This window comes from Zonotrichia leucophrys, chromosome 7 (assembly GCF_028769735.1).
Source record: "Zonotrichia leucophrys gambelii isolate GWCS_2022_RI chromosome 7, RI_Zleu_2.0, whole genome shotgun sequence".
NCBI lineage: Eukaryota > Metazoa > Chordata > Aves > Passeriformes > Passerellidae > Zonotrichia > Zonotrichia leucophrys.
In genome coordinates, this window is record NC_088177.1 from 8,553,037 (window position 1) to 8,613,984 (window position 60,948).

Genomic DNA, 60,948 nt, shown 5'->3' on the forward strand with positions numbered 1-60,948 from the left:
TTGGTCATTTTTCTAATGCTGCAGCCAGGAAGATAATGAAGAACCTAAACCCAAATGGCTTTCTTTTCAGAGATTCTGAGCACTCTTTCATGCAGCTGGAACGGTTTCTGCTCAGTTTAAATGCCATTTCTTTCTAAAAGAAGTAATTTCCCACACTACTGTCTGTCACCTTTCACAGTGTTATGACTACAAGCAGTCAAAGCCTTATGATGACACAGACTTCTGTTGAAAAAGGACAATTAGTTCTAAAAAAATTATGTTTCATGGTGAAAGCTTAGATTTGCAAATTTTATAAAGCTTTTCTACTGGAAACCTGGGTCAGACTTTTCAACTTTGGAGTACATTCAACTTGGAAACATTTAAAATATTGCTCCCAAGGAACCAGAAGCATTATGAATCCCACTGCAAATCAAAGAATTTAGGGTCAAGGCAGTGCTTGGCATTTCACAGATCTATTTTCTCTGTCTCAAAATATTTGATCTTTAAAATTACAAGCCTTCTTTTCCAAGATGATGATATTAAATAAAATTCCAAAGTCTCAAGCCCTACCAAAACCCATATTTGCAAGTGTGTAGTCATAAGATCCTATTATTCAGCAGCCCAGGTGCTTTTTGGAGAGTGAGGTTTCACCTAAAGTGAGACAAATTGCATGGCTTTTGGTTCTAATCTCTTGGAGATCACAGGGAACACATTTCATTTCAAAAAATGAAATCTGTCAGGTGTCATTTATAAGCCTTTTTCTCATTTTTTCTGGATTGCAGCTCTGGACCAAACATAAGCAAAATATTTTTTTAAGTGTGGGAAGTTAAGACTCACAGCCAGCTTTAGACAGTGAGATCCCCAAGGACCATTTCTTTACATTTCTATCGAGCTCCTTGGGACCCCTTACTATAATGTATAAAAATAATCATTAATATGGCAGAGCAGTTAGAGGGATCCCAAGACACATGTGTAACTTTATTTGCAAAGAGCAGAAGATCGGGATTTGTGCCTTTTTATTTATTTATTACCACAAAAAAAATTGCCTTTTTATCAATCCACACTCCAATCAGTAATTGTGTGTTATGGAAATTATTGATAAATATATATTCATGTTCCTCAAGTAAGCCCTTCCACTCAATGACTCTAAGAATGGGGAGAAAAAAGCCCAACTTCTCTTGATACAAGGCACAAAGGACTGAGGGACTTTAGAACCACCTACAAGGAAAAAAAACCAGAAAAACTGATTCCTCTACCCAAATCTACCTTGCTCAAAAGAATGAAAGGCCCATATCCTAAGCTGCCTTCCAGACATTCCACACATTCTCTAAAGCTTGTTCTACTTTACCTCCTCAACTGTTTGATCAGACCTAGCTGCTTAAAAAAAAAAAAAAGGGTTATTGACTTCTAAAACCTTCTCACTACAGATTGATCAATAAAGCCTCCAATGGAAAAAGCAGCTCATATCTCATTGTCCTTGCTGCATTTGCACTTACATCCACTGAGAGTGATCAGAGACACGAGGGCCCTGCTGATCTCTTGAACTTCCCAGGATGTGTGCTAGAGGGAATACTGTGTGTGGATGGATGCCTGTATATCAGAGACTACCAAAAACACAACATAAAAAATTTAGCTAATACATAGCCTGCATACGAGAAAATAATGTCTTTTATGCAGATTTTGTTAAGAAGTCCTCAGGATTCTTTTCTGAAAGCAGTTTCAAATGTTATCAGTGGATTTCTCTTTTCCTGCTTCTCAGTAATCAGCATTGATTGGCTGGGTTGTGTACAGTGTTGTGCATGCAAACCAGGTACAAAATTGTTGTTAGCACTGGAAAATCACCTGTCTTCAAGCTGCACTCTCTGGATGCAAATTTAGCCTGCTTATAAATGGAAAGATTGAGAGGGGTACAGAATGCCCCTACAGCTACATCTCAGAATATTAATCAGTTTGAAATATATTTAGACTGGATGAGCTGGGATTAATAACATCTCAGAAATAATAGATCTTTCTTCTTTAGATAATCGATCCAGGTTTTACTTTATTACTGTTTCATAGCAGCATGATGGCCCCTGTGAAACAAATGGGAGGTCCTGAAGTTTCCTGGTGAGCAGCTTTGCCCACATGTCAAGGTCTTTCATCTCAAGCAGTATTTGTGGTCCCAGATGGAAGGTGAAAGCCTTAGTGAGCAAAAGCAGCCCAGGCTGGGATTTTCAGAGGCTGGATCAGGGCATTGTGTCAGACTCAGAAAGCTCCTTCCTTCCCCTACCCACCCCAGGGTTAGAGAGATGGAGAGGGCTGCTCTTCATCACCGCCTCAGCACGGCCAGATTCTCACTGAACACCAGCAGGGCTCCAGCAGGGGAGGTTGAGAGGGAGGATTCCTCTGAAATGCAGTGGTTACAGTGCTCTCCTGGCAAGAGGAGAACACATCAAACATTCCTCTGCATGCAAAGGGAGATCTGCTGAGCCACATTTCCTGGTGGGTACACCTGGTGCAGGAGGTTATAGGGCTCCTGCCCTCTCTTCTTCCTTGGCAGGAAAGTCAGGTCACACAGTAATGTGGTACAAAACACAGTGCAGCACTGTAGCTGGTAAGTCAGGGATGGAATGAGAGACACCAGGTGGATTAGAAGGCAAAATCCAGTTTAATGAAAGTAGCAGGTCCTTTGATAATTTGACTCACTAAGGTGAGACTTAATTGGTCTCAAAGTAAAAAGCTCTCACATTATTGGTGAACTATGAATAGCACATTCTGGAGAGTGTATCTATCTATAAACAGTGGTCACAGAAAGAGAGATAATAATTGTTTTAATTCTTTTCTCTAAGTTTCTTACAGCTTCCCAGGAAAATCCTGGAAGAGCTATGTCTCTCTCTGTTCAGAGGACATGTGGTTACCACTCAGCATTGTGTCTGCACTGGCTCCCATGAATAAATCCAGACTGCAGCATTCCTGTCTCAGAGTTGAAACCCAGCTTCATCATCTCCTCCTGTATTTTAGCTGTGTGCTTCTCACACACCCTGCTCTGACACTGGCCTTATCCCACAGAAAGCCAGTGCACCTCCCTAAGCATAAATGCTGTTCAGAAGACACATTTTGAACTAAGACATTGGCTCAGCATCTTTATGAAACCCTTCCCCAGATCCTTTTTTAGGTCTGAGTCCAAGACTGGAAGACACCAAATTCTGTGTCCATCTAGGTCAGGCAGCATTTGAAGCTGGTCCCCTTTTACTGTGTTTAACTCAGCATTCCTGAACCTCCTGCAGGCACTGGGATTTGTACAAGGATATTCGAATTAGCACAGGCTTTGCCATACCTGAAACTCACTACTCTGCTGGTATTTACATGGCTGCCTCCCATGGTTTACAGCTGAGTCAGGAACTTAAATACTCTGAAAATGGGATCCTGCAAGTCCTCTTTTTCTAGCCCCAGCCCATCAGGCTTTTGTTCCCTATGCTGGCAACTGTCATTTTTGGTTATAAAAGGCTTACACTCAGACCTTACTGATGACCTAAATACAGGACTTCAGTTTCTGAGAAGTGATGTTGAAATATGAGATAAATATGCCACAGCTCTTCTGCAGCATGGTTTCCAACTTATTTCACTGCTGACTATTAGCCCCAAATTGAGATTTTATACAACCCAACCTAAAAATGGAAGTTTATCATAGAACTGCTGATGGACTCTCTGTAATGTGATATATGCCAATGCTTTTAAAATTCCTTACCCACAATTCAATTTTAAGAAAAGGAGCAAAGAAGAATGAAACCTCACCACTAATAAAAATTTTTCACTGTGAAAATATCTTAGGGTATTTCCATGCTTTGCCCAAGGGTAATTCACCTTTCAGTTGCTAGCAAAAAAATTGCTATCTCCATAAAAAGAATTGCCTCAAGGAACTTGACAAAACTTGAACTATTCCATTAATGAGATTTTAATGAGCTGCCCAGTAAAGATAAGGGAATTTCACAAGGATTTTTTTCCTCTTCCACAACTACAGTTGTATCACAATAGACTAAACACATCTCCACAAAAACATTTGTCATTCTTCCTGGTTTTACAGAAGGGCTAAATTAGACCTAATACTTCTTGTTGCAGTTCTGTAGTGCTGGTTACAAAAACACCTTTATGTTTTTCTCTCAGCAGCAGAAACCTTGTTATTCCAAATACTGAAAGTTGACCAACTGGATGCATCTTCCAGCCATGTTTTACTAGTCTTGGCAAAATAACCTTAATGCAGAATTTCTAACATTGCATTTAGTTACAACACTTCAGCCTTTTGTTTCAGAAACCAAAAGGGATGAACAGTCTTATCTCAGAAATTTCAGCTAATACTCATGATATAGATTTTTCTGGTGCTACCTTCAGGTCATTATCAGTATGTTGGGTATTTCCTTATGTATGAGCTCTCTGGATGTTTGTTCTGCTCCATGCAGATCCCCTTTCCATAGGATCCTGCTTCCCAGTTGTATGACAGTTGCTGTCACCAACATTCCTCTTCTCCAGCTTATTCTCTGCGCCCCTGTACCCAGGAAGGAGGAAGGAATTGTGTGAGATTGGACAGCTGTGGGCATTTCCCAACACAATTCCACAAAGATCTTATTTGTCAGCTATCACACACCCCTTAAAAAATAGAATGGGAATCTCCAAAGTCACTTCATTTTCAGTAGGAAAAGAGATAATATTTATAACATTTTAAACTCAGTGGAATATGAGAAAGAAACTTTTCTTGAATTTAAGCTATTCTTGACAGCCACAGCTTTTACATACTTTTAATTCCAGATCCTCTCATCTCCAGCTGTAACAAATTTTTTAAGCAAATAAATTACCACAGAAGTAGAAGAGTGCCACATACTAATTATACTCATAATTTGTGAGGAAATTAAATTGTTGTGATCACTGACAGGGAAAACAATATCCAATACAGTATTTTTTTCAGAACAAATATAAAAATAAAAGCTAAAACCAAGCAAGAGTAACATTCCTCTTTGAACTCCTAAACTGTTTGTTTCAATTAGAAACTAACAGGCAGACACAGCAGAAGCTGACCACCTCAGAGGGATCAAAAAGGACTTCAACTCTCCCCAGAGAACATTTGCAATTGCAAATCAGACCGTGGAACAAGCCCAGAGCAGTAACAGAAACCTCTTCCAGTCTGAATCTAATCCAGCTCTGTGACACTAGTGAAGCTTATTTAGGTGTCCTGGTTTAATAACCTCTTTTACAATAAAAACAACAATAAAGAAGGTTTAGCTAGTAATTTTTATGAAGTATCTTAAAATTTAGTTTTCAGGTAAGTTTAGAAATTGGGCTTGTGTTATTTCCTTCATTTTACCAAAGGCTGCAGCAGAAGAGCAGCAGTGTTACCCAGCTGGGGAGGGTCAGCAGCGGAGCTGGAACAGCAGTGCTCATCTCTGTGATATATCTGTGATCCCCTGGTCCAGAAGGCAACCAGGAAACAGAGGCACCACTGCCACCTGGCCACCAGTTTGCCCAGAGGTGCTATTTGTGCCTCTGGAAGGACTTCTGACGAGCTAATCTGGAGGGTACACAGTGAGGAACCAGAATCAAGGAGCAGGTTTAAAGTTCTTATCCTGAGCACCTAAGAAAACCATAAACCTCTTTCAATGTATGTCTATTTTTCCTTTTCATTAATCTACAGATGCACCCTCTCCACCATTCTCCACCTCAATCACTGCATATGCATCGGTCAAAAAGTCCCAATAAAATCCAAGTGTGGTTATAATTTTTTCATAAACTGCATAAAATCAGCTCCTTTTTGAGATGACACTTTGTTTCAGTGTTTGGTTTCTCCACTCCCACACACATTTCAGATATCCTAAAATGGCACAAGGACTTTGTTGAGCATGATTTATTGCCTTGATTTATTGAACTGAGCAATGACAGAGCTCCCACTTGACAAGTTTTCGTTTCTTCATGGCAAGTAATTAGCCTTCATATTGCCAAAGGGCCCTTCAGCTGCCCTGTCAATGCTGCTCCAACCTAATGAAAATACATCATCTTATCATGCTAAGACATTTACATTATTCGCATGCTGCTTTCCAGTAGCCTCTCATTAGCTCCAGCCTGCTGCTTTATTTGTTGCAGCAAAACAGAAAATATGATGCTCAAGGAGGAAGGGAATCACCCAGCTGCAACTTTGCCTCTCTGCTGGGTTAAAATGACGTCTTCTGACACCCCCATGCAATGATTTTGGCGAGAGAATGTGAGGATCTACACCCCAGCACACATTCCTGGCTATATATTTTCTTTTTAGCCTTCACAGAGCTGCATCCTGTCATTAGGCACAGTCACAAATAACAGGTAGTGTTATAATCCTCACTTCATCACAGTCATAATCCCTCTCCTAGCTCTTCCTCCTGACAGGTGCTTTACAGCTCTCTGATCCTGATACCGACCTCATCTCCTGCCAAGCTGCCAGGGCTCCAGCAGCAAACAAAATCTATAACCTCATCCCTGCCTCTTCCCCGACTGCCTGGGGGAGGATAAATGTCAGTTCAACAGCCCTGCTAACTCTTTCAGGCTGGGACCAAGCCCTGCAGGCAGGCAGGCAGGCAGTCCAGCTGGGGAGGAAGAGGAGCCGTGAGGGCATGTGCCCAAGCCACAGTGCTGCCAGGGTTATACACATGGTCTGCTGAAAAATCCCATAAAATCACACAAACAGTGATCTGTGACAGTGTTCACAGGGGTCTTAGGATGAGGGAAGAGATGAGGATCTGACTCCATGTTTCAGAAGGCTTGATTTATTATTTTATGATATATATTACATTAAAACTATACTACAATAATAGAAGAAAGGATTTCATCAGAAGGCTAGCTAAGAATAGAATAAGAAAGAGTGATAACAAAAGCTTCTGTCTCAGACAGAGAGTCCGAGCCAGCTCACTTTGATTGGCCATTAATTAGAAACAACCACATGAAACCAATCACAGATCCACCTGTTGCATTCCACAGCAGCAGATAACCATTGTTTACATTTTGTTCCTGAGGCCTCTCAGCTTCTCAGGAGGAAAAATCCTAAGGAAAAGATTTTCCATAAAAGATGTCTATGACAGTGCTCCCCCTGGAGATTTGCAAAGAACCTCAGCACACATCACACACACACCTACCCTAACAACTTTAATACAGCCAGTGCAGCTGCCAGGAGCAAATCTGTCCAGCAGGAAAACCTTCAAGGCTGTACCAGACCACCTTGGACCCCTGGTTAGGATGATAGATTGTGCATGAAAAATCACCTGGTGAGAGTGAACAGACAAGCTGCCACAAAATAGAAATTCAGCCAGGCTCTCTTATAAACAAATCATGACAGATCTTTTCAGAACTCTTTTAGCATTCCAGTCCACAGATTAAGATTTTAAGGTGCTTTCTCCACCTTGCAATTATTTTGTTCCTCTTTCTGGGGCAGGGAATCTCTTCCACATCCACATAGAACTGGTCTGTCTCTTGACTGGGAGTCTGGACTGCCAGGGAGAGAAATTAGAAAGCAAGGCATCATTAGGAAGAAAATTTAATTTCCTCATCTGGAATGGAAGATGAAGGAAGATGAATTTTACCTTGCAGACTTCAAAGTTATCAGTGAAATGCTTAATCTATAGTAAGCATTTTCAGTCTGCCACCAGCAAGTAATAAGAAGAGGGATGAATCCTACTAAGAGACAAGCATCTGGCAAAGATACTTCTACAGAAAGCTGCTTTCTTTGAAGAAGATACCTAATGGCCAGTGGAGTATTTAGAGAGTTTACATTCCTATAAGCCAACTTCCATCTGGACTGCCTGAGCCCTGCTTTGGTTATGCCAGATAATTATCTAACCCTAGGTGGATCCAAAAGATTAAAACAGGGAATAAGGCCCCCACAGCTCAGCTAAACTGTGGCCTGTGGCTTTCCTCAGACCTTGCCTGCTCCAGGAGACATAAAAGTGGGAAAAGTAAATTTCACCAGCCTCTGCTTAATCCTATCAGACAAGGATAGGGAGGAAAAGTGAAGCACATTCTCAGTCTCTGTACTCCCACTGGATTGCACACCTGAGAAATACAATTGGAAATATTCATGAACTGGGCATATGGCTCCCAGCAAGAGAGAGATAACAGATAAAAACAATGTTCTCTAAATCCCACACTCTTCCCCACAGACCCTTTGGGGGATGATAAAGACACTTCTAACTCCATGTTCTGGTTTTCTGCTTCTGCCTTTTACTGTCTGTAGAAGGAATCCCTCATCATCAATCTGCTACTTACTCTTTTGTTTTACTTCAGCTTTCAGGACAAAAAAATTCCCTGATGTAAAACAACTGTCCAGTACAGCAAAGTCCAAAATGGATGTATTCTTCTGTTTGCTTGTGTTGATTTTTGCTGATATTGCCTTTGATACTAACAGTGTGTGTTCCTTTCAATCTTCAAAGCACTTGGAACACTTTCTACGGCCCACTTACGAAATATGAGACACTCATAAAACATCACTTGGGAGTAACAAAAATTGAGCTGTCCTACAGCCATGTATTCTGACCAAAAAAAAGTTTCATTAAATTCATGCTATGCAGTTTAAGTGTAGCTATTCCAGCTGTGAGCAACCAGATACTTCATCCTGAGCTTGCTTTTCAAGGGAATGCCTTAGGAGGGTCTTTAGTCATAGTTCCCTCCTCATCTCAGAAGTTTCCCCATGCCAGTGCTATTATGCATAAACATCCTTGGAAGCTGTGGCAGAAAGCAGATATTGGGCTTCTGCTATTAAGGCCAAAGGCTGCAGATAAATAGGGTTGTGGGGACCCAAGGGAATATGCTGTATTTCTTCTAATTGCTTTTTTCATTTTCAATCTGAATGTACAGTGACAAAAGCCTACTGAAATTTCAGGGTAGGGGAAGTAGGGTGAGAAGAGAAAAGTAATCACTTTTTCAAGTTTCCTTGAGCCCTGAGGAAGATTCACTGTGAAGGCTTGAAAGTCAAAAAGTAGGTCCTGCTTTTCCATCTGAGTGATCAGAAAAAAAGAAATATGCTAAATTTGCCTAATAATTAAATCCTAAATGTAAAAATGAAAAAAAAAAAACCAAAAGCTGAGAGTTGAGAGAAAACTAAAGTACATTTGTAAGAATTTTAATGACAAAAGCAAATCCATCTTCTTTTTTTTCCTTTGACCTACTTAATATCAATTCCATTGAAATCTTGCTGAGGGTCGTGTAAGCTCCAATGCCTCTCCTTTCAGCAGTAGGGAGCTTTCTTGTAGGCTGAAGGCTGTATGGCAGAATAACAGGCTCCCTGAGATGTGGGGGCTTTTCAATAGCACTGATCCACTTTTGTCTCCCTATTCTGCATTTTCTTATGAGGCTTTGTTATATTTCTGCCAACTCTGGAATTCTTATCCCTCCACTTTGGGTTTTTTGGGGTTGTTTTTTGGTGGGTTTTTTGTTTGTTTTGGTTTGGTTTTTGGGGTTGTTTTGGTTTGGTTTGGTTTTTGTTTCCAATTTTTCTTTCCTTTCTCTTTTCTTTTATGAGAAATCTCCCTAATATTTCATTATTTCTCCTTTGGTCACATCTCCATTCCTCGATTCCCTGAGTGAGGGGATGCTGTCATTCCCTGTTGCATGTAACCCATCCATGCAGTGCTGGAATTTCTCTTCTCCAAGTACATTCCACTGCACAGCTCAAAACCAGAGCTGCTTGCAACAGCCCTGGATCTGTTTTTCTCACAGAATTCCCAATTCCTGCTGAACTGCAGAGAGCTGTCCTCAGAGATGACAATTCACATGCAGACAGCTCATCTCTTAAAAGCTTTCTGTACTCACCTTGAAGAAAGGAACTGGTGAAGGCAGAGGGGAAAGCTGTGTATCAGGGATTCTTTCCTGGTTTGAATATTGCTCAGTGTCTCTGAAACCACAGGCCAGTTTGCAAAGGTGGGGTGCAGCCAAGATGGGAAGTGCAGATACAGATGGCAGCTGGAAGGCAGTGGCAGGGCAGAAGATTATCTATTGTTAGATCTTGACAAGCTGGCACCAAGTCCTGCAAGCTGCTGGGTTAATGAGTCTTGAGAACAGGACTGGAACAAAGATGTCCCTCAGGATAAAACTGATGTCCATCAGGGGCTGAACCAGAGGCTGGGTCAAGAGCAATTGCAGTTAATCAGCTCTACGTGCTGCAAGGCACCCACAAATCCCTTTCACTGTGAGTTACCACTCTGTACCTCAGAGACCTTTATAATACAAATTCTCAAGCATCCTCAAGCAAAGCAGATTCCTCCATGGAGCCCTTAGCTACAATTTTCAGCTCACCAGTGTATTACAGTCCTTTGTGTAACTCATGTGAGTCAAAGTAATACAGAGATTTTGCTTGCAGCAACAAAGTAAACACTAAATCTCCTTTTTAATTCATGTAAGGCTTATGCAGAGCCAATGGGTTTTTATAACATTGCCAAGAAACCAAATATTCTGCTTTTCCCTGCTTCTCTTGGTCTTGCAGAGTTCCTCCTCTTTATGTGAATTGTGAAGACTAAACTAGACACAACTGAGGGTAAAAAAAATCACCAATGTTTTACACTTTTTAGCAGTGTTTTTCAACATTTTCTTTAATTTTTTTTTCTGTTTAAAACTTCCAAAAGAAAATAGTTTAAAAAAAAAAGAGGTGGTTGGGGTGGTGATGTCACAAGCATGATCCAAAACCAAGCTTAGATATTCTTGAGATGCACACTTCTCTAGTCCATGCACCCCAGTGAAAGTTTCCCAAAATGCAATAGAAAGGATTCTGCCCTCTATTCCTGCATTCTCACACAGAGGGGCAACCCAAGAACTCTGACAAACAGAACAAAACCAGAATGGAACATCATAAGGGCTTCACGATATTACTTCTGATATCCTTTTCTCATCACTTTGTCACATCTAGATTAGATGTCCAGTATGTAAGAGATTGCAGAAGCTACATACAACAAACATTTTTTATCATATGAAAAGAGATAGCAGTAAAGCTGCCAAATATTATATATCCAAAACACCAAGCAGAAGAGTTAATAGAAAACTCACTTCAGTAGACATAACTCCCTTATCTTCCTCACAGACCTGACACAGAAAGTGAATTAGCAGAGTAAGAATGGGACTCTTGCTGGGTGACATTACTTGTAGCACTAATGTGATTATGAGAATAAGAAATTGGGGGTATAACCTACCTTCTTTTTCTTTCAATATATTTGTTCAGCTACAGAAATTCCATTAGAAAAGAAGAAAACTGGGGTGAGGATGCATCTCAGCAACACTTGGGTGGCAGAAAAAAGATGAGAAAATGATGATGACAGTCCTTTTTTAAAAAATGAGATATTAGAGATGCCATCACAGAGTTTATATAAAGTGTACAAGACATGTACAATTGCATCTAATCTGCATGTATAATGTCCATTTAATGTATATGCCAACAGTCCCTATTTGAAAAGGCTGATATTAAATCCTTACAAGAGTTAACCCAGAAGATTCTGTGCCTGAATCTCCACAGAGTGGAATTTGATCCCAGTTAAAACAAAGATGGGTGAAAGTAGGAATTACTGGCCCACACACAAGACAGGATGACAGAGAGGGGACTTAAGCACCACACTTAAAAGTTTTAAAGTTCTTCTGCAGAAGGGAAGGACATAATCCCAGTGTGCCTCTAAACCCAGAGGTCAGTGTTCCTCCAGAAGCACAAAAGGCAGGTAAGTGCTCCCTGGTGCACTCTGACCACTCTGATCTGTTCTCTGCAAACCCTGGCTGAGCTGTTTTTACAGCTTTTGAAGAGCCTCAAATCCAAATAAGAATTTTGGCATTACAAATGTTATCCCAACATTTAAGAGGAAAAAGATACACTGATAATACAGTACTGGATAAAAGTATTTAAAAGGGTTTTTTCATTTCAAAAATATCAGCTAAACTTGTTTGCACCTTCTAATAAGAGTTCCTATGTATTCAAAGAATACAAATTGAACTAAAGAGATTTTATACAATTTTTATGTAATTTATTAAAATAAATCATAATTAGTATAATATAATATGTTGATTCTTCTTATCTGTTACAAAGAGATGAAGGAACAAATTTAAAAAAAGGTATTTTAATTAGATGTTTCTTCATGATAATATTCTTATCAGTACTTATTTCTTAACAAATGCAAGGCAACCATGTCATTTTAGGAAACAAGCCTGGGAAATAATTACATCCTTAAATAAAATTCAAAAACTCCTTATCCTTTTTTGCTGCTGGAAGGCAAAAAAAACACATAAAAAATGCACAAAGATACAACTGCTCCAGTGCAGCCCCAAAGACTCCTGCTTTGTGCAGGTCACGTTAATGAGACATTTATGTGTCAAATCTAAACTGTCAATGCTTCAAAGTACCAAGAGGGAAAGAGAAGTAATACTGGAAGTAAAAAAAACCAGGGTTCATAGGGACATGGCAAGTCATTATTTACAAAGCAAATTTGGGGGTTTATTCTCTTATAAGGACTTCAGCTATCAACTTTGGTGAGTCATTTTAAGACACATCTGAAGAAAGGCTTCAGTTCCACAGTCCTGCCTAATTTCCAATTGAGCAATGCAAATCCAAGTCACAGTCCTGAGTAAAATCATGCAGGTGACACTCCACAGACCCTTTACCTTTCTTTCTCTGTCCTGTGTGCTCTTTTCTGCACCAGCTCTGCAAGGAAGTGTCTGGCTTCCCCCACGCCTTCAAGGAGGACAGCAGATGTCTGGTTTAGCTTAGGTCACAATGTCCTGGAAGAAGTGATGAGCAGTAATTTTAAAGCCAGCACAACTCAGTGGCAAAGCTGAGCTGAACTGTTGGGCCAGCAATGTTGGGACCCAGACTTTAGGAACGAAATTCCACGTTGATGCAAACACAGCCCCATCATTAGAGAAGGAAGAGCTGGAAACTGAACTACCACAGGAATGTGACCTCTAGAAATTGATGGGCCCTGACAACACCCACTGAGGCTGTTGAGAGAGTGATTGTTGGTGTTGTGAGGCCATTCTCCACAATCTTTGAGAAATAATGAAGGGATAAAGAAAGAAACTGTTGCAGTGTTATTGCCACACTCTGCAGATGACATTCATGTCGAGACAAACACTGCCTTATTGACTTCAGCAGCCACAGGACAGCTTAAGACCCTGAAGAAAACAGTTTTAGGAAGGCAGAAACAATAGGTCCAGAGGGAAAAAGGGTTAAAATACAATCCTCAGTTTTTGCTCAGCTACAGCTGCCCTCTCTTTTAGCTGGGCTGCAAGGTGTATGTGAAATATTGACAAGCACAAGGAGAGTGTGTGTGCATAGGCAGCTAATGTGGAAGACCTTGGCCTGTAGGGTTGTGTTGATAGATAATCTTCAAGGGGTGGAACACAAAAATTCCCACTAATATAAAAGTAGTTAATTCAGAACAGAAAAAAGGGAAATAGTGTAGGGAAAGAAGAAAAAAATTCAAAAGAAAGAATACAAGGCATATTAATCCACGCCTGGCCTGTAACAAACAGAAGGAACCCCATCAAAAAAGTTCAACTTCAGTGGGAAAAACAACCAAAACCAAGCAATTCAAAATAAAAGTTTAAAAAGGAAGAAACAGAAAAGAAATCGCAACTTCACCTTCAGATAAAAGCTACCAAGAGAAAAAGAAAGTACAGAATGTAAAAGAGCATTTTCTTTAAAAAAATACTTTACATATTTCAATTCTCATGTTCCCCTTGGGGTTTGCATATTTCAGTCACACAGTTATCCAATTAAAATGAAAACTCTGCATTATCCTTTAGGCGAGGACAGCTGCCAGCTGCTAAGTTTTATAAAGTCTTTAATCTTGTCCATAAATATTTAACAAGAATTGGTTGGTACACAAACCAAAGTAAAGTAAGAAATCAAAGGCATGAGCTCTGCAATAACCTCTGTATTGTCTGAATGGAGATGAACTACTTGAACAAAATTATGACTTTTGCCTTTTTATGTTAAAATTATTATTAAAATATATTCAGGCAACTTTTCTGATCATTTTCCCATTTTCTCCTCCTCACGTAATGTAAAAAAGAGAAACGAAGAACTAAACATTTCAAAACCGAGATAAATCTGTCTTTCCCAAAGAGAGTTTACAGCACAGCAAAGCACCAATCTCTGCCATTTTACCCCATGTCTTTAGGTGTTAATCAGTTGTTTCTCAAGCACAGCTTTCAATAAAGGGTAACATCTTCTCATGATGCAGGTGCAATGAGCCTGCAGGTGCAGCCCCCTCCAGGTCTCTGCATCCTCAGCACCTGCACGCCCTGGCATGTGGGATGCTGTGTAAAGCCAGCAGTGCTCATTTCCACTGATATTCACCAGGCTGGCAGCCCAAGCCACACCCAGGAGCAAGGAGGAGCCCTGGGATCTCTGTGTTTCCATGGATTATGAGCACAGGAACGTACCTGGCAGGAGGGAGCCTCCAAAGGCACATGTTTGAGGAAAACAGTGATGCAGCAGCCCCGTGCCAAGCCAGGGAAAATTGACAGCCCTTGCTTGGACATAGAATATTCCAAGTCCTGAGCTGAGGGACTTGTACATTTACATTTTTAAGGCTGCATGCCTCACATAGCCTCATTTTCCAAGAAGCAGAGGAATGTTCCTGTTGGCTACCAGGAAATGGTGCCCAGGCCTCCAGCCCAGTGTTCTGTCCACCAAACCCCATTGCCATGGCCTGGACCATCAGCTCCCCAGGATTTTATACCTATGGCACTAGGGAGAACACACATAAGGAACAGGGATGAAACAGCACCTTCCAAGTCCTCTCTACCAGGGATGGACAATCCATGGCCAAGACAGAGATTAACATCTGCTGACTCACACTTGTAGATCTCTTTTTCCCAAATATTTGCAAACAGAGTAACATCTTTTGGTGTAACTGTTCATGTTTATGTTTCATGTGTTTAAGTGGATTTATTCTGATTTCACCTTCGCCTCAAGGAATTATTGTAGCTGAATTTTTGTTTGGATAAAATATATATTGCCATGTATAATCAAACTGAGAAAAGGTCCTTTTTCACAGCCTTCAAAAAATAACCATTAAAGTGATTAATTTCTTGCCTATTCAATTATTTGGTCTGTAGAAACTCAGAATGGAGAAACAGCACAGTGAGAAGTCTCAGTCTAATAGAAAAGACACAACAGCAAGTGCTGCTCCTAATCCTATTGCTTTGAGAGCAGCTCTTCAAATATCACACTATTTCAATAGGAAAAATATTGAAAACTGTAAGCACAAGCTCTCCAAGCACAGGCTACTGAAAAAGAGGATCACCCAGATGACCTTATGGCTCTATCTCTGTCCAAAAGCAGGTGTCTTCAGCTGCACCCAGCTCAGGTGAGTCACAGAGATGCTCTTAAACTGATTGGCTTTTGCTGAGGCAGTTGCAGCACATATTAAAAAAAATATTAATTTTAATTTCCATAAAGACTGCATCACTTATAACAAAATAAAATAACCCTCTGTGTCAGAAAGTCACCCCTGATGTAAACAGTTAGATATTGGATCTTCCCTCAGAAAACCACAGCTGCATATGCTATAAATTTGTTATAAGGCACTCCCTGGCACAATGGAGCAAAGCAGGCAGTAGAGCTTAATCCTCCTGCTTTCAGAATCAATAGAAATATTCTTCTCAATTTAGCAGGATGGGATGAAAACACTGAACTCAGCTTCACAGACCTGGCAGAGTGAATTCTGAGGAACACTGGAGATGAAATTTAATGAAAGGGGTCATTGCCAGGACCTTTGTGAGTGACAGGTGCTTTTCAGAACTTTGCATTTTCAGTTTTAATCTGAAGCCCGGAAATATAGAATCCTGACTTTTGAAAACAAGATCTTTGACCATATTGTTTAGGTGAGAGGCTGGGAGGAAGACAGGCAAAAGAAAAGGGAGATTGTGAGATTTCTGGAAATGAAAGCCTTGATGTATTCAAAATCAGCAGTCATTAATGAAAAAACATGACTCATTCTCCCATCTCTGTCACTGATGAGTCAAGAAAGCTTGAAAAATTATGGCTGAAAGTACAGGTGACTGCAAGTCTCTCTGAAGTTAATGAAAGCTGCAGAGACTAAGCACAGTGGGAAAAGTCAGGTTATTAATATCCCTGCACTAAAATTTCACATATTTAGAAGTAATTCTGAGGCAATATTGACTTACCTTCTTCGAGTAATTAAAATCAAAACATATCCATGAAAAAAATGCTTTAATTCTTCTGAAGACAGACTCAAAGTACAAAGCCTATGGCATATCCCACCCAATCTGTGATTAAAATGCTATTTGAACTTTTGAGTCCTTCACAGGACTGTGAATTATTGAACAAAGGAATTCACTACTATGGTCAAGGTGAGCAGAACTTGATAAATATTTTCAGGGAGGAACTTACCCTCATAAGAAAATTTCATAGCAGAGATTCCTCTCTGACATGTGTTAATTATAGATGAGGGAGCTCAATGCAAAGATAAGCTAGGTTGGGTAGGTACCAGGAAAGACTCAGAAAATTTGCACTTAGCCTATCGAGCAAACCCACTTTGGTCAATGCAGAGCTCCTCAGGCCCACAAGCCCTTAGGGCACAGCTAATTATAAAGTTCAGACAGAGCAGCAAGAAGTGATGAGCTTGACAATTCCTCTGATGAAGAAAACAATCCAGGGGATACCCATGGAAGGCTGAACATAATCAACCTGAGGTGAAACGTAGCGAGACTGAGGAAGGCTGTATGAAAACCACTGATATCTGGGTGAAAAGAGCTGGGCTAAGCAGGAGGCAGTCCCATACTTTGCAGTGAGGGGCAGACAAAAGCAGCAAGTTGCTTCTTTTTTTTTGTATTCAATGAAAACTTTTCTTCAGCAACAGCACAGTTTGTGCACCAAAGGGCAGCATGACTAACTGAGCCTGAATTAGCTGTACAGAGCAATAACTACTGTTGGGTGAAGCCATGGCTCTGACAGCAATGCTGTGAGTGGATGAAAACATGTGCAGTTCAGCTCTAGAGGCTGCCAGGGACACAGGGTGGCTGCAAGCTGAAGTGTGTCCCTGGCAGCCTCCCATTTCTCTTCACAGAGAAAAGCAAGGCACACTTCTTCCCAAGAATATTTCTGAGATTCACATTCTCTGAACCTCAGAGAAAGAAAACACAATTCTTATCATTTACTGTGCCTGTGTTGTGCCCAAGTAGAATGCAGTATGGAGGCTGCTTACCCAAAGTGATGGTGTTTTGTTCCCTTGGCCTATCAGGGCCAAGTGTGTGTTTGTGTCAGGACTGCTGGCGGACAGTCACAAGATTCTGGGCAGTGTGAGTGTTATGTGCAGGGTTGAGTGCTTGGCAGATTCAGTTTTAGATGCATAGAGTAATACAGCATAATAAAGTAATTGATTAGCCTTCTGATATCAATGGAGTCAGGTGCATCATTCTCTCCCCTCATTGGGGCCATCGCAGCATTGCAATAGTGCCCCACAGGCACTGTGGGACAGGGAGGAGAGAGGGAGCATTTCCCCTCCAAGGTGAGGAACTGTCCAGCAGAGCAATATTTGTCTGCCAGAAGAGAGGCACAGATCTCTCCCATTTTGGATCTCCCTTGTAGACAATACAGATAAGACACTGTACAAGACACAAGCAACTTGAAGTGCAGGACATATTGGAATTCTATTTTTACCTGATGCTACATTGGAAAAGACTGCAATTAAGCAAATAGGAACTTCCAAAGCAGCACCAACTCCCCTTAACTGATACTATTACTTTAACTGATTCCTTCAGCAAATAGCCAGCAATTGCCTTTATTTTCCAGCTTCCTTCCCCACAACAGTAATCAAATCCCTGTTAACAATTTTCAGGAGGAAATCTGAACAAACTAATCTCTGATAAAGTGCCTCTGCTCACAACTGTGCAAGCTAACGTGTTTCTGAGAGGGAGACATATTAAGCCTTGAAATTCTTCCATTTACTATCCTCATGCCAATGAGAAAATGGAACATTTTAATTGACTTTTGAAAGAGTGTTTGCAAACTGCTGACCTAGAAGGAAAGCCCTGCAAATCATTTGCCATAGATTTCTCACACGACTAGCAAGAAATCTGTCAGGAAGCAAAACAGCCACAGCCACAGAGAGTGAGTAGTGCATAAAGATCAAGGTAAACACTGTTTTTCATAAGCCTCAGCCAGAGCTAAATGTAGCTTTGATTCAGCAGCAGCTGAAGCATTTTGCACCACAGTGTCATGCACACCATTTAAGCTTTCCTTGAAAAGGGAAAACCTGGGAAAACCCAGGGAAATAGGAAAATAGATACAGATGATCTGGTTTATAGTGTTTGCCTCTCAGGTAGAAATTCAGGTTGCTTAAGCAGCTATCTGTTTTTTCTCTAATGTAGAGGGACTCTACACAAATTATCATAAAACCTAGGAATAGAGTGGATACTCTCATCTCATTCTGATAAGAATTGATTCAGAATAATTCAACTGCCTTGAACAGACCAGTGCAGCACACCACCATTAGACAGTACACACAGATCTGCTCTAATGTGAACTTTCTGTAATAAATTATTTGGATTTCATTCTAAAACTACATTTCTGATAATGAAATGTGCTACTAAGCTCAGAGATGCTTACAGCTGCAGAGTCACCAGTAAGGAAAAGCATGGAATGATACAAGCCACACTCCTGCACTTCCAGACCAGGGGATTACATTTTGGGTTAATTTGACAGGCTGGATTGCAATACTTCATATTTTGGGCAGAGCATACTTGTTATGGTTCCCTTCTACTCAGCCCTGATGAGACACATCTGGAGTCCTGTGTCCAGCTGAGGATTCTCCAGTAAAGAAATTGGCTTAGAAAATACCAAAGACACAAGCAGGATTATTTTTGCTGGTTATGCTTTGGCAGGAATTTTGGCAGCCTTATTCCACACTGACATGTAAACATATCCTTCACTCTGTAAACATGTGATGCCCTGAATCTGTGATAAGGTGATCCAGCCAATCAACAAGAACTAAAAAGGGCTTTCAGATACAAGATGAAGCTGAGAGAGCTGAGGCTGCTCAGGCTGGAGAAAGGAATGCTCAGGGTGGTCTCAGCAATGCATAATAATACCTGATGGGAGAGTAAGGAAAATGGACTCAGACTCTTTTCAGCAGTGCCCAGTGATCAGACAAGAGGTAATGGCCACAAACTGAAATGCAAATATATTTATAAATAAGAGAAATCTTTTTTCACTCAGAGGGTTCTCATACTCTGGAACAGGCTTACAGAGAGGCTGTAAAGTGTCCATCCTTGCAGCTATTCCAAACCTGACTGGACAGGATCCTGACCAATCTGCTTTAGCTGCCTCTGCTTTCAGAAGGGCAGCAGGATTGAATTACTCCCTGACTTGCCTTCCACCATCAACCATTCTGGGATTATGGAATTTACCATTTTGGTTAATTGTCTACACACCTTTCAGTGAGGTAGTTCAACGAAATTGTGTGATGTCTATTATTTAATTTAAGAAATGCGTGTATGCCACCAGGCAGGACACATTGATGCTGTGTTTGACAGCTGCAGTCAGGGAAATGGTTTTGAAGTATACTTTATATTGCAGTGCAGTAGTGTGACTGCTCCTACTGTCTAGGGACTGTTATTAGACAGAAGTACCTGAAAAAATGGATGCCATTGCTCTTTCCAAAGTAATGTGTCTAAGAGAATTCAGCCTCTTTGTTAATGCACAAAGAAACTGTAACTCATATTTTATATATTTTAAAGCCTCCATAATTCAAAGATACCAGCACTTACATGTTATTGATTATACTTACAGCTTCTAAGTTCTGGGACTCGTTTCTCAGAGCCTTTTTTTCCCTCTAATACATCCATATTTTTCATTGAAGAGCTGCTTCACCCACAGGCAAACACTTGTATTCAGTTGCCGCTTCACAGCAACCACTGCCTCTCTGTTTTTCCTCTTAGCTTTAGTATGATCTCAACAGCAATTCTGTACTGATTGATCTTACTTAAATGTAGTGTATATATGTCTCAAATAGCACAAAAATTGAATTACAAAATGCCACCTACCATTCTGGTATTTCTCTGGCTTGGTTTCCTTTCCGAATCCTCTAGTCTCATCTGTAAACTTTTTTGGATCAAGAAGCATTTCAACTAAAGCATGCAGGTGGACAGAAATAGTAGGAAATATGAATAATAAATCTCTCTCACTGCATGCTGAAAGAAGGTCTTGGCTTCTCTCTGCATGTGCACCTTCAGAAAACAGATTGAGAAGATTGAACACAGGAAGATTTTGCTATGGTGAGGAGGGAATATAATCAGGTAGGACTTGAATAAATATATTAAAAAACAAACTAAAAGGAAACGAAGTTCCATTTTCCCTAGAAAATTCAATATCATGACTAGCCTTCTCCATCGATCTCCTCCCTGTCAGAAGTATTAAATGCTGATATGGTGCCAGCTTAGCTGGTCAATAGTGAGTGGCTGGGCTTGGGCTTGGTGTGGTCTCATCAGCATTCAGTAGAACTACAGCATTCTGCAGCAGGGATGAGACAGGAAGGGGGAGGGAGAGAAGTAAAAAAGGATTAGGACAAATATTATTTCTTAAATTACACAGTAGGTTTTCATGTTAATGGATATCCCCTTGCAGACTTCATGCTAAGTAAAGAAATTGGCTTAGAAAATACCAAAGACACAAGCAGGATTATTTTTGCTGGTTATACTTTGGCAGGAATTTTGGCAGCCTTATTCCACACTGACATGTAAACATATCCTTCACTCTGTAAACAAGCCTCCATCAGAGCCAGAACAACTTCTACTATTGTTCTCTTCTCTCTCTGCTCCTCAGACAAGACCAGCTTTTCTTGAGCAAAGAACACAATCCAAGGTCTTAACAACACCTCAGAGCCAGACCTTTCCTTTTGGTGCTATCAGATTTTTTTGATATATAATTGTATTATTTTCTTTTTGAGGATTATATGTTTTTATTTTCACCCTTAAAGCTTTTTCAACTGGGCCAAAAATTTAGTAGTTCATGCCTTTAATGAAACACTAAACTTTTCAAGCAGAAATCTACCTGGCTTAGCACAGAGCCTGGGCTCTCACCATGAACAATCCCATACAGAGTTATCAACCTATGTCCTCCTGCTCTTCTGGCATGCCTATTATCTAAACCCTTCCCAGTCCCACCCTAACCAGCTGTGCTGGCTGCTGGGGTAGAATGCAGTCACAATCCCAGTTTCACCTCCACAGAGTCACACAAAATTTGGTAAGTGGGATTAACAGTACAATTTCTTCTTAAGGATTTATGGGAAGTGCATTCTCTGCAGAAGAAAGCAGAGAGATGGAACTGTGATGAAGATACTGGTTTAAAGTTCCAACTTGTAGTTTCACAAGGTGTTATTGTGAAAAGAAAAATAATTTCCATGTAAACCTCCTCTCTCACTAATATTGCTGGATATATCAAGAGATTTCACTTTCAGATTTTGTCACTTAGTAATTTATAGACACATCTAGATCTGGTTCTAATTGATTACTTCTACTTGTTTCAAACACCCTACCTGAAATTTTATAAAATATAATGTCAGCAGTTTACTGCATATCAGTTAAAAGGGACCATAGATTTCTGATTCCCATTTGTAATGAAATCAGTAATTAGGCATAGGACAAGAGATTTGTTCTTAAAATGGAAGGTCAGGAACACAAAAATCCAGGTTATATTGCTAGGTTGAGTCTAGGTGCCTGTGGGTCCAAGTACATAATTTCATTTTTTTGTACCTAGCTGCCTTTGCAAAATGAAGAGTTTAATTTGCAGCAGGCTTGGAAAGGTTATCATTTAGAAAGGTCCTGAAGTCTTCAGGAGGAAGGGCAGTCTGGTGTCACCAGACTAACAACAGGGGGCTGAGCAGTTGAATATAAAACAAGTGAAATGGGAAATATTAGGAACAAAGCTGGGCACAAGGCAATTAGCCAAGGCCAGTTCAGTTGTCCTGATTCCTTTCACTTCTTGAACACTGAATAAGGCAGGTACCCTATAGAGAAATAAAATAGGATGCTATAATTGAAGACACTGGACATATAGTTAATGTTGCATGGACAAGCATAAATCTGGCAATTTTCAGCCTCAAAATACTTGATTTTGCAGCCTAAGCAACTGTCCTAATGAACTTCATTGCTCCAAATAAAAGTAGACTGTTAGTATAGACAAGCATCATTTTGAAATGGGAATAAATTTAAATTACCTGTGCCAAGCTTACATCCCCAAAGTAATTTGTTATCCATTCTGTGGATGCAGCTGCCAACCCCACAGCCCCATGGGGCTCTGCCTGTGTTTGCCTGAAGTTACCTCTGAATGTACAGGGTATCACTGAGCCCTGAAACACTCCCAACCCACGGGTCAAACAAACATTTACCAAAGAGATAAAATGGATATAACACTTCTTTACCTTCCTCAAATTCTGCCTTTGAGTCATCCCTGACTTTGCTTCTCCTTGAGAAACACCAATGCTGGCATCCACATCCTATGGCACACCCCAGCCACTAGCACCTGGAAAAGTCCCAGAGAATGCATTTAATTCTTCCTTGAACTGAACCATGCCTTCCTGTGAAAGAACAGTCTTGCTAGGTAGAAAAGCAGAGAGATCTAGAGCTCACACTGCCTTGCTCTTTCCTGTACCACCCTCCCATGGAGGGGGAGGCTGTGGAGGTGGCAGGAGGTTTCCCCCAGGTAACACCCTGGCTGTCAGTGTGTTTGCACAGCTGTGACTTAGCAAATGGGCCTGGTGCTAAAGAGAGACAAGGAAAGGAGTGTTTTTCTTTTTGGTATTGGCTGAGCAAACCTCACAGGCACTGTGCTAACAGTGAAAAATCGTTCTGAGGTGTCTCTTGTCATGCTAGCCAGTGAGTATTATATATACTCTCTCTGAGTGCAGCCTGGTTGAGAAGGAAGAGACAATCATTACATAGTTACTTTTTGATCTACACTGTATTTTAAGGTAGAAGTATGTATTTGAAAGTGAGAACACAAAGCCCAGTCAGAGAAGAAATGCTGCTACATCCGGAACGAAACCAGCAATGGCAAAAAAGACAAGACTATCACGAAATTCTTTCTTTTGCAGCATGAGCAGCCAGCTTCAGCACATGTCCTTCACAAAGCCTTGATGGCTGACCCAGACCCTACAGAAATGAACAGCAGATTTCCATACAGAATGTTCCTACTTTCATCCTGCTGTGACTGCAGGATATATTTATACATTTCTTGCAAGAGACACAGTCTTTTTTACCTACTGACAATCAGCCACTGTCATTACCCAGCCTGTGGGAGGCTGACTGCCTTCCATTATATAGGCAAAATACCTAGAAATAACTGGGCTGTGATCTGGCTGCTTTCACCTACTTGTTTATCCTTTTGGAAGTGCTGCATGATTGATAGCAGTGTAGGATCCTTCCTAAGTGTGCTTTTTGCCAGCTCTCCTCATTACAATGGTGCAGCTGGACCACACATGGCCCACAAAAAAATGTATATATCAATGTCCCCACAGCCCAGAATGGGCTGTACCCAGCCTTGTCTTCGGATTCACCCTTAGATGTTAAAACAAGCACTTCAACTTATTCTGGAGAGTTGCAGCAATCAGACAGGTGTCCCTCCTGAAGCAGCAGGAGTGAGTGGCATAGTCTTTTTAACCTCTGTTGGCATTATATATACTCTTCCTGGATGGAGAAACCAAAGAAATGGCTGGAAACATGCAGCTGCACTGAGCAGAACAGATGGATCTTCATTTCCCACAGTTGTGCTCCCAGTCCAGCCCAGTCTCATCTCCCCAGCTCGCCAGTGTCAAGGACAGAGCACTGGAGTTTCTATCTGTAATGTGCAATTTTTGCAGGGAACCAAAAGCAGATATACAGACATAATATGTGGAAAGATCCTACCAGCTCCTAATTCAGTTCACAGATGCATTAGTAGTTTGCAGAGTTTTGCCTCCAAAATCCTGGCATATTTTGAAATTTTCTCAAGAAATATAGAGGTAGAACAAAATAACACTGAGAATAAAAAGGTAATTTCAGACATTAAAAAAAAAGTTTGCAGTTTAAAAAGTAGATTCAACACTAAAATGAACTGAAAATCTTTGCAACTGTTTACATGATTTTTGCAAAAATGTACGAGGTAATTTTATTTTTTTTTGACATGAAGCAATTGATATGTGCCAAAATTTCCATGCCAATAGAGGGAGTATTTAATTTGTCATTTCAGTGCCTTCATTGTGGGGATTTTAGCTGGTGGCACTTCAATGAAACATAGTCCTTTACAATGCAAATACTGCTGTCAGATGGACACTCATCAATCAAAGCACCAACTAGCTCCTTTCTGTGGAGAGCCTGAGTCACTCCTTTTTATATCAGAACTGAGCTGCAGGAAAGTGGCTCTGTCAGCTGCCCCACTCTAAGAAAATGTTTGATTTATTACCAAAAAATACTTGAAATGATGAGAACCCACTGTCCATGACAGGCAGATGAAGGATGAAGGCACAGCAAGGGGAGAGATGCACTCTGCTCTGCCCTGTGCCTTCTGACTGTACAGGAAAAATCTGTAGGGGTGCTCAGGCTGCCCTGAAAACTCTTTAGGGTCTAAGTCAAAAATCTCTTCTTCAGCTTGTTTCTGCAAATACAGACAAATCTAAGGGGGGATCAACAGACTACCTGCTTGAGAAATTGTCTTTTTACCTATTTAAAAGGCAATGCATATTCAACACAAATATGAAGCCAGAGGGGGCTCTTTTTATTTACAACATTCTGGTTAAGATTGGTTTCTATGGCAGCAGAAAGGAAGGGGTTTGGTTTTCTTCCCATACACACCCTCCCAGAGGAATTAATCAACTATTGAATTTAGGAAGAATTATTTAGCTTATTAAAATATTTTTATTATCTGATAATACAAAAAAAGTGATAAAAGATAGCTACTTGTTATAATATCTCACTTTTATAATTTCCTTCAATGTGCCTGCAACTGTACTTTCTTATTGCTGTTCCATGTTTCAAAAGAGGTGTTTGGAAATACAGCAAGGGCATTTGATTATCCAGCACCAGCCTAGGTCAGAAAAACACACTGAATAATGATACTAAGCTGAGGAGAGTCACAAAATTAATTATAATTTACATCAGACCTTCAGAAGCAGGTAACTCTAGGTTGATAAGAATGACATTAGGGTTTGGATAATCAGCTATATAGCTGAAGATAATTTCTCCAATTAAAGCTATATGCATTTACAATTTCTACTTTTGTGTCTGCTAGCAAGAGCCGTAATCACCAACTTGTGTTGCAGATAAGGAAAGTTACATTCTAACATGTTCAGATTAGGTAAAAAGTTGCAGACAAAAGAAATAGAGTCTACTTTAATTTTCCACCTTACAGCCAGGCATTAGTGGGCAAGTCCAAAGTCTCAGAGACTGTGATCTCTTTCCATTAGAAGACCAATATATTCTGTCATGGCACAATATGTAGATCCATGGTAGGAAAGAAATACAGCCTGGCAATCAGCTAGTGAAGTACTGCAAGGGCAGGTTTAGGAGAGCAGCTCAGGATTATTCACTGTTAGGCACTTGGAGATTGATCTTCTTTCCACTGAAGTGAACAATTATGTTCTCTTCACGTCCATGGTAGAGATTTGACACTTTGACTAAATAGTTTCCCTGTTGTATGACAGTCTTTGACAATAAAATGCATCAAGCTGCACAGCTTCCCAGCACCAGAGGTGTGTTTATTTATAACCAACATCTGCTCAGACTTGTGCTCAGTCCAAACCACTGCTGTGTCCACATTGTGGGGACACAATTTGGGTTTAAATCTGCATAATCCCTTCATGTGCAGTGAAAGAAGACAGTGGGAAAAGCTGGATCCCAGGTGTCCCTTAGCACAAGTCCAACTGCATCAATATCCAGTGCTGATAGGACAGATATGCTACATTTAATCTGTCTGCTGCCACATATCCCACTTGCTCTTGGAGCAGTGGCTGAGCTGAAGAAGACTTCTCATCTACAAGATTTTTTCTGAGACCCTTTTGTGTGCACAGAAACAAATATTGCAAGGATTCCTGCAAGTGGAGGCTATAGGCAACAATCTACACATACTCCTTATGTACAGCTCAATATTTACCTTCCTTTCATGGCAGAATCCCTGAAATTCACAGGAGAAGCAGCTTTGATGCAGTGAATATGATATATGTATATTCATCCCATGCTTTGCAGGACCTCTTCCACCTTCTCAGCAGCACCAGACTAACATCTGGAACAGAACAAGTAAATGAATGCCTTGTAATATTTTTGGTGCTTTCAGGGGGATTGAATCACATGAAAATATTAGCATTAGCACGGTCTTGAGTCAAAGAACATTGTTATATGGACTTCACACCCTGTATTCATAATTCTTTGCAAACCTGGCCCTATAACCTTCAGTTCTGATGCCACAAATATTTGCACAGATAAGTAGCTTCTGGGATAATTGAGTTTTGCTCAAAATGCAAAATCCCACATTTGAAACACAGTTCAGCTGTCTATACATCTGTGTGAAAAGTGCTGCTCAATTTGGAGCACTGCTGCTCAATTTATCACACCAATGCACTAAAAACATACCATTTCCTTTTATTGCAGAATATTTGCCATATTGTTGAGATGTGCTCTGAGAAACTCTGCTGGACAAACATCCCATGAAGCCTTTCAGTTCTGCAACTGCTTTATTGCAAGGCTCTCCAGGCACAAAGAAGAGTGGTACCTCATACCATTGACTGCACAGTGAATTACACTTCATTCCTTTACAAGCCTCTCTCCTCCCCCTCTGAGATGGAAACTGTTCAATCTCTGCTGGAAAGAGAAGAAAAAGCCTGGATTAAAAAGGCAGCAAAGTGTATGGTGATTTGCCTTTTTCCCTGTCTACTGAGAACTGTCCCAGAAATGTTCTCCTAAAGTCAGATGAAACAGAATAATATATTTTAATAGCACTGAAAGCTAAGTTTGACCTTTAAATATTAATATTTAAATATTAATGAAATAGCAGGAGAAAGCAGACTGACAGGTGTATTACAAATCAGACAAAATAGCACTGTGAAATTATTTCATGCATTGAAATTCTCATTAGTGATAATGAGAAATGCACCTATAATCCATGATCTGAAAATGTACTCCAGAAAATCCTAGTAGAATAAATGATCAGAAAAAATTGCTTGAAGTAATTATTCTTATTTTATAACTTAGGGGGAAATTCTGAAAGAGAGGAAAAGTCAGAAACCTGTACTTATCCATATAAGTGGACTTTCTCTTTAAATTGTACCCTACTGGATTCGTTTCCTGAAATATTTTACTCAAGGGTCTATTTCCATTCCAATAGCATAGGAAAATCTTAATCTTTCTACAGTTCTTCTTCTTTCTACATTAGTTCACTAGACTGTTCTTTACTGATGAATGTGTATCTCTCAAACGCACCCTGAGTACTGCTTCTATCACTAAAGCTGTCTGAGAATAGCAGAAAATTACATGCTGAAATTATAAACATTTTCCCATTAAGTGCAATATAACAAGAGGGAAGCAGAATTTTGAAGCAGGATCAGTTCTTCATTCTGCACTTTCACTCTTACATAGAAAGGCAAAATCAGAGAAGTCAGATGAAGACACTGGAAGCTTTCAAATCACACTTAAAATCATGTGTGTTAATCTGCTAGGTGATTTGAGTATGAAACTCACAGAATCTACCTTAAAATCAATGAAAAAACCACAATAATAACGATGGAAAGATTAACAGATCCACACCTGCTGTCTCACAGGTCTGTATCTCTGTTAAAGCTGTGCAGTTTAAAGGAAAGATAATATGGCATTGGAAATTATGTAATTAAAAGTAGTTAACAATTAGTTTGTTTATTCTTCTTAAAGATAATTAACTATCTAGAGGGTGTAAAGTTGTAGAAGGTGTAAATGTGTAGAAGTGCAGAGTGGAGGTGAGGTTTAACTTCCCTGGAAGAAGTAAATATCTGCACTAAAGTCAGACAGGGGCTGCCCAGGGAATTTATTTTCATCTATCTCCCAGTGTCTCTCAGCATCACCTCCAGTGCCAGACTTATTCAATGCCTTATCTTCGTCAGACCAACTAAGAACATTTCTGTGGCACAAACAAAATGTCTTCACTTTAGCAGATAAATTCCTATCCCAAGTAATCAGACTCTGGAGAAGGCCTCAGAGTGACCAACAAATAGCTGTACAACATCAGCCAGAGTCAGAGTACTGCAAAATCATGTACATAGAATAAAACTGAAAATGATGCTTTCAAAGGAGGTTTCTACTCTGAGGAGGCCAAGATCTGTGTGTGCCCTAAGTCTGAACTGCCAAAACATATCCTGAGAGGCCAAGGGCTTAGCAGAAGGACACGGGAAAGACCTACAGACAGTGTCCCTAACAGTGTCCAGGATTCCCTGGCCAGACAATGATTGATCATTTCATGCCCTGGACTCTGGTCAAGGATTGATCATTTCATGGATAAGCAAGCATAATGGTTACTGAACTCTATCCAAATGGTAGGAGTGACACTCTAGGGCAGTACAGCATTTCAATTGATCCAGGTGACTCTCACAGACTACAAACGCAGAGGAGCACCCAGCATGATTTCCCAAACTGCTCAGAAGGATTGCTCAGAGCCTGTTCATTCCATACTCCCAACAGCCAATGAAGAGGGACTGGCACCACTGTGAAGCTCATGTGACACTGGCACTGCCTGGAGTGAGGGCTTTATGACAGGCTCTCTGATACTGTCCATGGTTACACGGCAGGAATGAGACAATGAATGATTTATTCCAATCATGCAGGGTGTCTGTGGTAAAGGTAGAAGCTCCACATGTATTTTTTGAGTTCCAGTCCTACAGCCAACACAGAAATTTGGTTATATTATTAATGTTGTTTCTTTACACCTATCAATTAATATGAGAATATGTTACAGGGCTTGCAAGGGTCTTCAGGGTGAAGAGAGAGGCGAGAATCTTGACCTCATGTTCAGAAGGCTTGATTTATTATTTTATGATATATATATTACTTTATGACTATACTACAAAGAATAGAAGGAAAGTTCTCAGAAGGCTAGCTAAGCTAAGAATAGAAAAGAATGAATAACAAAGGTCTGTGTCCAGGCAGAAAGCAAGGACAGCTCTGCTGTGAGCAGTCAGTAAATCCAAACATCCACAGGAGACCAATCACAGATCCACCTGTGGCATTCCACAGCAGCAGATAACCATTGATTACATTTTGTTGCTGAGGCCACAGCTTCTCAGAAGGGAGAAAAATCCTTAAGAAAGGATTTTTCACAAAAGATGTCTGTGACAAGAATGTTTTGAGCTGTCAGAGAATGGAGTAGTATAGAATCTATCATGGCTTTCTTCTTCATGCATATCCTCCAATAAGGCTCTGTAATTCTAATACCTGGTGTGCTCTTGCATGCCCAGTAAATGACCTGTGTTTTACCACTGTATAAGTAGAGATGGAACATTTCTCTTTGAATGACTCAATGATTTAATAATTATTAATGAGACATTATGCTTTTAAACATTTCTGGCAAATGATTAAGCTAAATGTTTGACATGGCTTTTAAAGGCCTGGAGCATGATGCTGCCTAGCAACTGAAATGTCATGCACTATTTTCTGATATTTTGTGACGCAGATATAATAACAAACTTTGGTAAATACACTCAGTGTCATTCATATGTCAAGGAGTTTTGTCATACTAAAGAGTTTTATATTTTCAGTGTATCCAAACTTTCAATATTCCAAACCTGTATCCAGGTACTCTTCACCATGTACATAATTCTCACCTGCAGAATCCTGGCAACTCCAGACATTTGCATTCTAGATGTGAACAGATCATCTTCCTGCACACCAAGTTAAAAATAGGGCTCTGCTGGGAGAACCAGTCATCTGCAGGATCTCTACAGGCATGGATGCCCAGGAAAACAGTGCCAAGACATGAGTAACGTGCATCAAACTGAACAAGGTGAGCTGCAGGAGAAAGGTTAAGGACCTTTACACAAAAACATGATCTGGAGGTCTGTTATCACTAACTTGAAAAACAAAAACCTTTCCCTTACACTACTGACAAATATGATGAGTAAGAATGGAGCTGGACATTTGGAGCAATGTATTGTTTTCCCTCTGTTTGGTTCTGCAACGAGTTCAGGTAGCAGTTAGAATTCTTAATAAACATTAGCTAAGCTCTATATCTGCTCCCCTTATTTCACACTGTCCAAAAGAATGTATTCATTTTATTATTCTAATACTTCTATTAGTCAGTTATGTGCTGTTTAAGAGAATTTGGACTATTTTTAAAGTGCAAAGCAAGAATTTTCCCCAGTGAAAGATGAAGTGTTGGTCCAAACAATGTATGAGCCTGATGTTATCATGAATAATAACCGCTCTTGGTCTTTCCCCACTTGCCATTCCCACGCACCTTACTGCAGTTTAAGGGTGGTAATGCTGAGAGGCAGCTTTGGGAATCCAAAGGCCATGATGACTGGGGAGATACAAGATTATTAGTTTGTTAGAATTAAATCTATCACAGGTTCTAATAATTAATTGAAAGCAGATCATGGTTTTCCTAAGCTCTGTTTGAGTTGCACTGTGTCAATAAAGACAAAGACTTAATTTAAGCCACATTTGTGCCCTCCTGTGCCATTTTCTGGTGCTTACTCTGCAGAAAAATATATAGAAAGGTAATAAGTTTCTGTTCATGCTTGCAGCCAACAGCTCAAAAAAAAAATGGTATCTAATACTGGCATTAAATAATTATTTCTCCAGTAAGAACAGACAATCACACACCAGGACAGTGTTATCCCACTGGGCTATAAACAGATGTGACACTGTCTTTTGTCACATTACATAACAGAGATCAAAAGCACCGCAGCCACTTAAAACCATCTTGATCCTCTGAGGAGGCACTGAGCTGTCCAAGAATGATGACACATAAATTGAGGGACATACGGAGTAGGTCATACAGTCTCTGGATTATTATGCTTTTGCTGGTTAAACATAGATGAATGACTTGAGTTTTGTTTCTAAGCTGGTTTTCTGTGAAATGGCCTGCCTTCAGATCAAGAGCACAGTCTCAGCAAGGTTGGCTACTCACTGGCTTCTCCTCTGTGTTACCAGGGAACAGAGAACTGTACTTCAGGTATGTTGAAAGAGCCGGGTGAGAAAACTGCACTAAGGCCAATGTGAACCACAGTTCCCCCTGGATTTATATGACAGTTCAAGATCTGACAACTGAAAGAAAAGCCTCTGGAAGATACCAGGGCAAGAAATGGTTTCCTGTGCCAACAAGACAAGAAACGTGGCCCTTCCTTCACCTCATTTTAAATTTTTTGCCTATCCTGAGGCACAAGAATAGAAGTTGCAGTCACCAACAGATTAAACCGTGATCCATTAAGAAAGACTGCCATCTCCTGGTTTCTTCCACAACAGCCTTCCTTGGGAAAAAAGAGTCGGTTTAGTTAAAGCTTATGGTTGATCATAAAGTCATGCTTGCTCTGAACCTTTAAGGGAAAATGTCACAGTTAATAAAGGACAGCAAGTGAAAGCTGGAAAGGCTAATGCATTATGACTGCACGATCTAGGTTAAGCCAACGTGTGCAATAATTATAACTATCACAGCTTGACACAGTTTATAAAGGGCTGAACCATAAAAGCTCAGAGCCCAGTAATACAAACTGCTTAAACATTCTCCTCTGGAGTGCTGACTCTCCAATCTTCTGCTGACTTTCAATCAGGAAAAACAATATTATACGAAGGTTGATAGGAGCCAATCATTCCTATTCTCAGGGATATTAAATCTCCTCTAAATGCCAATCTAAAAGGGTTTTAGGAGTAAAAGTGACTTACACCATGTTTAAGGACATGCAGAATTATGCAGAGCATAAGACTACTCTAAAACTATGGATGTACAAGCATAATGATATTGGGCAAGGGAGGGGTGAGTCACTCCAAGGAAAATGTGAGAATGAACCCTTTTGATATTTTCTTGAAGTTGGTCAAGAATGGGCTAAAATGACAGCCAGCTGGAGATTATTTGACCTGGTCTGTCTTCTCCTCTCTCCAAGTTGATGAGAATTGGCTTTGTAATAAAATAGTATTTTACCATCACTTGTATATTTACATTTTGGTGACTAAAAATAACACACTTTTGTTTAATCCATATTACAATAGTGCCCAGAGCTCCCTGAGACACATGGGCCTTCTCTGTCTACTTAAGGAAGTAAAACCCAATTGCAAATTTCAGAACCTGCTTTTAAAAAGCAATTAAAAAATGATAAATGGCATGAGAGAATTTTCTTATAAATACTCAGCAAGGCTGAAAAAATCTTGCAGTGAAACAGTGTTCCAGGATAAGTAAATGAAGGAACACACGTGATGGACACTTAAAAAAAATCCTCAAACCTTGGTTCTCTTTCTCTTCAGCTAAAGGCATTGGTGTGTTGGAGCTCTCTCACAGCGAGGGTGACATCTTGTGTTCATTCCAGCCACAAACTGCCGCTAATCAGCCTCCATCCAGCTGCTATGCACCAGAATATCCCTCCCCTTCCAATTTTATCTTCAACAGAGCTGCAAAGAGTTTTAGCTGACCCTATATATTTCCCTTATTGTGTCAGATTTCATGCTCTTTTTGAGTTTAATCATGACTTTATATAGTTTGAACAGAGCTACTTTAAATGAAGATGTGTAAATGATAAAGCAATATAAAAGACACACTCCTTCTAGGAGACAGTAATATACTTGCTAGGATTCTTTAAATTAATGAGGGCACTGTAAAAGGAATGCCTTTTATGCCTGAGAAAATTATTATTTTAAGGGTTATGAACCTGTCAGTCTGTAAGTTATAAACTAGTTGCTAGACCTGCAGTTTGATTAATCTGCTAATAAATCACTTCATCCTACTTGTAGTCTTTGCAGTATTTTGAGAGACCTTCACTGAGTTTTCTAAAAACAGGAAAACGTTAAAAATTGGATCTTTGTTGGTAAAAAAAGAATATTGTGAATTTACATTCTGTCTTAATAAAATTGGCTGTAGCTTATTGTCATGTGCAAAACAAGTTATTTATCAACACCTGCTAGGGTTTGTAAAATAGGAGAAGCAAACCTGTAAACAGCCTCCTAAAATAGAAAATGTTTGAATATTATTTCATCAGACTCAGAAAAGCAGTTTCTGAGGACCTGAAAAATATTTTGTAAGCTTAAATTGCAAACATCAGAAACAAACTTTAAATAAAATAAAATTAAATAAAATAGAATCTAACCTCTTCAGCTGTGTGCCATGCATACTATTTGTACTTCAGTTATCCTCATGATACCCCCCTGCCTGCCAGTGGTACATTACAAACTGTGCACTGCTCTTGCATTATGTATTTTTTGTTCTCTCATTGCCTCTGTGAGGATAAAAATGTGTATAGCACCTTGTTTTCCTGAAGACTTTTTGTTTGCAGTGTGTGAGTGATAAACATAAAATAATCTCTTACTGCAAGGAAGAATTCCAACATTTCCTACAAGGTGGCATTTCCTGGACTTTGATCCTCTGTGTGTCAAAGAGGAGATCAGGAGATCTGAACTGCAGTGGTTTCAGTTCCAGCTGTAAAATATGGGCTGAATGAGAAATAAAAAATTCGCTGATGTGATTTGAACCCAGCTCTATTGCCATGTCCACCAAGGGCTGCTGCTGTCAGTTTTAACTGAGACCAGATTGCCACATGGCCCAAGGGAGACAGCATCTGACAGCAGCATTAACCAAACCCCTAAAAATATGTGATTGTGATCCCCTACCTTGTTTTTTCCAAACATGGATACCTTACTCTCCTAGTCAGCCATACTTTGAATTCCCTCACAGGTTCAGAGATATTCAGTGATACCCTGTAAAGACATGATTTGTACCACCAGTTTCTAACTCACACTAACATTGACATGTTCTATAAATCAAGTCATCTATTCTCCATGTGATGTATCTGAATGTATCTGTATCTCTGACATTTATATCAGTTCAAGTTTGGGTTACTTTTCTCTGTCAAAGTCCACATTTCAGAATTATTTATCTCCACTAAATTATCTGCAGACACCTTTGTATCCATCATGGCATATGAACACAGACTGGTAAGGTAGACACATTTTTTAAAAAAATCTTATTTTAAACCAAGTCCTTTTGTATTACTGTCTGACAGATAAATTTGCATTTGCATAGCATGGAAAATAATAATCTGCTAAAAACTAAAAGACAGCTCTGAACAGTTTTCCAGCTTGTGGCTGCAAACAATAAAAGCTTTAGTTTTCTGGTTCAGAACCTTTAGCTGAATGGTGCAGATGTTCATAAATTACATCAGTGTTGATTTTTTTCATGTCCAACCTAAGACATCAAAAAAGCATTTCTTCAAAAATTCTGATTTCTGAAAATAAAACTTGTCTTCTTTAATTCAGCTCTGTACCCAAAATCCTGTATTAAAAAATGACTCCACACTTTCATTTCACAGCCTTTTCTAGATGGAGTTTTGGTACCTTTTGTATAAATTACACCTTCTACTTGAAATGATACAACTGAAATCAATGTAACACTACTTCTGTGTTACATTTTAACCAACGTAAGTTAGTTTATGGTAAGTAGGCACAAATATTCTGAATTTGGCTATAACTCTGGGAGATAAAGTACTGACATTGGCAGCCCATTAAAAATATTCACCTTCATCTCATATGGACTTATTCAGCTCTATAAAGGTTTTACTCACCAAAACATGTTTCCCTACAAACCTTCCTGCAAGATCATGGGCAGAAAATTTGGGACATTTTGACAATAATTCAATAACCATTTGAGAAAATCCTATTGTTAATAATGATTGCCTGATAACTCAAGCAATTAGGAATGAATGTATTGGACAAAAATGACACTTGTACTAGAGGGGATTCATATGCTATCTAAGAAATGACAAAATTCAGAGAAAAACCATTAATATGAGTTAGTGGTTTAAATTACTGTCTAGACTTGTCACAATAATATTATCACTATTATCTTCTGAGTCTTCTTTTTTTTTCTTGTGACTTTCCACAATAACAGCTTGAAGAAAAACAAATAGATGCTAAAAGAAGGAAGCTCGAAAACACATTTTGAAATTACCAGAGAAGCACATTTGTTTGTTAACTCTAAGTAACATGTTTTAAAAAATATTGAGAGAAAGCAATTTTGGAGCTCATGATAACTTGCCACCTAAAAAAAAATCTGTACTTCCTGAATTCTGACACAGAATGCCCTGACATCTGTGTACACAGATGCAAGACCATCTTTTGTCTATAAAGTTTTCCTTGTGTGCCATGCTGATTGTAGCCAACAGAGCAGGTCAGTGTGACTGACATAACTGTTCAGGACAGTTTATCAATATGGGCCTTGTGCCACACTAATGCGATTTCACAAAGACTTGCCAAGTCAGCCAGAGCCCAGCATGGACACTGAGGTGAGTTCTTTACATAAAGGCTTTTACCTGACCAGAATCCTTTACCAGGATTACCTTTACCAGGTCCTAGTTCTTGGCAGAGCTGGGGGTGTGATAATGGGGGTAAAAGCAAAAATAGCGATGATCCTGGCACTACTGGTTTAAATGGGAACATGAAGTCCATGCCAAGCCCAAAGGACATAACTTTGTCCTCCCTCAGTGTTTTAGTGTCAGCTCCCTGCTGTCCAGATGTTTATCCATTTTATCTGCACAATGACCATATTCCAGAAAGAAGCACTGCCCAGGTCAAGTCTGGATCCAAATAGTAAACCTAGTCACATCCATATAAATCACTATGGACTAGGAAGAGCAAACCTATGTCTATTTAAAAATACATTCTGCGAATGCAATATAAGATAGCCAGGGAGAAAACAGACACAGAACCTAAATTACACTGAGCTGCAGTAAGGAACTTTCACTTGCTTAAAATTAAGCAGGTAAAACTGAGTTCCTTTGGAGTGTGTACCAAAAGCCTTTCTTGCTGAGGATGGATCACTTTCGTTTCAAATGCTGCTGATGGAAATAGCAATAATCTGTTCAATTTGTTAAAGCAGTGGCATCCAGTCTGTGAAAGTATGGACAAGATGGCATGGTTCACAGTCTGAAGCTCTGGTAAGACAAATACTTATCCTGGTGATCCAAACGACCTATGGAAGCCAATAATTACAGATGGTGAAAAATTACTTCGTTACTTAATATAGAATTAGTTCCGCAGTTTATTCTGTGTTACAGCAAGGTATCAAGGGCTGGACCTCACTCAGTCTGCAGTCTCGGGTCTCTCAGAAGGCGCTGGTTTCTGGTTTCAGGCAGCAATGCACATCCCTGTGCTGTCTGTGCCCTCTGCTGTCAAGAACCAGCCTTGGGGAATCCTCTTTGGAGGAGCAGGGAAGTGACTCTTTCCCTGGATTTGGCACTGGTGATGCCACACCTGAGTGCTGTGCCCTCAGTTCCAGGGCACCGAGGGGCTGCACTGGGTGCAGCGAGGCTGGGCAAAGGCTGATGAGCAGCGCTGATGTAGCCGGGGGAAACAAAGGAATTTCGGGGGTTTAGCCTGGAAAAAATGAATTTCGGGGGCCCTTCTGCCCTCCACAATCCCTGACAGGAGTGGGGGGGAGCTCTGCTCCCAGGGAACAGAGACAGGACAAGAGCTTCAAGCTGCGCCAGGGGAGGCTTAGGTTGGATATTAGAAGGAATTTCTTCACAAATTGTGATGAAACATTGGAATGAACTGCCCAGGGAGGTGGTGGAGTCGCCATCCCTGGAGGTGTTTAAGGAAAGCCTGGACGTGGTGCTCAGTGCCACGGGGTGATTTTGGTCGTAGGTTGGACTCGATGATCTCAGAGTTCTTTTTCAACCGGATTCTTTAATTCACTCTCTTTCTCCCGTTGAACACATGTAACCATGGGTGGAGGCAGCACCACCGGGCAGACGGGCGTTGTGAGGAGGGGGTGATTGGTGTGGAACACGGCGGGCCCCCTCCTCAGGGAAACCCAGGGCGTGTTCCCCCTCGGCGGCTGAGAGCGGGACTGGCAGCGGGGCCGGGACCAGAGCAGGGACGGGGGCCAGGAATGGGGCGGGAATTGAGGCCGGAAGCAGGAGCGGCGACCGGGGCAGGGATGGGGGCCGGGCCCTGTGCGGCGCTGCCTCCGCCGGGCCCCCAGAGGGCGCTGCCCGGTGCCCGTGAGGCCCCGCGGGCGGCGGTTCCGGCGGCTCCGGTCGCGGCCTCCACACGTGTGCCGGGAGCGCGGGGTTCCCGCTGCCGCTGCCGCGATGTCAGTGCCGGCTACTGCCAGCAACCTGCCCATGCGGCTGCTCCGCAGGAAGATCCACAAGCGCAACCTGAAGCTGCGGCAGCGCAACCTGAAGCTGCAGGCGGCGCAGGGGGCAGGTACGGGCGGGCGGCGCCGCGGAGCCTCTCCCGGGCTCAGCGCCGGCGGAGCCGTGGCTAACTTTGTGTTTTCCCCCCTCTCTCTCCTCCCTCTATCTCTGTCTCCGCCGTGCAGTGCCCTCGCCGAGCGAGGCGGCTTCTCAGGGACCCCCGGAGGAGGAGGAGGTGGAGGAGGCGGCGGTGCCAGAGGAGGATGCAGCGGCCGAGGAGGGCGCGGAGCCTGCGGACGGAGCCGGACACCGCAGCGGGGAAAAGAAGAAAAAGAAGAAGAAAAAGAGAAAAGCGATGGCCAATGGAGGAGATGGTGCGTGTTCTTAGCAAAGACAGCGTGTCTCCCAGGGCTTAGTTAGTCTGGGATACCCCACAAGCGCCTCCTTACGGTTCCCGCCGCGTCGGGGAAAGTTAGAAATGCCATGTGCCGGTCAGATGTGCGCTTTAAAATCCCTGAGGTCTAAAGATTAACCCGTTTCATTCCAGCTGCGATATTTGAATCCTTAAGTCATATTAATAGCCGCTTTATTTGTGTGCTTTGTAACATTGACTGGATGTTTTGCTTGTTTGTTATTCAAATACATACTCTGTGTTTCAGGGCACTGGTAGATAGATGGGTGCTGTCTGTACTTGGGTGTGCAGCCAATACAGATTTTTAGCAATATGTCCAGCCTTTGGCAACGTTTATGTATCATGAAACTGAAGTATACTGGAAAACTACCAAAAAAACCTGAAAAGCACCACACAAATATTGCTAGGTTTGCATATATTTTTATATGCATAGATTTATAGATACATATCAAGACATACATGAGGAATAGAAGATTTCAAAATGTATTTGGTTTTTGGGACATGCATCATGGTTATGGCAATTGAAGAGGTGTTTTCATCTCTGAAGATTCAGGTACCTAAAATGCAGCTTCTCACATAACCTGAGCACAAATGGTGTGGGAAATTTGGTGTCTGCATTGCCAGTGGGAAAGAATTTTGTAATCTGTTTAAGGACAATTTATCTTGCTTTCACAACAGATGTCATATGATATACGTCAAGCTACATTTTTTCACTGTGCAAAGTGGGCTGTGTGGAAGGAACTTGGGGAATTTTTGCTCTGTGCCTCAGAAAATTCCATAGAAACCTTGTCTCTCCTCCAGCCCCCTTGCATTCCATGGAAAATCATGATCTTTGTACATGGCTTACAGACTAAAGGAAATTCAGTCTGTGGAACAGCTTTTCATTATAACCATTACCTTTGTATTTCTAACTGACTTGTTTTCTATAAAAATAACACTCCAGATATAGAAACCAAAAAAGCAAAAACTGAAGAAGAAGAATCTGCAGAGGCAGAAGATGGAGATAAGCAGGACTCTGGAGAGAAGGAAGAGGAGGAGGAGGATGAAGTGCCCAGTTTGCCACTGGGTGTAACAGGTACCTTGTGTTTTCTTTTTCATGCACAGGCAAAATCCCAAGGTCTGACCCTTTCCTTCCAGAGCAAGTTGCAGTTTTCAAGTGACCTTTGTGAGTCAGGTGTTTGGATACCTGATGTGACACTGGCAGCTGTACAGCTCTCACCCACCTGCTGTTCTTGGAAATTTGCATTATGTACACACCTGTTGGTTCCACAATTCCTAGTGAAAGTGTTTTTTAAACCTATATACACATATGCTTATCTGTAAAGGAAGAAGTTCATGAAGAGCAAGCTGGAGGTGTAGAACTAGTAAATCTGACAGAAGAAGCAGTGCCTTTTTATTTTTATTAACTCTGTATAGTTTTCTTATAAACTAATTAATAGAGAGTATTTTTCCAGTGTCTTTGGATTTTGTGGTAGAATGCAATAAGAAGAAGTCCTTTAATTTCTTTCGTATAGGTCAATTTGAACTTGTTAATCTCAGATGGCAGAGGAAATGCAATAAATAAGTCAAAATATTTTTCTTTTTACCCCTCACTCCAGGTGCTTTTGAAGACAATTCCTTTGCTTCCCTGGCTGGTTGTGTCAGTGAGAATACACTGAAAGGCATAAACGACATGGGGTTTACACACATGACCGAAATTCAGCATAAAAGTATTAAACCCCTTCTGGAAGGCAGGTAAGAAATAGGGCTTTTTAGTCACTCTAATGAGCCCAGATGTTTTGTAAATTTTGCTGGCAAGCTACATACATGAATCATAAAATCAAATCATGGTATCATTTAGGTTGGAAAAGACCTCCATGGTCATTGAGGCCAGCTTTTCACTGGCCGATAGCTGTGACCTGCCTCCACCAGCAAGCTCCTACTACCAGCTCCACTGGTCTTCTCTAAGCCATGTTAGTTTTTTACATTGTCAGCATGGATCAGAGTGAGATTGCTCTTCTCTTGGTATGGTCAACTAAAAACTTCTTTTTCTGTTGCTGCTTACAGGGATATTTTAGCAGCTGCAAAAACAGGCAGTGGAAAAACACTCGCATTTCTCATTCCTGCTGTAGAGCTCATCTACAAGCTGAAATTCATGCCTAGGAATGGTAAGACTTCATTTCACAGCTGAATTTTACTGCAAAGCAGCCATTTAGGGGGTTGGATGAGTTGTAAGTGACTCTCTGGTTGGTGTGTTTTTTAGGAACAGGTGTTATTATTCTTTCTCCTACCCGAGAGCTGGCTATGCAGACCTATGGAGTTCTTAAGGAACTCATGAATCATCACGTCCATACCTATGGTCTGATAATGGGCGGCAGTAACAGATCAGCAGAAGCACAGAAGCTTGGAAATGGAATCAACATCATTGTAGCCACACCAGGAAGACTGCTGGATCATATGCAGGTAGATACAATATTGATGTTTAATCTGGTTGTTAAAACAGAATAAAAGTCCTTTCCCTGTCTGACTGTGAGTTTGTTAATCTTCTAGAACACTCCAGGTTTCATGTACAAGAACTTGCAGTGTTTGGTAATTGATGAGGCAGATCGAATCTTGGAGGTTGGATTTGAAGAAGAAATGAAACAGATCATAAAACTTTTACCAAGTAAGAAAAAAAAATCTCTCTTTCCTGGAAATCACTTGCCTAACATTATGTCTTCTTTCTGACTCTATTATTATAGGAGAAGTTATTAATTTTTATAGTTCTGTAAATGAACTTCATAGTGGTTTTCTTACTCTAGTCTTTTTTTCTGCTAGCCAGTATATATTACTTATTCAACATCATTTATCTGAAGAACAGAGTTTTCAAATGCTCCTCAGAGATATATTTCTGTTCATATAAAATCCTTTTAGTTTAATGTTTCCATTTTCTCATTCATCTCCTTCTGCCTGTTTATTTCCTGCAATTTATTATTTCCTAATAAGGTTTAAATTCAAGGATAAAGGGCTTCTGACTTGCAGTTCAATCTTTTTTGATACTACCAAGACCAGTATCTTGAAGAAGTTTAAGTATTACTTCAAATTTTTCTTTTCCTAATTTTTCATTTAACTATTCCTTGTAATTGATGCATTAAACACAATTTGAATCGTTTTTTCAAACAAAACTATTGTAGTATTCCTGGAAATTAATTTAGAATTAGAAGATTGATCTTGGTATTGTTTTGTGTCAAAATTGGATTGCAAATGATTATTAACAATTTTACAGAGAATTTTACACCGTGTTTTGATAGCAGTTAGGATTTTGGGGGTGGGGACTGCTGAAATTAGCATGGTGTACACCCCATAATACAACCACACCTCTTTCTTTGTCAGTAGCAGTATGTTTGAATTAGAATTTAGTTGGAAGATTTGCCCAGGGAAGTTTGTGGTTAGATTTTATGGAATCACTGTTTGAAATCTTCTTTAAAAAGTGAGGCTGTCTTTCAAATGTTTTCCAGAGCGCAGACAGACGATGCTTTTCTCTGCCACACAAACCAGAAAGGTGGAAGATCTGGCCAAGATCTCTCTGAAGAAAGAGCCCCTGTATGTTGGGGTTGATGATAACAAGGAGACAGCAACTGTAGATGGTCTGGAGCAGGTAAGACAAACAGTGGGAGGCTTGAGATCTGTGACCACACCAACCCCTGTGGTTTTTTTACTTGGGATGCTTCAGATGTTTAATTATTTGATGAGGTTTTTTTTCACAAAGTAGCCCTTCCCTGATGTAACTGTGTTCCTAAACCACAAGTTTGCTCCTTACTACTTTTATTTAACGATGTTTACAATTTTTGCAGGGTTATGTGGTCTGTCCATCTGAAAAAAGATTCCTTTTGCTCTTCACATTCCTCAAGAAGAACCGGAAGAAGAAACTGATGGTGTTTTTTTCTTCATGTATGTCAGTGAAATACCACTATGAATTACTCAACTACATTGATCTGCCTGTTTTGGCCATTCATGTAAGTGTCTTATTCATTGATTTATTTTGAAGTATTCTGATAACATCTGTAAGCTGTTACTGGCTTTACATTTGCAGGTTTGTTTCAGTCCAGTTTCTAATAAACTGACAGGCTGCTCATAAAACTGATGATAGTGTTGATTAGTCTGTAGAGGAAGGAGATAAAGCAAAGATTATATAATAACACTTCAGTAATCAGACTTGCTATTTTTTGAATCAGTGCTGAACATTGATACTAATTTATGCTCTCTGTGTAGCAACATTTCTGTTCTCTTTCAAGAAGTTACCTTTCACAAGCACTAAAACTCAGTATGAGGAGTGAATTCCTTTTCAGAGAAATCCACATTCTGATGCCTGAAGTCTTTGATGCTTTTTATAAGGCTGGGGTGATGTTTGCATTTACTATGCCGATTCTTACCATTTCGATGAGCATGGTAAATTTTTTGTCAAAACCACAAAATGCACAGTTTAGAACAAAGAATTGTCTGAAAGTCTGTGAAACAGTTGCAACTATTTGAACTAATTTGTGATTACAAATGTCCTTCTTTATTTTGTTTTAGGGGGAAATGTCTTGCTGTTCTTTGATAGAAATGTGACAAGTATCAGTTTTGTTTGGTTGTTTGCTTTTATAACCTGTAATCTGTCTAACATAGTGCTAGACTTGCAAATGTCCTTTTTCTGAACTTGAAACATGCATGTTGTGCTCATGAGAAGAATGTTTATACAATTTTTAATGTTTTGGGAGATACATTGTAACCTCTGAGGGATGCCATTTCTTGTAACCTGTGCAGTTTATTTTTTTCTTTGTTTCTTCACTGCAAATGGTCCTGCTTGGTCTGTACAAAACCATGATTTGGAAAGATGCCTCAGATTACTTTTTGAGTTGATATTTCATCCCCAGTGTGTTTGTTTCCTTTCAGGGCAAGCAGAAACAGACCAAACGTACTACAACGTTTTTCCAGTTCTGTAATGCAGAGTCTGGAATACTGCTGTGCACGGATGTGGCTGCCAGAGGATTGGACATTCCTGAGGTTGACTGGATTGTCCAGTATGACCCTCCAGATGATCCAAAGGTAGGTTAGGGAAGTAGGCAAGTGGCACAACAAGAAATCAAATTCTGATTACAAAACTTAGCTGCAGAGAAGAGCTGAACCTGCTGCTTGACAGAGGGCAGGATTCAGCCATGGCCATATCCAGCTGCTGGTTTCTTTCACTGCCCTACACCAGCTCCTAGGAAATGCTGCTCCTAGCCAAGACCTTGGTTGCCTTCTTAAGAATTGCATTTTAAAATACTGTTTGTGCTGTGAAATTAAAATCTAATCAGCTAAACAGCCAAACACTTCTCAAGAGGAGCATGAGTTTACATATGCATCCCTGAGCTTTTCCAGTTGAAATTTGCTTTTTGTTTAAAGATAATATTCTTACTTGAATAAAAGTCTACTGTAAACAGAGGAAATTCAAAAATCTCTAAAATCAAGATTTAATTTTCAGTTACTGTGGACTAAGATTTTTTTTCTTCAGTAAAAGACAAAATGCTTTAGTCAGGGGCTCTGTCTCATCCTGATGTTGCTTTGCACCTTCAACATTTATTTTCCCTTATCCATGTGTCAGTGCCAAGAAAAAAATCTTACCAAATAGTGAATGCTGCATTACATTATATTGAGGTTAACTCTGGTGTATTTTTTGTTGATGATTAGGACCGCCTGACCTTGTTGTCTGTTACTGTTTCCCAAAGGAATATATCCATCGTGTTGGTAGGACTGCCAGAGGGATAAATGGGAGAGGACACGCTCTGCTCATCTTGAGACCAGAAGAACTGGGCTTCCTTCGTTACCTGAAACAGGCCAGGGTAAACTTCTGACAATTTTTAAAGGCAAAACTTGTTGGTTTGGGTTTGGTTTGGTTTGATTTTTTAACAATCCGTTTCATTGTGTTTAATTCCAAAAGAAGAACAGTCTTCTTTTAAAGGTAATAATTTTAACACAACTGCACAGAGCTGCTTGGTTGCTCTCCTTATGGACTTGTTTTGTGACTTTAATTAAAGTGATTTAACTTCTAAAGCAAAAGTGGTAAAGAATGGTGTCATACTGAGTGTCTCTATTACTCTGGCTTAAAGGAAGTGATAATACTGTCATATTGATGTAAAGGCACTTTCCAGATACAGCTGTGGTATTAAAAAAATCTGTTATCTAGCAGATTGTTTTCTATTTGTCCTTGGTCTTAAAACACATTCACTGTATTTACACAGTGTAAATAATGTTGATACTTCATTTCTTCTGTTTTTAAGGTACCACTAAGTGAATTTGAATTTTCTTGGTCAAAAATCTCAGACATCCAGTCTCAGGTATGACATGTTTTTACACTTCAACTACTTTGATTATCTCTGTTATAATTTGCATGGAGAATGTTGCAGTCTAGAATGACTGCAAATCAAAAATATGTGTGCTTCTTTAGGAATGTTAGTATATAAGCCTGTGTGTATTTTTAATTATCTGGTGTTAATAAAGCCCAACATTAACTAAAATTATGTTGTGCTCTGAGCTACAAGAATAGCCAAAGAACACAGAGTTGAGGGGAATAGCATAGATAATTCTGAAGAAGTGAGTTTCTATTGTTGATTACTTCTGTGAATCATTCTTTTGATAAGAGTTCTGTAAAGTTTCTTTGCAGTAACTTGAATTTAAAATAGCAAGTACAGGAAGCAGTGAAGACAGTCCTTACAGAGAGAGATTCCTAATTAAGCATAATCAGGAAGAAGTGGTGCCTAAGTAGTTTATTTTTAGAATGCTGAGTTAATGTATGTTAAACATCAAATGAAACACTGGGATCTAATGAGTATTGGGAACTTGGCCCACATCAAATAAAATGATCATTTACCCAGGTGTATCTGCATTTTTGGTTTAGAATTAATACTGCTATTTCACAGTGCATTGGCACCCTGATAGATCAGACTGTGCATGGAATGACACAGTTGAGATGTCAGGCTGGCAGTTCTCATACACAGGGTTTTGTGGTGTGGCTGCAGGTGTGTTGTCCTTGATTCACTTGCTTGGGACAACCCAGTTTAATATTTCTGTAAATTTTCATATTGCTGAGGCTTTGTTTGTACTCTACTTCAGGATTTTTTTGTCCCTCTACTTGTTCATAAAAGCATTTTTACTCCTGAATATGCACTTTGATGTCACAGGGCAGTTTTGCTGAAGTGAGGAGTGAATGTCATTGGCACTAATACTGTAAAAAAAAAACTGAATATAATGTATAGACTTTTAACAGCTGCAATTGTTTATGTCTCTTATGTTTTTATTTTCTCCTCACCAGCTGGAAAAACTGATAGAGAAGAACTACTTCCTTCACAAGTCAGCCCAGGAGGCTTACAAAGCTTACATCAGAGCTTATGACTCCCATTCTCTGAAGCAGATCTATGATGTCAATAACTTGGATCTTCCCAAAGTCTGCCTTTCCTTTGGGTTTAAAGTTCCTCCGTTTGTTGACCTCAGTATCCTTTTACTGCAGTGTTCCAAAGCTGAATTTCTGGGTTATAAATGTTCAGTGCAACTTGCTGAATTCCTGTGGTACCTCAAGTTTTGCTGTTTTGTTGTTGGGGGTGGAGTTTTTCTGCTAATAACGATAAAAATGCATCATGCTCCAACAGCACTTTCTCAAAGAAAATGTAAATATCAACTGCAAAAATGCCTACAAGCATCTCTTTTAGCACATGTCCATGCTGTACAGGCTTTAATTGGGCAGACTGGAATCCATCCATGTTCCAAAGTATTGTTCTCCTCCATGAAAAATAATTTTCATTGAAATATACTTGCTTAAGTTTCTTAGTCATGGAATATTGGCATAGAGGGGCAAGAGCAGGAACTAGAAGACTGAATCTAAATTAAAAGTTGACAGTGGATGGAATTTGAAGCAGTAGTACATTGGGCAGCTTAATTGGGCAGTTGGAAGAGTATTTAGAACCACAGGCACAAAGTTCTGGCTTTCTCTGTAATTAGGCAGCTCTACTTTTTCTCTGTTTTTTCTCACATCAATAACCCTTAGTAAACCCAAAATGCAATATTTCAAATTACTCCTTTCTAAATTCTTTAACCAATAAAATTTCAGATGTGAACAGCAACCATGGCAGAAGACTACAGAAGAGAGGTGGAGGTGGGGGATTTGGCTACCAGAAACCAAAGAGTGTCCACAAAGCAAAAATCTTCAAACACATCAGCAAGAAATCTGACAATCGACAGTTTTCTCGTTAATTCTGGCCATTAAATGCCCTGGAGTAACCTACCTTGATCAAAACCATCTGGCAGTTACTTCTAATTTAAACAGCTCCTTTCTCATTTTTAGGTCTCTTTAAGGATTTTTTCTTTTCTGGGAACATCTTTTATTTTTCACTTCAGGAAGACTCTTCAGTACTGAGGCTAAAGGAGAATATGGCCAGGGAATTTTGCCATACTGGTTGTAAGGAAGAAAATAATTTAAATTACCTGAAGTCAATACTACAGAGATTTTTATTAAAGAAACAGAGAATACCTTTAGGTTTTATAGAAGAATTTGCTTTACAATTACCCTTCTTTGTATGCATACCTCTGAAATTTGTTAGAGTGGACAACATGAGGACATTGTGAGATAAAAAGGTTTTGCTCACATGAAGCATTGCAAGGGATTTTAATGCCTACAAAACTCTGCTTTGGCCATCAAATATGCTGAAGAATACGGATTACTGAACCATGGATGAATTATTAAGGCTGTATGAGCTTGTGAATAATTTCAGACATGGTATCTGTATAACAACTACAGTGTCCAAAATAAAACAAATATCTTAACATCGGTTCTGGTACATGATTAATACTGGCTAAATGTGATATAATGGTAACACTGTACTGAAATACTTGGTTTTCCTTCATGTTTACATCTGAATTTATTAATCTGGGGATGTCTAGTGTACTCTGCAAAGAATTAAGGAAAGCAGATAAATTTAAGCTCTCATCTGAGGTAGTTTTTTAAAGATGCTTCATAACCTTGATGCAGTGAGAAGTTCTGCAGTTGTGTCTTGTAAATTACAAAAGTGAATTGCTTTCAAGTCTTAGTATCAGATCAGCAATGAGCAAAGTCAAAGACACTGCCACAGGACTGGGGGGTGGAGAGATTCAATAAGTGAAAAAGTGCAATGGGGTATAAATTTCACATATTTCCACCTCTGCCATTGTAGCAGTGGTAACTGCTTTTAGAGGCTACAGTGGTGGTGAGAAGTGTTTAAAAAGTGTTCATGTGTCACGGAAGGACTAAAATGTCACAAAATCCAGAAATGTGGGCCATCTGTGATAACAGTAAAACAGCTTTTAATTACATTTCAAATATAACCCAGGAGCAGTTATAAATACAAAGCATAAGTAATTATTCCAATATAAATTGGACTGTTATTTCTTAGGTCTTCAGAGGTAGCATGTCAGATTTAAAACTGACACATACATTGAAATATTTTTTTAAAAAATCAATGGACTTTCTTTACATCCTTGGGGAAAGCAGATGGGGAGAAATATCAGGACTATTCTGTTTCTAGTGCTTCCACCATTCAGAACTGAGCCTTGTCTGGTTTTCCCTCTTATGAAATGGCTGACTTTAGACCCTAATGGGCTTTTAAGATTTTTAATGTCAAAATAATTCTGTTACTAGAATTTGAATGTCTTGTGCTTCTAAGCTTGCAATGAAATAGCAAAATCTTCTCTGAAGTGTAAGCAGTGCTAAATATGATGCCTGTCTCATTGAGTTCTAATCTTTGATTCTGGGTTTTCTTAAAAGTTTATAAATAATAGATGTCCAACTAATTTCCATGTCATTAATTTAATTTTATTTTCATTATTTGCACATCCTAGGAGTTCTCTCTGAGACCTACATCATGATACAGTTTAAGGCTTCTGTTTATACCTGCCAGCTGTGCAGTGACTGTGTGGGAATTACCTTTCATTAAAGCAAAAGAAACGCTGAGGGACTCATTAGATGAACTGCAAAATTAATTACTGGGAAAGAGATGTAAGCAGAGCTGCAGTAAACCAGGGTGAAGATCAGAGTGTGGTTATGTGGGTGTGAGCAGTGGCTGCAGTAGTGTGGAGTATTGGTTTGGAACAGGAAAAACTTGGGATCTGGAGTCAGTGACCACCTTTGACCACACACTCATGGCCAGAACTGGTTGGGCCTAAAAGTGCATCAAAATTCGGCCACTTCTAAGGTCAGATACAGAGAAAACTGATAAAGAGCCTGCACAACTCCTTCCTGTGATAATTGGGTTGTATTTCCCTAATTTTCTAATACAATGAAATCTTTGAAACAAGCTTCTGTAGGAGATGGAAGGACTGGATGTTACTGCTCTAGAGTAATAGTAGCTTACACTGGAGGAAAAAAAGTTAACACTGTTATTGAACACAGATGTGTAATGGTTCCATCCCGCCTGTAGTAGCTACAAAGTCAGCTCTACTTTCCTGATAACAGAAATTCATGAGCTGACACTAAGTGGGAATCAAAAGCTTCCTGTCTAGTGCAGGTGCAATTACCTTTTGCTTTGTTTATGAAATCGTAAATGACAAACAGTTTCTGATGAAATATCTGTGTATTGGGCAGCATCTGTTCCACCATGGTATTGCAAGAAGTGCAAAAGATTGTCAAACTGGCGTTCTAAGGCTTCCTTTGCAGCTTTCCCTGTTATCAATCTCGTGAGCAGTTAATAGACCTCAGGCTCTCAAGGCTTGGCTCATAGCAGTGACCAATGGCTCAGGGACTGAGAAATTGCTTTCTTCCTCTAAGAACCTTGACAAAGAAATTGGCCTCTTTAAACCACTTAAGGGGGTGATCAAAACTCTCCTGCTTGAACTGGAAGATGGTTTTGTCAGTTCCTGGAACAGGCCCATAAAGGAGCACTCTGCCACCGAGTTACTGCTCATAATTGTGAAAAATCTTGTCATGATCTGAGTTTCTGTGCCATAAAACTGCAGAGTGACAGACAAGCACAATGCTGGTCAGAAAGGGTTGCCATCAAATTTGTCAGGGTGAATGTCACAGGTAGAAGGCACCTTTATTGACACTGCAGAGCAAGAGTAGTTGAGAATTAAGATATCTACTGAGGTCTGCTGTAATAAGAAGTCTGTTTATATTTTGGCAGTAATCAGCCTTTGTGATTGATGTATGACTTGACAACTCAATTTAAGTAAGCTACCAAAGCTCTGATGTTGCTTTCAAGCCAGGAAACGCAACTCACAGGAAGGCTGACAAGGGCTGTGTGATTTAAAAAATAATATTCTAGTGGAAGTCCCACTGTGAAGGAAAACATGGTGCTGACAGGATACTGCACATGTCTGTGACTTTGAGTTTTAGTTCTACCACTGCCCTGCTTAGGAGATCACTGTCCAGTCACTTCAAGTGCCCAAAACTTAGAAGGGATTTTACAGAGCCCTGAAAACAGCCAGAAAAGAGCCAGTTATTAGCCCTTGAAGGGTTTGTTGCTGGGTTTGGGTTTTTAAATTTTTTCAAATTTAAAGTAATGCTGAAAGAAGCCTGTAATCAAGGGGCTAAGCATACAGAATAAAGTCTCTCACTGCTCCTGGCTTTTGCTCTATTGGCTTGATTTTCTCAGGATTTTAGAATTCATGCAATGCTTACTGAGGCTTTGTTTTTCTGATGCTTTAAGATTTATAGAAGGTGTTAAGCCCTGACAAAGAGAATCCAGCCTCTTGCATCAAAGTCATAAATACCATGATGTTGCTTCTGTCAAATCTCTTTACTGCACAGCCATGTGGGGGAGAGATTGCTTTTGGCTTTTCCTCTTAGCCACCACGATAAACTTTTGATATGGATTTGTGAGGAGAGGTGGAGGAAAGATGCCATTAGGAGAAGGGAAGACAAATGGAGAATCAGGGTCCTGTCTGGAAACACATTCACTTTGCTGTATGGGTGTCATCCAGCTTAAGAACTGCATCCACTTTTCAAAAATAACCCCAAAACCTTAGCATACTCCTCAAGAGCAGTCCATCTTCCCAGACACTTTTGTAAGCTGCAATACTGAAAAACATAACCATCTACTATTTTTTCCCAGTTGGTCAGAATTTAAAGAAAAAAGAAAAAAAAAGGAAAATTGTAGGCTCTGCAAAATCTTGTATAATAATTACAAAATTTCCAAACTCTCCTCTCTATTCTGGCTGTCAGCTAAAGATGTTGAGACACCCAGGGCTTTGTGGGCTCCTTTGTTTGTGGCTGCAATCACCTATGAATGTTTTCATTATTAACAAAATCAATACTGCCTGGCATCTGTGTGGCATCTAGATTCTCCATCACATTTTCAATTGTGAAAGTATGGAACCAACCATCAAAGGACTTTGGAAGGTTTGTTTTTTGTCTTGAGCTGAAATTTTCTGTAGATTTCTCAAATCAATTGCAGGATTTATATAACTGACTTTTCTTTAAAATGCTTTAGAAAGGGGGCTGATTTTCTACTAAAGAGGATGGAATAAAACTGCATCTGCTAGAACCTTTTTTAGCACTTCTGAATCTAAAACAAAAAATGGAAAATACGTAAAGAGTCAAGTTCAGTGTAGTCCCTTTTTAATGGTCTAAAAATAATCTGCCTGTAATGGATAAAAACAAACTTCTGGAAAATGTAACATTAAATTTTATATATTTGCTAAAAATAGAGCATCACTTCACTAAATGGGCTGGAATTCTGTTATCTCTGGATGAATCATCACCCTCCAGAGCTGTTATTAAGCTGTGTGCTGTCCTTGGAAGTGCTTGGAAATGGTGCTGTGACAATGCTGGCCTGGGCAGCTGCTCCCTGGGGAGCACAAACACCTCCTCACACAGCTCAGCACAGGGGAGCTTGGACACGAATTACAAGGATGCAGGGAGGGTTAAGCCAAGTAAGAACTTTCAGACTGACAGAAAGAAATATTATGACAAGACTGAGTCCAAAAAGATTCAGTTAAAGATTGAGTCCTGAAGTGATGTTTGGTGAAGTGATGAGAACTAGGAAATATGTTTTGATATTCCTCACCTCTGCCACAAGTCCTTTTCTCATCAATTCTCAGGTCAAGAGGGAAAAGTGAGAACAGATGCAAAGGAAGATGTGAAGTATCTACACTTACAAGAGATTGCTATTTTCCATCCTTTTGTGTTTTGCATCCCTCAGACTTCTCAAAAGCATCACAAAGCACCAAACATCCAGATGGAAAGATGACATTCCCATCTATTCACTGTTGATTCTATTGTCCATCTCCAAGCCCTTGGTCACATATTTGATTGTTTATTTTAAGAGCAATGAAATGGTTGGTGGGAGCACTGAGGGAACATGGCACGAAAGGGCTGTGAAGAGAAGAGGGTGTCCTGTAGCCTCATGGGGTCCATGGGGAGAAGGGGATGTCCTGTCACACCTGGGGCTGTGGGGACACAGACTATTGCTGTCTACTTGGTCCTGGTGAGGCCACATCTCAGCACTGTGTCCAAATTAGGGCTCCTCTGGAGCTACTAGAGAGGGTGCAGCAGAGGCCACAAAGGTCATGCGGGGTCTGGAGCATCTCTTTTAAGAGGAGAGACTGTGAGAGCTGGGCCTGGTTAGTGTGGAGAAGACAGGATAGAGAGGGGATCTCATTAATGCACATTAGGATCTCAAGGGCAGGTGCAAAGAGCATGGTGCCAGACTTTTTTCAGTGGTGCCCAGCGACACCACTGAAAAACTAAAACACAAGAAGTTAAGCCTCAACATGAGGAAGAACTTCTTTACACTGAGGGTGGCAGCGCACTAAAAGCTGCCCGGGGAGGGCGTGGAGTCTCCCTCTCCGGAGACATCCCAAACCCACCTGGATGCGTTCCTGCCCGAGGTGATCCTGCCCGGGCAGGGCGGTGGGACGGGGTGATCCCCAGAGGTTCCTTCCAGCCCCGACAGCTCGGATATCCCGCCAGCAGCGCGCATTTCACCCCTCGGGGCCGCGGGCAGCAGCCGGGGAGGCGCCGCCTCCCGCCCCACACGGCCCGGCCGCGCCGCCGCCCCCGAGGCGGCCGCTGGGGCGGGGCGGCAGCGGTGGTGCCGCCCGCCCGCGCTGCCCATGCTGGAGCCTCGCCGTGCTTCCCTCCCTTCTCCAGCTTCCCTCCCTTCTCCAGCCGCCCGGGATGGGCGTGCGGAGCGGCGGGAGCGGGCGGGAGCCGCGGGCAGCGCTGGGGCGGCGGCACATGTGGGGCGGCCGCTGAGCGGAGCCGCGTCCCGGTGTGGGGCTCCCGCTCGCCGGCAGCGGGGCTGGGGACGGTGCTGGCGGCCTGGGAAGGGGCAGCGGTGAGGGGTCGAGCCCCGGTCCCGGGCATGGCGGAGTCCCTGAGCCCCTGCTCCCCACGGGGCCAGTGCCAGCCCAGCATGGGCGCCAATACCTCGTCTGCCAACGTGGACGCCAACGCCTCCTCCTCTGTGGTGGGCGGCAGCGCGTGGAGGGGCCGGGAGCCCTTCTCTATCTTCACCGTCCTCATCCTCACCCTGCTGGTGCTCCTGACCGTGGCCACCTTCCTCTGGAACCTGCTGGTGCTGGCGACCATCCTGCGAGTGAAGGCCTTCCACCGGGTGCCCCACAACCTGGTGGCCTCCACGGCGGTGTCGGACGTGCTGGTGGCGGCCCTGGTGATGCCGCTGAGCCTGGTGAAGGAGCTGTCGGCCGGGCGGCGCTGGCGGCTGGGCCGGGAGCTGTGCCTCGTGTGGGTGTGCTTCGACATGCTGTGCTGCACGGCCAGCATCTGGAACGTGACGGCCATCGCCCTGGACCGCTACTGGTCCGTCACCCGGCAGCTGCAGTACACGCTGCTCGCCCGCCGCCGCATCTCCAACGTGATGATCGCTCTCACCTGGCTGCTGTCCGCCGCCATCTCCCTCGCCCCGCTGCTGGGCTGGGGCGAGATCTACAGCCCCGAGCAGGAGCGCTGCCAGCTCAGCCAGGAGCCGTCCTACACCATCGTCTCCACGGGCGGAGCCTTCTACCTGCCCCTCTGCGTGGTGCTCTTCGTCTACTGGAAGATCTACAAGGCGTCCAAGTTGCACATGGGGGCCCGCAGGAGGAACGCCGTGCTGCCCCTGCCCGAGGCTGCCCAGGTAAGGCCGGGCAAGGGGAGGGAGCCCTCGCTGCTCCCCCGGGCACTGCGCTCTTGCTTCTCCTCAGCTCCGGCCCTCACTCCTGGTGAGGGGTTTTTTTCCATCCTCAATGGTGGGTTTGGCACAGCGAGAAGGCTGCGAGGTGCCCTGGGGCTCCCTGTGTGTTTGACTTTGTCACAGACTGGATGTGAGCATCAATTAGCCAGTCAAAAAGTACAGCTCCTGGAGAAGAGCTTTGTTCTCATTTTTACTTTGTGGTTTATAAGAGTAAGGGACAGGTGCACTCACTGCCAGTCGAGAGAGACACTTGAAAATTATCTCTTTGTTCTGAATTTGCCATTCTTTGTTTTTGGGTTTTTTTCCCGCTTTATGTTTTTATAGCATTAGGGAGGTTAAAAAAAGACATAAACAGATCCCCAGATCCTGTACCAAGATAAATGCACATTTATCTACCAGCACAGACTTGGTGTGTCTGAATGCATTCTGGTAAGCAAATTAAGCACTATACACAATATAAACTTATATAATGATGTGTTTGGGCTGTTTTTCCTTGAATGCTGCTCACTGCACAGTGTTGAAGCAATGAGCAATCGTTTCTGGTTTAAAATTACCTGCTGGCTTCAAAACCATGTTCTTATCGCAGAGATTGCCTATAATCCTGCAGTGCCCTAGCTGTTTAGGAGGTCTCATTCATTTTGGGGATACGCCTTGGTGACAGGAAAGCTGGGTCCCTTCAGAAGGGTTGGGGTTGGCTCCTCGTGCTCTGTAAGTCAGGCTCTCTGCATGATGCTGCTGTCACCCATTCCATACCTCCACAGTGCTTGACTGTGTTCTCTGTAAACTTTCCCTGTTTGCTGTCTCCTACTCTTGCTCTTAATCCTGCCAGTCTTTATGTTTTTGTGATTACATGTTGCACTTCCTAAGCCCAGTCCCTTCCCAGTAGCCAAAAATGAGCTGTGTGGATCTTAAGAGATACCTACAGAGAACATTTCTGTTCCATTGGGGTTAATCCTGCAGAGCCTCATCCCCTGCAAAATCCTATCTTAGATTTGGAGGCAAGGAAGCTCATTATGATGGTCGCACGTAAGAGTCTGTGGGTTGTGTCCCCAGTTAATTGCATAATTGCAGTGGCAATAATTGCATAATGCACTGGTAATTATGTGTGATTAGACTTGCAGATTTGGATCATAATGTCTTGAAGCTGCTTCTAATGTATATTGATTTATGAAAGTATCTTCTATGAAAAAGCAAAAAATTTGTTAGAAAAGTAGAGAAGGTCTCCTCTAGTGGCATTTTTTTTTCCTACGATCTTCAGCCCCTAGCTTGCACCAAATTTCTTCCAAATCGTTTTCAGTACAATGAAAGTATTGCTTGGAGTTAATGTATAATCTCTTCAAGCACAAGAGCCAGCTGATTATTTGTAGTGTTTTTGCATGCTCTATCTTTTACACACACACATACCCATACAGGACTAGTTATCTGGAATCTAAAATTCTGGGAAGTGAAATGAGCTGAGGCATTGCTGCTCGAGCCAGTGGAGAGACAACATCACATGACAGTTTCAGCAAGACAGAGTCTGGCTGCAAAATGTCATAGTTCTGTCTGCAGGAGGCCCTGAGCATGGCTGCCAGGTGAGTGCTTTTTGTGATGCAAAGTCTGGGGGCTGCTTTAGGCTGTACTGGCAAAAGGGCTCTGTCACAGTGAGCTACACACCCATTTTGGGGGAATTATTGCAATGCCAGCAGATGCTCAAGCCAGTAGGTCTTATTTCTCATTGGTGTGATTGACATATCAACTGTGATTGACTTCTCCTGACAGGAATTCTTGAGTCTGCAGTTGGTGTGTAGTGGCAACTTCCTCTGTTGTCCCAGCAGCTCCATTGGCTGACTTAAATTAAAAGACTTCTGTGATTCAGATGCAAACTTTACTCCTCACCTGAAGGAAGAGCTGATGCTGCACACATGTAATGAACTCGTGGATCAAGCAAGCTGGCATTCAGGATGCATTTCTTGTTTTCTTTCTAAATTAAGATGCTGAGATTTACTCACAGAGTGTTACCCTGATCCTTTTTAAGCTTGTGGTAGTAGGATCCATCACTTTCACAGGAAGAGTAGCAGTTCCCCAGTGAATTCTGGAGGGGAACCTTCACACACATCACTACTGTTCTTTGGCAAAACCCTGTTGTTTTTTAACATGCAAACACAAAGATAACATTGCCAAACTTTGCAGGGGTCATCAGGCTGTCAGCATCAGCTCTGTCCTCTCTGATGGGGCAAATTCTGCTCTGCTTCTCATGCTTTGCCCATCAGCTCATTCTGATTTTCCCATTCTTTCTCCCTTGATGTCTCTCCTCCCTCTACTTTCTTCCATCTCCATTCTCAGAGAATGCTCACCTGTCATTCTCACCCTGGCAACATTTTCCTTCTGTCCCTGTGACTCTGGATGTGAATTCCCCTCTGCATCTATGTCAGTCCTCACTCCAGGTTGCCCTGCATCAGCTGATCTGAGGAATATTAGCAGGGAGTTTTTGGCAGACGATGCCCAAGGCTGGCAGTGCTTCCCAGTCTGGAGGTGAGCAATAACAGCAGTGATCCCTGCTGGGAGAGATGTCTGAGTTGCACTCAGCAATGAGCTGTCAGGTGCTGCTGGACTGGAACTGCACAGCAGGGCTGCACTTGGTGGCCTGAGCTACAACCAGCTGGTTAATTCTGGCAAGTCTAAGGACAGAAAAAGTCTGAGCTCATAGCACTCTGGTTCCAGTACGGGAATCTTGGAAAAACCAGTGCACCAACTGGAGCAGTGAGGGTGATACCTTGATGTTTGTCAGCCAGCAGAGTCAGGCACCAAAGTGCTTAGCAGGTTCCCTATATATATATATATATATATATATATATATATATATATATATATATATGTTTGTATGTGTATGTATATAATGGTTTGGTTTTTTTCACAGAGAAAGGACGTTCCTTTCAAACTGGGAGTTGGCATACATACCTTATGTTCCTACACTCTTACAGAGCTGCAGAATAGAATAGGTACAAAATAACTCTTCTGAGTCATTCTTTGGTTAAAATTTTACTTGTGTTTTTGAAAAATACTTTTCAAAACCTTTGAAAAAATTCAGGTGAGGGGGACAGATGTGAAACATCTGAGATGCTTCTGGTTTTAGTGACAGCTTGGTTTTTGCTCTCCTTTGAAATAAAATAATTGCCAAATTTGGATCCTAAATTAAACTGATGCTTTTATAATTTTTTGTTTGCCAATTATGAAACTCCCTGAAAAGTGAATTCTGCAGGCAACACTGACGTGGGTGACCCTCATTAAAAACCTAGTGACATATCATCAGTGACAGAGAGCTATGCTCTGTCACACCTGGTTGACAGCAGGCAATAATTCTCTTTCTAAACAGTGCAATTGAAATAAATGAGACTGCTTGAAAAGCAGCAGATACTGCTCGATAGTTCCCTTTTAAATCAATGAAATCACTTGTGACATCGGGATAGCCCAGCAAATCGAGGATGATGGGATCTGAATGTCTGCATTACTTACATGTAGCAATTGCAAAATCAGGTTTAAATTTTCATGTGAAGAGTTAAAAAATCAAGTTCTGTTGATGATTGGTGAAGGTTTTGTTGGGTATTTTTTATTTTTTTTTTTATTTCTGCCCTCTCAAAGTACTTGTATATGAAAACATTAGGCATGATCCAAACCTTAGAGTTTTGTGAGAGTCCTTCCCCCTTTGGGTAACATCAGGCCCCACAGCTCCAGAGGTGCTGTCTTGTTCTGCACCTTGGCCCATTCAGCTTTTCCAACTCACTTAACCAGTCAGGACAATGTGGGAGAAAAAAACCCATATTCTCCTTTTCTGAAGGGATCTCAGACTTTTTATTTCTTATTTGTGCCTCTGTACAAGTAGAAGAGATGGGTCAGGAAACAAAGTTCAGCTGTCCAGAAGATTTGCAAAAAATGTTCAGAAAAGAGTGAGGCAGGAAGCAAAGTGGGGTGGGTAGCGATTTCCTTAGAGCAGAAGAAAATCCTGAGAGAAAGCTGGTGTTGTTTTCCCTGTCAAATGAGCTCTTTGTCATGTTGGTGGAGCATCCAAGACAGTGTAGACCTTTCTTTGTTTTGATCCTTTGTTGTGCATTTATCTTCTTGTGCTCTTGTTCAAGGAGCAGTAAGTGTGCCAGGGCTGCACTGAGGCAGTAAGGACCTTTGCTGCACCACACTGTGATAGGCAAAGCTCTGCATTTGTGGTGCTAAGGCAGATTTGATTGATGTTTATCATTACTGTTGTTTTGTTACTGCAGGCCCTGCAGGTGCAGGACAGACACACACAGGGCACCTGCCACAAAGGATCAATAATAACAATCATTAAAGCTGTAAGGAACATTTTAAATCAAGGGATTTTGTCAGAAGCTCCTTGGTGGCATGTTTTCTATGATATTCTAGGAACACAGGAATTGGGAACATACAGCTCTGGGAACATGTATCCATTTAGGAGTAGTAATTTACTGGGGACAGACAAACAAGAGAAGAGGCATTGAACTGTAATTGCTGATCAGTGTACAGAAGAATAAATTCTGGAACTACAACCAAACTCCTTTGTGACTGTAGAAGGATTTGTACTTGAGCTCATTTCCTTCATTTACTTTTTATTAGTCTCACAGAACAGCAGTTATCTATGCAGTTCTCCCAGCCCATTGTCCTGGAAATAGCTGATTTCACAAGTTCTGAACCAAATTCTGGCCTCAGAGGAGCAGTCCTTTCATGCCAGCTATTTCCCAGTGCTCCTGGAGCAGTGCCTGGGCAGATGGAAGGAAATCTGTGCCCGAGGCAGAGTGTGCTGCTAGACACTGAGTGAGAGCAGTGTGCAGCACTGCAGAGATGGCTCCAGCATAACCCAAGGCATCTCCATGGACTGCTCTCATTTACACTCTGTGTCCACCTCTTCTGCTGTCACAGCCTGCTAGTGCTCATCAGTACACCCAAAATGGGAGCACAGGTTCTGTACTTGTCCTTTGTTCTGTGTGGCATGGGGATAAAGGGCAGCTGTTGTGACTTACATTGGAAACTGGAGTCATGAGAAGCCTCTGGGGCTGGCACTGGGAACTGCAGATTTGATACAGTTAGAGCTGCATTTAGTTCTAGCCAGTAATTTACAAAACGTACTATGATCTAGTAATTTACAAAACATACCATGATCTAATAATTTACAAAACGTACCATGATCTAGTTTCACTTGCTGTTTTGTTTTCAGAGGCCTGACCTAACAACTAGGGAAGTTTATAAAAACTCCTCTTGCTTCAGTAAGAGCTTCACCAGGCTGAAAATGCAAGCTTCATTGTGGAAAACATCTGAGGACTGAGGTATCTTCTAGCAAAGGAAACGAAATAACCTTTTCTTACAATATGCAATTAAGTGACAGAAGGGTCACTGCTAGGAAATTCTGCAGCCAGAAGTAGTGAGAAGGCTCTGATTTGATTTTGTGATTTGATGATGGCACACAGCAAGCTCCATCTTCTGAGCAAGAGTTGAAGGTTAACTGCAGTACCAACCTGTGCCTGATGCTCATGAGGAAGTCCTTTGTATGGCTGTTCCCAAGAGGCACTGAGGTAACTGCTCCTCAGCGCTGAGACATCATCTTTCAGGGTTGCTTGTCACAGATTTGTGCTCATGTCATACATTCATCCCTTTTGCAGAGTGTGATTAAGGACGTGCAGAGGAAGTCCTTCTGCAGACAAATGGTGTGATCCTTGCTACATGAGGGGTGTCCCATTTTAATTGTCAGAACAGATGTGGTTTTCATTTCCCTCCATTATTTGCCTGTGCCCATAATCTGCTGCCCTTACGTTCTGCAGCCCTGGCTGGTGTCTGAGGGTGCAGACAGGGACATCCATCCTGAGGAGTGATTGTTCAGCCACTGCAGTGCTTCACTGTCTGAATTGCTGTGCTCATACTCAGCACAGGCTCTCCTTCTGTTACAGAGGTAGCACATGCATGTGCAATATGTAGCTAATTTAACAATGGCCCATATCTGGAGTGCCTGTGAATTACCACTCAGGCAAATTTTACAGCCTAAAGCTGTTGCTTTTATTGCACTCTCTTCATAACTGTAGTGCCTAGAAGAACTTTAATATCACAGGCACTTCCATCTTCAGATTAAAATCTCTAAGGAGTGTCTTCATCTGGTCAGACTCAAAGCACACAAATAACTTCTGCCCAGAAGCTGTTTGCCCTCAGTGAGAGGAGACAAGAAGCACTGTTGATAGCCTGGAAGTTTTTCCTCTCTTGCATAACCTCTACTGAAGCTAGAATTTGAACTGAAGGTCTATTGAAATGGTGTTTTTCTGGCAATGGTGTACTTTTTGAGAAAGTACAGAATCACAGAATGGTTGGACTTGGGAGGGAGCTCTGGAGATGATCTGGTGCAAGCTCTGTTGAAGCAGTTCACTAGAGCAGGTCTGAAGGCCATGTGGCAGCATGAGTCTGGTGCAGGGATAGGCAGCAGACACAGGCCTTTGTTTCCCTGCCTTAACAACCTCATTTCCCCTAGGTTTGAAGGCATCCAAGACAATAAATTGAAAAAGAGTCCCACAACACACATGGTACCAGGTCCTCTTTATTTAGCTCTGTTTGTCAGCTACACTTGGCAGCTTTTCCATTGTAATGAGTTTGGCACTCTGGGGCATTTTCTTTCTTTTAGCATGGAAGGAATGAAGTCCAGGCCTTTTGTGGTAGGTGCACAGATGTTGTGCTGTCATTTAAAAGAAATACTTCACTCAAACAAACTGTCTTGGTAAGAAACTGTGTTTGCTTTTGTTTGAGGTGAAGGAAGCTTCGCAGGAACCACAGATGGTGTTTACAGCTCGTCGTGCAGCTATCACTTTCCAGACAGATGGAGAAACATGGAGAGAACAGAAAGAGAAAAAAGCAGCTCTGATGGTTGGCATCTTAATTGGAGTTTTTGTACTGTGCTGGATCCCTTTCTTCATCACAGAATTAATAAGTCCCCTCTGTTCCTGTAACATCCCGCCCATCTGGAAAAGCATCTTTCTTTGGCTTGGCTACTCAAATTCTTTCTTTAATCCTCTCATTTATACAGCATTTAACAAAAATTACAACAATGCCTTCAAGAACCTTTTTGTAAAGCAAAGATAAAAGGGGATACAGAGGAGAAAACGATTATTGCATAATAGATTTCTTGAGGGAAACATGCCTGTGATATGAACAGTTGCCATGCACGAGAGCTACTTGAGGGGATTTAGCAGCAGTGAAAAAGAAGATGGAAGATGTCTGGATATAAACCTACTGAGAGTTTACAGTCTCCCCTTAGAAATACAGATGTGCTACACCAGTGTTTGGCAAGGAAGGTGGAAGCAGGGAACGCCTCCCGTCTGCTCTTCAATCAGCACAGGCTGAGTGAGGTGTGCGCGGTGCCGGGGCTGTCACACCCAGCACGGCTGTCACACCTAACGGGGCTGTCACACCCAGCGCGGCTGTCACACCTAACGTGGCTGTCACACCCAGCGTGGCTGTCACACCTAACGTGGCTGTCACACCCGGCACGGCTGTCACACCTAACGTGGCTGGCACACCCAGCGCGGCTGGTCCCGCCCAGCCAGCCACAAGGCCCTGCCGGAGCTCTCCTCATTAGCAAAGGCACCGTGGGAGCTGCTAATTGAGCAGTACTAACATGTTGGTGATATGAACAGGATGCTGGGTTCGGGTTTGAGATTTATTTGGGAGGGAATAAACATGCTGCAGTCAATCAGTCCGTGAGTTGATGTGAAATTAAAGAGGATGACCACCTCAGACACACAGCCTGGCAGGACTGAGGGGCTGTGTGCTCTGCAAGCAGCAGGGCTTGATGGGCAGGCTTGATCAGACAGGGGTCACCTGTGTCCCCTGGGCTTAAGTGAAACTTAAGAGGCAAGCACAGAATTACTCAGAGTCCCTGAGAATGTGTTCTCACAGGAGGATCTAGTGAGGATTTTTCACTTGTGCTGTCCTCTCTCACTCTGCCAGGCTCAGACTCTGCCTGTTTTACAGAACCCAGGTGAGCTCAAGATAGACACCAACACCTCCAAGTGAATGGGGGCTGTGTGCCTGGTTATTTCATGCTGCCATAAAACTGAGCAGGCATCTGTGTGACAAA

The 60,948-nt window shown here is 41.4% G+C and overlaps 2 protein-coding genes across 7 annotated transcripts; both read left to right on the forward strand.

Moving 5' to 3' along the window:
* The first annotated feature begins 37,163 nt into the window (after positions 1-37,163).
* DDX18 (DEAD-box helicase 18) lies at positions 37,164-46,507 on the forward strand. Its single transcript, XM_064718871.1, has 14 exons — positions 37,164-37,365; positions 37,481-37,669; positions 38,651-38,782; positions 39,306-39,441; positions 39,754-39,854; positions 39,950-40,149; positions 40,237-40,351; positions 41,184-41,323; positions 41,520-41,681; positions 42,601-42,753; positions 43,416-43,529; positions 43,968-44,024; positions 44,999-45,176; positions 45,791-46,507. The coding sequence occupies exons 1-14, from the start codon at positions 37,248-37,250 to the stop codon at positions 45,931-45,933; spliced, it is 1,938 nt and encodes a 645-aa protein (XP_064574941.1). The 5' UTR covers positions 37,164-37,247; the 3' UTR covers positions 45,934-46,507.
* A 5,248-nt stretch (positions 46,508-51,755) lies between these two features.
* On the forward strand, positions 51,756-60,564 carry LOC135450037 (5-hydroxytryptamine receptor 5B-like). 6 transcript variants are annotated; one of them, XM_064717651.1, is made up of 4 exons: positions 51,756-52,790; positions 55,747-55,828; positions 59,619-59,735; positions 59,896-60,564. In XM_064717651.1, the coding sequence occupies exons 1-4, from the start codon at positions 52,017-52,019 to the stop codon at positions 59,949-59,951; spliced, it is 1,029 nt and encodes a 342-aa protein (XP_064573721.1). In that variant the 5' UTR covers positions 51,756-52,016; the 3' UTR covers positions 59,952-60,564. The 6 variants fall into 6 exon arrangements, with proteins under 6 accessions (XP_064573721.1, XP_064573722.1, XP_064573720.1 ...); XM_064717652.1 differs by lacking the exon at positions 55,747-55,828; XM_064717650.1 differs by having other exon boundaries at positions 59,619-59,967.
* Positions 60,565-60,948: the final 384 nt, after the last annotated feature.

Excerpts from the sequence above, each read along its gene's own strand:
- DDX18 (XM_064718871.1), top strand. The coding sequence starts at position 37,248 with ATGTCAGTGCCGGCTACTGCCAGCAACCTGCCCATGCGGCTGCTCCGC. Across the intron at positions 39,855-39,949 it reads GAAATTCATGCCTAGGAATG|GAACAGGTGTTATTATTCTT; the intron begins GTAAGACTTCAT and ends TGTGTTTTTTAG. Across the intron at positions 43,530-43,967 it reads GTTACCTGAAACAGGCCAGG|GTACCACTAAGTGAATTTGA; the intron begins GTAAACTTCTGA and ends TCTGTTTTTAAG.
- LOC135450037 (XM_064717649.1), top strand. The coding sequence starts at position 52,017 with ATGGCGGAGTCCCTGAGCCCCTGCTCCCCACGGGGCCAGTGCCAGCCC. Across the intron at positions 52,791-59,618 it reads CCCTGCCCGAGGCTGCCCAG|GTGAAGGAAGCTTCGCAGGA; the intron begins GTAAGGCCGGGC and ends CTTTTGTTTGAG.